A 72,089-nucleotide genomic window follows, 5' to 3' on the forward strand; every position below is an offset into this window, starting at 1 on the left:
TGAAGTCCAAAAAGATTACATCAGCTGGTTTCCCTTGATCAACTAGATGGGTGATCTTATCATAAAAGGAAATCAAATTTGTTAGGCAGGACCTACACCTCATGAACCCATGTTGTCTGGGACCAATGACTGTATTGTCCCCCAGGTGAGCTTCCTTCCTTCCTTCCTTGCTTCCTTCCTTCCTTGCTTCCTTGCTTCCTTGCTTCCTTGCTTCCTTCCTTCCTTCCTTCCTTCCTTCCTTCTTTCTTTTAGCACCACAGGCATTAACAACTGTCATCAGTGACAATCCTGTCCAGGACTATGTTTTCCCACTGAAAAAAGATATGATTTTCAAGAACTGTAACATATGAATTCCTCTATCTATTCCCTATCTTCTCTTCACCACTAAAAATCTGCCTACCACCTTAATTTCCATTTCTCCTCCAAATTGTTTCAGTGTCCTATGGCTAGCAGAAACTGCATTTACTTTTTGAGTTATTCCTTCATCGATTTTGGAGAAATTTATTTTTATTTATTGATAGCTAAAAGCTTTTATATGTAAAGAAAGTAAAATGAGAGGAATGAAAGCACTACTGAGGAATTTTCTCCAGGCCAGCATTCTCATTCTGTGGACAAAGCTGATGTTTCACAAACATCTCCTATTTCTTCTGCAGTAAAGACTTTTTAAAGTTTGTTTCCCAACTTACCAAAAATATCTTCAGTAATATTTCAGCAATGTCTTTACTTCATTCATCATTTTATTTGTATATCTTTCAGCCCTGTCCTCACAACTATAATTGCAAATTTGAAGATGTTTATGGATGTGTAAGAGGTTCCATCTGGGGACCTTCTTTTCCATTCCTTGCCTCCTCCACATTAAGTATTTGAGTCAATATGAGTCCCTTCCTACGTTTGATCCTTTCATTCTTGTCTTGTGAAATTTTTGTGAAGCTATAGTAACAACAATCTGTGAAGGGATGCTACAAAAAGCTCAGGCAACTGAAAGGTTAAACTGATAAGTAGAATTGCAGTGGGATGCAAATATTGCTGCTTACATTACCTTGCAAAGTTTGCAGACTCTCATATGTCTTCTGGGTACCTCTGATTCTCTAAATCCCTTAAGTCCTGAACCAGGCATCCACTGAAATATTCTAAGAACACTCCAAAATATCTGATTTAATATTTCTGAGTGCAATGCACTTAGCTAATTTATTCTTTGGATGTTCGATCTCTTAGCGAAGTTTGCTCACTAATCTGCATTTTTAATAAAAAAATATATTTTTTTCTACATAAATCTGATACAGTGTGTTAGACAGCTATTCCACATGACCCAAAAACATCAGTGTAAGTTAGGAGGTAGTGGCTTTCCTGAACCAGTTTTTGTTCTTTTTCTGTGATTCAGAATGAGCCTTTTTTTTTTTTTTTTTTGAGAAATGCCAAGAGGAAACAAATATAAAGCCACAGTCATAAGAAGTCTTATAATACAATAATTGTTTCATGCACTCATTTTGCAAATTAATTAGATGTTAGCTTTGGCACCTCTCACAGATTTTTTTTGCGTTGAAGTACACTATTTTTGTCACCTTATAAACACATTTTTTCCAGTAAAGTATCTTCATAACTATTTTTCCAGCCCAGAGTTTGCTAACAGCACTCTTCTGTTTTTCAGCCTATAAAAAGCATCAGTCTCAAGGGAGTTCATTAACTAGGTGCTCCACTGGATCTGTCTCCCAGGTTATCTGCCCATAGCATGAAGCAACAACAGCAGATGCAGAAGAATTGACCTTGCCTTTGTTATTAATATCCATAGTATTATTAAAGGCTGAGGACAAATATACGATCAGCTGACTTGTATATCACTAAAACTGATTCACCGCTATAACATCAAATATTTACCTTACCTGGGGCTACAAGTAATTATAAGCTCGTTTTGTTGTGGCTCAAGCAACATGGATCAAGAATTTTTGTTAATTATTACATTGTAATGAAAAATATGATTTGCCCACTCCTGGAGATATCATATGCATATGATCTCTCAGTACCAGGGAAAACTTCAATTTGTATGAATATATTCAATTGCTGCAAGGAATCACTTCAAATGTGTCAACTAGAAGTAATTACCAGTCCAGGAAAGTGATTAAAATGGCTTAAAATTAAGATTTAAGCTTGCCATAGTTATTTCTATGCAAATATGCTATATTTTTTCAACCAACATGCAGGTCTTAATTAAAAGCAGACTAAAGTTTTGAATAACAAGAAAATTTTAACATTCATTCTGTAAAAATAATTACTTGAGCCTCAGTTGCAAATGAAAGTCTTTTTTTTTTGCTTGCTGTACTCGTTTTCACTCCTCTTTTCTAATGAAGAAAGACATTGCACAATGCACTATTAAATTGTATGTTCGTTGAATGACTGCTTGAAAGTATCAGTCCATTTCCTTTATACTGACTAGCTATAATAGCTCAGAGTGGGATGCTATATTGCAGATTTATTTTTATATCTAATATATATGTCTTCCAATATATGAATTGAGTGATTCAATCCTGAGAATATGACATGAAAATTTTGTTGCAATTTGCAATAGGAAATGGAAATCACAAGAAACACTTTTGATGACTGTATCTATTCAGGAATATTTGATTGACAGTTTGAGGTCATCTGAAAGCTGGGTTAATATCCTTAGTGCCTCCTGGATATCAGTCTGCTGAGTATATATAGTGACCTCTGCTAAAGCTCTCCATTTCACATATGCCATATACCATAAGCCAAGCTCAATAAAATAGGGCACAATACTTGCATAACTCTCATTGGATGTAGGTTGTCCTTGCTCTGAAAGAGTGGGGCAATCAAAAACTTAACACTTTTCATGGGTTAGCATTCCTTTGACCTTCAAATAAGGGACAACTAACTAAGCAGGAGGAAAAACATCCAAAGATTTGATAAATTTTAATATTTTCCTCCCACCTGTTTTTCATTATCTGAAACAGTTCATTAGTACATTTAACTTGATTTTGTGAATCATTTCAGATGTTCCAAACCTTCCTTGTTAAGTGAAATTGCCATTTGTTCAGGAAAATCTCTTTTCCTGCTTAACCATTTCTAAAGTATGTTGGCTTAAAGACAACATACTAATGCATTATTAGTTCATATGCTGGAATGTGAAAAATATGCAGGAATTTTTGCAAAATTCTGTGAAAGGATGGCATTTTGAAACAAATCTATAAAGCTCTGAGAGTTCAGTATTTAATTCAAAATCTAAAGAAACTCAGTAAGTCAGAAAACTCTGGTACAATCAATCAAAGTATCTTTCATCTAATGAGCAGTTCTCCTCAAATTTGAAGCAATGTAATTTCATACTCAACATTTTCTGAGTTAGTTAAATGAAACTATTAAAGGCTAACTATCAAGTTGCTAAAAAAAAAAACAGATATTGCCAGAAAGAAATCTGTTCTCTGGTTGCTTTTCTGTTTACTATCACTTACGTCTTGGACATATGGAATGCTTTTGTGAACTGCCTTCACTTATCTTCCTTTTAAAGAGAGTTCTGGTTCTGGTGGAGCTTCTGAAGTCTCCATTCCTCTCGTTGAGTTATTTTTGTAATGTGTTCAGAAATTATGAAGGGTAAAGCAATCACAGATCCATCTGTTTCATTCAGAATAAACCTATAGAATAATCTAAAAGTGCTTGGAAGTATTATTTGGCTTTGAGGCCAGCTGGTGCAGGAAGGTCTGCATAATGCTCTTGTTTTCTAAATCAGAATGGCTGGATGCAAACTGACTGTTGGAAATTGGCTGCCACCTCTGCTTACACTTGCACACATGTCCAGGTATTATTTGGGAGAAAACTAGATGTTCCTGAAAAAAAAAAAAAAAAAGGAAAAAAAAGTGCCAGGGACAATTTTAAAAATTAATTGTCCAGACAATCAAGTTCCACTTTAATTTACTAGTATAGACATAGCATAGCTTTAATGTTTGAGCTCTACTGATTTTCATTGCAACACAGCTTATTGCTATCCAACAATCAGTCCCAACAAACTCTAGATTCAGGTACATAAAGCCACCACTATTTACACACTAATCTATTAAAAGAGCTAATTCACTGCAAAGAGTTCACCTGGCATCTGAAGAGTTCATAAGGAGAACCCATTTGAACACAGGGTAACATTTAAAGTTTGACTTTATTCTTTGCTGCTATTTGACTGCCTGTCTGTGACACTCCATTATAGCTGCTTTTTGACGAACTAAAGCAATCAGTGACAAAGATGGCTAACCAAAGAGTAGGTGCCAGAACTGGTTGTCAGCTGGTCCCAGGAGATGAAACTCACCCTCTGGAAATGTTTTGCCATCCTGTACTGACAATGCAATATTCATTTTCAGCAATTGTTTCTCTCAGTAACTCCAAAGACATTTAAGAAGAAAGATAGCAGGAGACATTCAGATGCTGTCACTAGTGTCATTCACCACTACATCCTTGTACATTACAGAATTTCAGTTTATCAGTGATAGATATAATAAATATATAAAACAGAATAGAAAGCACTATTTTACTTTTTTTTTTTTTAGGATTTAAAATTTACTATACTTTTACTTGTGATCAGAGCTGCAAAGAAAAGTGAAAGGAGTCTTTTTCTTTGATTCATTTTAGAGGACCTTATCTTCTTCAAAAAAGGAGGATTCACATATTTTCTTGCTGCATGGAGCTGCTTAAAAATATTGGCTGTACCTTTAGATATGCAGGTGGTTAATTAAAAAAATAATTTGAAGTTCTCAGGGTAAGCAGACAGACTGATATTTGGTTCAGGGAATTTTAATGCTTAGTAGTTTTTTTCCTCCCTTTCTACATGTGATTTCTTACCTTTCACATGTTCCTGTTCAGTACACTAATGAAAAATACTTGTCAGTGCTCTTAGTTCCTGTATATTGCTATTACTGAAACAAACTGGGATATATGACAACAATGAGACTATGAACTGTACTGGCCAAAAGTGTAGCTGGACAGTGCTACTGGTGTTCAACAAACATATTCTTCCACTCATCTATATAGACCCTGCTGTTGCTGCTCAACTCCTCTCCTGGGATTAGAGTTTGCAAAAAAGAGACTACAGGGAAAAATATTTCTTTGGCTGCTGTTTACATCCAGTGATCTAGAGTGCAATAAGTATGACAAAGATTGACAATTTTAAACCTTTGTACAAGTTCCTGGGATGGGAATGCAAAAATAAATTGGAACTTCCACTTAATTAAAATATTTCTTCCCGTATTCATAAAAAATAACTTGAGCAGGCAGTGCTGAAATATGTCAAAAATCTCTCTTCTTGCTCAAAATCAGATATGACATATTTCAGTAAAAATATTTTGAACTACTGCAGTACTGAGTGAGGGGATGAAGAAGGGAAAGACATTCAGTGTTAGCTGTTACACTGTCACTGTAGTGCTGCAAGGCTGTTCAAACTATGAGAAGTGACAGTTAAAGAAAACAATAAGAAATAAAACTTTATGTAATTTCAGTGGTGAATGCACTGAATGCTCTTTACTCTTACATGCAAGAAAGTGCATGCAAGTTTTTATAGGAAATTATATAAATAAAAAATATCCATAGTAAGCCAAATTGCCTACTTTTTGTTCATGAAAGTCAGATACAAAAATTAAAAACTCTGTCTCAACATGTGAGACTCTATAACAGAGCACTGGCAAGTATATGGTTCTTTAAGGAGTTCAAACTAATTCAGTGGTATTGTCTTGCTAGTACAGTATATAACTTTTAGGATTTGGTTGTTTTTTTTTTTTTTTCAGATTTAAAATTAAGAAGTGATCTTGTCCTGGCTAAGCTAAAGAGCTTACACTGTGTGATATTCATCTTTGTAGCTGTATGAAATAGGAGGCATGAAAGGCACAATAATCCATGGCTCTATATTTGATTATCCTACTAAAAATAGTAATACAGATAATTGCCTATGAGGAAAAAAAAAATGTCAAATTTATATACAGAGAGAGGAAATACTGCCAGTACAGTTTATTATGTTTTCCTGTAAAGCTAAGATAATATAGTGAAGTCTTAGCAATACACTTTCACACACGCATATACACAGTTTCTGTTTAGTTTTATGATCCTTTAATCCCTGGAGCACTTGTCTCCTCTTTGTGAAATTCTCTTTCTATGCTCCTGGATGAGTAAAAGTCATTCTAAAGAATCACAGTCTCCAGAGTTGGAATAATTGAAAAATATAAAACAAACTTTTCTGAAATGCCTAGTTAAAGTTGTTTTAGGTCTCTAAATTGAGTCCTCTGCCAATTAAGCATACAGATAACAACAGAGAGACAAAAGGAGAAGAAAAAAAAAAAAGTTGAAACTGAAGCTTTCTAGGTAGATCTGTTCATGAAAAATACTCAAAAAGTAATATAACCAGAGTTTAGTGCATGAGGTTTATTTTTGCTTTTCCTGTAAAGACATGGATATCAAAGGTGTTCCCATGGTTCAACAAGCAGAATGAAATATTAATGAAGTTCATTTTTCCATTAGAAACATGCCAGTGTTAACTACAGTGTGAAGAAGGATATTGTAATTTTGGCATGAATAAACTGAGTGTTGTAAAAGATAATAATAAAATGTTTTTGGATAATGTAGGAATATATATATATATATATAAATATATTTGCTATTTATAGAAGGCACATTTCCTCAGCCAGTGACACCTTTTACTGCTGTAGTCATAGATGGTGTGTGGATCAGACAAATTTATTGAGACACACAGTAAAGAGTATCAGTGGAATTGTGAAAGTGATGAACACCATCAAACATGTCAAGAATAATAAAGAAAGGTGAAAAATTGGGGTTATGGATTCTATGCATTCAAAAACTTGTCTCAGTAAAGGCACAAGAGTTATATATTAATACAGTCCCAAGAGGACAGTATACCCTCAAAGAAATGCAAGCAAATGATGAATGTCTTCTGTTTTGTATTTCTTTTTTATATGACAATACCTTCTTATATGCTACTCCTCACACTTAGAAGTGATGCTGTTTGCATTTAATTTAGTTAAACCTGGCAATCGTCATTGCGTTGAGGTATTTATCTAGAGAGGTCTGGAGATCATTATTGCCAGGAATGTTATCAAGGAATCAGAGATACTTCTTGTAAAGTCAGGCAATGAATGGTAAACAATTGGGCAGGCTTGTTGACTGACAGATGAAACAATTTGTTCTGAAAATATTCTGCATATAATGATTATTAAGGTAAAGTTGTTTGTTGTCCTTTTCTTGTCAGTTTATTCAAGTTCCTTTTTGCTTACACATGGTCTTAGATCCTAATGCTTTCTATTTTTGTGCAAAGGTTAGGACTGCAGCTGAAAGGAGACCAATGTAGTTAGCATATTACACAAGTGGAAGTACAGTTTCCTTTAGACTTATTCAGCCACTGGTTCAGTATTTATATATTACAGTTTATTAACAGATAAACACATATCATAGAATATCCCGAGTTGAAAGAGACCCATAAGGATCATCAAGTCCAACTCCTGGCACCGCACAGGTCTGCCCAAAAGTTTAGACCATGTGACTAACTGCACAGTCCAAACGCTTCTTAAATTCAGACAGGCTTGGTGCAGTGACTACTTCACTGGGGAGCCTGTTCCAGTGTGCAACCACCCTCTCGGTGAAGAACCTCTTCCTGATGTCTAGCCTAAACTTCCCCTGCCTCAGCTTAACACCGTTCCCGCGGGCCCTATCACTGGTGATTACGGAGAATAGGTCAGCGCCTGCCTCTCCACTCCCCCTCGCAAGGAAGTTGTAGACTGCGATGAGGTCCCCCCTCAGCCTCCTCTTCTCCAGGCTGAACAGGCCAAGGGACCTCAGCTGCTCCTCATATGTCTTCCCCTGTAGGCCCTTCACCATCATCGTCGCCCTCCTCTGAACACTCTCCAACAATTTCACGTCCTTTTTGTACCGAGAACCTTTTTGTGCCCAGAACTGCACACAGTACTCGAGGTGAGGACACACCATATTATTTTTTTTGAAAATATTCCATTTATTATATTAATCCAATAGACCATATCAGGTTTTTATGACTTGCAATCAAATGAATACCAACGAAAAATGACAAATAATAAACACTTCAAGAATCAGCTCCACAAAAAGAAGGCAGGTGTTTCAAACAAGAACAGTGGAGGACACTAGGTTGTTTTGTGGATATCTAAAATACCCCTAGCAAAATTTCTATCTTAAAGAGTCAGTAAAAATTTTAAAAGGACCAGACATAATAAAATAAAATATGATATGATATTCAATTCATTGATAACCTCCTAGGAAACTAAAATGTAAGACTACCAGAATGGAAGTCATCTTTTGGGTGAAGTGGTAAGTGCCAGTTCAGACAGTGGCATAACTCTCATAGTTAGGAGTCTTTTACGAACAAGACTGTATTTATTCCTCATGATTTTGTTGTTGGTGGTGGTGATGGCGGTGGTTGCTTGGTTTTGTTTGTGTTTTGTTTATTTGTTTGCTTGCTTAATGCCAGCTGGACTTGTATCATTTCCATTCTTCACTTTTAATCACTCTCCTTCCATTATGGATAACCAATAAGCATCTGAAGAGTACACTCATATCCCGCCTTCACTTATTTTATGAAACTAAGCAGGTCTACCTATCTAGTCTGCTCTCAGAATGGTCAGTCTCTTCTGTCTTAGCAGTCCTTTGCTCTACCAGTGAAAGATTTATTTATTTATTTATTGTGCTTTTTTATCTAGGAGTGTACACACTATAGAAGGGTAATATTTACCAATGCCTACTACAACATTCTGTGCTAGACACTTCCCCTTGTGGCTAGAAATACCACCTGATTAGGTGGATAGAAATACCACCTGATTAAGATGCCTCTTGCTGCAAACCGCATCGTTATTACAAAAAGTAAAAGAAAAGCAAACCAAAACCATACAGAAACACTGAATGACATCTTACTCAATCTAACAAGGAATAAGAATGCAAGAGTGAGCAATTTGAATAAAAAATGTGCATCTCATCACATCTATTACACATATGTTTTCTAATTATTTGCTCAAATGTTAGGCTTCAACAGAAAATATATAGCCATTGAAGAATATGTTTGAAAAGATTAAGTATATGAAGTATATAATCTACATAGTATATGACAGGTAGCTTTAAAAGGCAGAATTCCATCTGAGTTTAGTTGCATTTTCTTGGATCAGATTTTAAGCTCTTGAGTTACATCCTGAAAGACAAATAAGACTGTTGAATCATAGCCAAGTAATATTTCATATAAATACCAGAGAATTAAATACATACAATGTGAATTTGCATACAGTGTCAAGTTTGTCTTAAAATTATGTTAAACTACAACTTCCAGTCAATGAAAAAAATATTTAACATTTCATTAATTCTTTCTTCAAATTAAAATAATCACTTTGCATTCAACAACATGTTTAGCTCTAACAAAATTAGTTACAGTGACTAGAAAATTATGAACATCACACTGGAGATAAAAAGATTTTAGCTCATCTAAAAGACAAAATTTCATTAATGACTGCAGAGATCTCTGTGAAAAGCTCAGAAGACAGTAACAGAATATATGACTCTCAAGCAAAGCATTAATGTCTTGACAAACTCAGCTGAGATGAACATTTTGTGCTAATGGAGTAGTACTGAGAGCTAAGAGAGTAGTAACAGAGCATGCACTGAATGCTGCAAGTAGGTATAGGCTGTGTTGCATTAAAAGGGGATATTTTTATACACATTATATGGCAAATTTTTTATAAACATACATAGTTTGGAGGGATTTTTAAGGTTTTCTTTAGTTCTTGATGCTTTCACAACTCAAATTCCAAAAATGTGCAATGCATGGGTAAGAGTTTTGTTGGGTCATGAAGAAGAGACTAGATGAAATGATTGTTTCTTGGAACAGATAGTCGTAAAAAGCCAATGGACAAGATGCACTAGTCTTTTATGTCACATTCAACAGTCTTGTAGGAATGGGGAAAAAAAAAATCACAACAGTAGCTGAATCTGAGGAATAAAAATAAGGTTTATAGTTAGAACAGAATTAATCGGTTGAAAGTATATTGTCATTACCTAATCCTGAGGCTTCCAGAAAGGTACAGGCTAAGGAGCAAGCAAAGTGCTAAGGCTTCAGTGAGTCCAAGAGGTTACACAAGGATCACTTGAAATAAGTTGATTTCAAAGATAAAACTGAATTGATTATTAGCACTAGTGAAATGAGTATGGAGGTTCCCAGACTGGAACTTATTTTTATGAGGTGAACCTGAGGAACTGGTGGGAACAGCTGTGAAAAAGGCTTTTTGAGTGAGCTTATACAAGAGACAAAAAATATGTCGCCAGGACTGTATTGTAGATTCTTGGGAATTCTGATGGCGAAATTATTCATCTACCACATGTAGAGACATCCTGTTGTTTAGTCTTAAATCAGGTGTGGAATTGAAGGTGGAAGAACAGAAGGCAGGAAATACAACAACACTTGAGGAAGACGTTAGCTATAATATGGAATTTTCAGACCAAATCCTGGACTCTGCTAGAGAGAGGGGTGAGAGGAATGGGCTTTATCTGTTCGCACAATCTACACAGTGCTAGTGACTTTTCTTACAAAGGTTATTTTACTGTTTCTTCTTTTTGTCTTCTGTCATGTAGACAACATCCCAAATTCAGGATGATTGGTCTTATTTCACTCATTCAAAACAGGACACACTTTTTCCAGAAGACTGCCACTTCTGAAGAGTAAAAGCTATTCAAATTAAGGATTAAAATATGTTATTTAAAACAAGGCAAAAAGTATTTTTTTTTTTAATGATCACAAGTCCCTCTTCTAGAAACCAATGCAATAATCATGGTTTTCTACTATATTTGCTTATTGGAATTTAAAAATTGAATGTCCTTTTATATTTTTTCTTAACTTCTTAGAATTTTACAAACAAAGCATCTGCCAATTTCTTTTTATCAATGTCTTCTATCTTGGCTGCAAATCATAATGCATATGAAGTATTTGTGCACTTGGTGTCTCCTTATGGACATAGTTAGAAATTCTGAATATTTTAATACTAAGGCTGCTAAGCACTAAGGGTAGTTTTTTGTATATGCTAGCCTTACGTGCTGATAGTGTGAAAAATCTGATCATTTGTATAAAGCAGACTTACACTTGCCATTCAAGTTGCTCTACATTATTTTAATTCTATTGAATTTAATTTTACTTGCAAGCCTGGGAAAGTCTTTTGTCTGGTTTAAATGTAGCTTGCTCATTCAGCAGGTTTATCTGAATCTCACCAGCTATGATTATTACTTTTGGAGGATTCATAGTTGGTTTGATAATAGAACAATACAAGAAAAGTCAGTTTTCAGCAACAATAATATTCAGACCCATTTGGAAAAAAAAAAAAAAAAGAAAAAGAAAAAAGAAAAAAAAAAGAAAAAAAAGACATTTTTGATATATCCTTTTTTCTGGAATTAAAACTGCTTCTGTCAAGAAGTTAAAGAACTACAGACTTACACAGAAAATATTCATAATTAACATCTATATTGGGGGGGGTTAAAAGTATGCTCTACCTACTGTCTAGATGACAAATATGATATTTTTGTTTTTACATTATTTTATTACTTTAACTAAACCCCACTGAAAATAATAAAATTTGGTTTTTAATTTATTAGTTTTATGATCAAAAGGCAGAAAAAATCCTACCAAGGAAGGTTTATTATTTCTGTTATCTTTCTAATTAGATTGAGATGGCAAAATGTGCACAGACTACCTGCCTCTTAAGCAGCTGCAGATTTAACCCTTAGTGGATGATCAGCTTGATGTCTACTTAAACACTCAGGAGCAGAACAGCAAAACTTCTTAAATGTCCTTTTCTGTCCTACTGTTGAGGAACCACCTTTGCTTTTAACATCTGGACCCTAATGCTTTCAAAAGCAGAATGGCAGTGAAAGACAAGCTATTTCTACTCATTAAAATCAGGTTTGAACTGAACTGTTATATGGTGAAAAGGAAGGTGACAGATGGGGTCAGGCATGTAAAAATATAATTAGGAAACTGGCTATGTAGAGACATGTCTAATGTAATGTTAGTCTGCAAAAGACCAGCAGTTATAATATCAAAAAAATAGGTAAGTAAGTGTAAATGCTGTGATTATGGGTTTCAGTCCGGCTGTATTCTCTGCCCTGTAGAAAGGCAGCACAGGTTTCACTTTTCTGTCTTCTCCAAGTATGCTGCTTGACGGACTTGGCACACTTCTTTACAAGTATCAGCTTAATGTGAAAAAATTGTTAGCAGTTTGAGTTATTGTGCAGAAACCAAGTCTTCTTTTATCATTAACCAGGACAGTTCAGATTAAATAAAAGTTTACTGCAAGTAGAGGCTGAGATACGCCCTCGTGATAGCTGGGGAATGGGGTGGTCCGAGCTGGCAGAGGCAGTGCCAGGCGCCTGCTTACCATGAAAGATGGGCAGTCATGGGGCACTGCTCAGAGCCATGCTCTAACCCTGTTTATTATTTTATTAGTCTAGAGATAGCCCCTGGTTCGCTGCTATATTAAACTGCACAGCACAGACATGCCCAGAGCTGTTATGCTACAGCCTGGGTGAAATATAGTTCATGTTCAGCTGCCCCAAGATTTAAAATTTGCTTTTGGAAACAGCCATGGGAGAAAGATAGCAGTATAGCAATACAAACCTGCTGTCTGTTTCAGTTGGCAGCTGGATGGCACAGCGGGTGTGCAGCCTGGGCACTGCCCCTCCGTGCCTGTCTGACCAGCACGCAGATAGTGAGGGGGCTGCAGGATGCGGCTGCCCTACGGAGGTGAGGTTGTTGCAGCTCTGTCAGCCCAGTAACTGGGCCCTGGATCCCCCAGTCTCTCCAGCTGCTGCCATCTGGGGACAGATGAGCCACTGAGGCTGCAGTCCTACTACAGCCACATACATACTCAACCAGGTCTGACCCCAAGACCCCACGGCCTCTCCAGGAGCTGTCTTGGGCCTTATGGTCAGTCCAGTAGCCACGGCACAGACCCCCTTGTCTATCCAGTGTCCACATTGGACCAGTGGTCACTCTGGTTCCCAGCCCCCTGGCTGTTTCTCTGCTCCCTGTGTGGTTTGGTTGGACGTTCGCAAGTGGTTACATGCACCCACATATGCACCTGCACGCACAATACACATGTGAGCTCATCTCTCCAGTTGCTGGCACCACAGGCATGCAGGCCCCACAGACCTTGCCCCCACATCAGTAATCAGCCCCCCCCTACGTACAAGAAAAGCCAGGTGTGAGTCGCTGCATAGATCAGAACCATGCTCTGTATTTCCAAAATGCTTTATTTGGTTACCTTCATAATTTCTACCGTCTCCTGGGAAAACAAAGTTATAGCCGTTGAATGACTCTCATACAAGAAAGATTCTTTTGGAAAATATAGAGGGAATTTAATGAGAAATACTGAAAAGGAAGAAGAAAAAGAAAATGAAGCTCAGAATATGAATCACCTTTCAACCCCAACTTTACGATCATTACCATAACCAAATCCTCATAATTTAAACAATGCTTCCCTCAGCGGAAAATTGATGACTCTCATGTTTAAATGGGAATTTTACTGTATTCCAATAATCTGTTTTGTATAAATTAGACCTCTAGGGTAAAATAATCATTTTGAAGCATGCATTTGTTTGGATTTCCTTTCACATTACAACAGGTCTCAGTCTAAATGTGGCTAATGCTCTCACAATTTGGAAACAAGGCAATGATTTACTGTCTGTGGCATTAATTAAATAAGAAACACGTTGACAACATGAGCCTTATCAAAGTGGAAAAAAAAGAAAAAGAAAAAAAAAAAAAAGAATGCTCTTTAACACTAATCCCTAGCACTCGCAGCTTATGCTTGAACAGAGTCAATTATTTTAGTCTAAAACCCTTTACTTCCCATGCTTGAAAATCTTTTATTTTCCCCTACATTCATTTGAGTTTGGGCTTCTTTATCTGGCATACAGAGCAGAACAGCAGTTCCTGGCTTGTTATAGAACACCCAGCTGCCATGAGGGCTGCTGATGCTGTCTGTTGTCACCATAGAGAAACACGTTAACAGGAAAGTTGCTGTTGCTGCAGTCCAAGCAGAGCAAATGGTAAGGCTGGCAGAGTAGGTGGAGTTGATGGGTTTGCAATTGTATACGTTCTCTTATCTTACAGTAAATTCTGGGTAGTTTACCTATTTGACCTCGCGGAAACATCCTCATTTTCAAAAAAAATATTATTATTACTATTTTTCTTATATCAAGTCCAGTTTTGATCACCATTTCAGCTTTCTAATTTTTTTTGGAAGTCATTCTTGCCTGTCCATCTACCTCCCACAGTATAAGGCGGTTACCTCCTAAAACACCACTTTGTGTAGTGTCTCTTCTTTCTCAGCTTTAGAGAGATGTTGTCTGAGCATGCCGTTGGCTGGTCAGAACCCCCTGGATGTCAGAGACTTCCTGCAAAGGCCTGTGGTGTTTGTGATTTTAAGAAATATGCCATCTCCCAAAGAAAAACATATCCAAGAGATTGATAAAGGGAAAAAAAAAAAAGGGGGAAAAAAAAAAGTGGTAATTTAGGGCAGGATTTGGTTGTCCAAATGTAGATGTCAAATGAGAAAAGACTCCCTGTGGTATCCAAGACATGCACAAGTTGGGGATGTCATAGGTTTTATTAGATAGCCATGACCTTCCAGAGAGGTGGCTAGAAGAGAGGCTGATTATCCTGATGCATTGGAGTAACACTAGAGTTCTGCACTTGGGAAAAAGAATGGGAAAAAGAATTGAGTCCCTTTACTCTGAATCTACTCCCACATTTGGGAAAATGGGTTGAGTCCCTTTACACTGAATGTGACTATGTGCTTGCCCTTCCTCCAAACCTGAGGGCCCCTGCCATGCCAAGGATACTTCTTTCAGTGAATTAAAATTCAGCACAAGCCTACTAGACCACATTCTTCGTGGGACTTAGCCACTGCCTGACTTCATTTATGCCCCTCTATAAAGCTTAGCAGGTTGCCTTGGGGTAATGGTGGACATGTATAGAAAGAACTGCTGTCTGAGCAACATTTATGGATCATTTAACAATTTGGACTCTCTTCCCATACCAAAGTATTAGGACTTAAGAAAACTCTTCAATGAAGATATACCTCAGTGTGAACACCTGCACCTGCTAACAGCAGCCAGTTAATGTGCAAGGTCTTCTGATTGGTAAACTTAAGTCTTCATTAATATGTAATAAAAAAGATATTTTTATATATATATTTATATATATGGTTGGAAATGCAGATGCCTTCACAGAAATTGCTGGTTCTAAACATCATCCATCTCTCTCTGTGTGACTCATACATGATTGCTGCTGCTCTCCTTGTGGCAAGAAATGAAAGTCCTTCCAATCCTAGCAAGCTCTCTTCTAGGAGCATTACGCGGTATGTAAAGAGATGTTTTATTATTTTTTTTTTTTTTTTTGCCACAAAACTGTACAGCTATAAAATCTCATATCAGAAGTGGAGAAGCAAAAATCCATCATTTTTCAGAGAAAAAAAAATGAATTGTCTCCTCCCTGAAAAAAAAACTTTGAAAGTCTTTCGGAAGTTTGGAGCATAAAAAAGAAGGAAGCAGAGAAACAGGTGAAGTGACACATAGCGGCAAAGAAAGCTGATTTGCTAAAAAGTTTGGTTGGTGTCTCTAATTCTAATTTCCTTTCTTGTGAGTTTTGTCCTACATTTTTGGAAATAAAGAAATGCCTGACATTCTGAAGTATAGCAAGATTATAAAAACCTATCTAGTAGAGCCACCTGAGAGTAACTGTCTAGTTCTTCATCTTTATGATGAAAACTTTTATACCCAGCACCGGTAATACTGAAGAGGTAACACCTATATTTAACAGAAAAAGGAGACATATATATCTCTTCTAAGAGTTACTGCCAAATGTAGCATATTGTAGGATTCAGCTGTCACTAAGCCTGTGGGACTTGAGCTGTTTCATAATAAAATCTGCCGGCAAATTCTCAATAGGCAAGCAATCCAACTGCTTCTTTACTTTCAGACTGCTGCTTTAGTCATTCAAAGTTTCCTTAATTGGATTCTCAAGTCTTTTCATTGTTTGTAAGTAGCTTCAGTTTGAAATATGGCTTTAGTTAGCATGCTATACATCAGGTCATAGTCAATGGCAAAAGGACAGATTTTGATTTTATGTTTTTCAGTCATGTTAATAGCTTAGAGACATTGTTTGAGAAAAATATTGCAAACCAGAGCTTCAGCTGAGGTAAACTGCCTTTGGCTGTCATTGAATTTTATCTTTTTCCATCAGTTAAGACTCTCATTTTGGACTGTTAATATGTGCAAGCTAGGAAATATTTTGATTACAATAGTTCAAGAAGTTATTAAAATTAAAATTTCCTACCCTTTTATACTATTTATTTTGGCTTTTCAAATTTTAGTTGCACAAAAAGCTGTACTCAGTAATTTTTTTTTTGTTTCTTACATCCTGGGAGAAAATGACTGTGCTTGTAAATGTAACTGTATTAATAAGCATCTTGATCCCATATACTTCACATACTGGTGTAAGATGGTAAAACACAGCTAATCGCAAGACTAGGAGAAACAGTGGCCATTGAATGTACTGGGAATTACTCAAATACAATATTTTCCTACAGGGAAATGAAAAATACTGAAAAGGTTCCCAAGTGCAAGAGTAACAGAACATCTGTCTAGTGTCGTAACATCTCAGTAATGAATGGTATGACACAAATCAATTTTAGTACTTTGGGAAAATAAAAAAAATAATCTCAAAACCTCTTTCCACTGCATTGTTATGTTCCTTTTTGCTCCAACAGGGAAATTGAATCTTTGATAGAGAAACATAACACCACTTACACAAAGCAGTTGTGTAATGAATGTCTATGGGAAAAAATAAAGTCTAAATACTTGCTTTTTCTTATTATTCAATGTATGTATAAAGCTAATCAATATGTTTTTTTTTTTTTTGATTGTAGAGCAGTGATTTTTTTTGCAAAATTCTATGATTGAGGTGGCCAGTCTCCTACACTTATTAATTGATATTCAGGAACTCCCGTGGATGAAAATTGCTGCTTCAAGATACATTTATCAGATTCCCTGAAATCTTTTGAACCCCTTTTCTTTTTTTTTTTTTTTTTTTTTCAGGGGCTTGCACTGTCAGGTGCCATGCTATACCCATGAATTCATTCATCGACTAAATTACAAACTAAATCAAATTTGAAAATGGTTTCAATTCTTTTGCATAAAAAGTCACATACTTTTTATTCACAGAGCTTACAGAAAGAAAAAAAAGAAAAAAAAAAACACAGCTCCATATTTCTTGTAGTTACTCTGGTCAACTAAATTAAATAATAATGTTGTGTTTTTCAGTAGATTTTCCAAAACGTAATGCAGAACACCTATTTGAATACCTCATCTTTCTATTCTTTCTTGCGGTTGCGTATCAGTTAGGTTACAGTATCATAAAACTACAACCTTGTTACCTTTCTAAAAATCAGATCTGAAATCTGATTATTATTCAGATTAAAATCAGATTAAATTAGTTGGTGTTTTTGTGATTAAACATATTTGTCTTAAGAACATCTGAATGATTGAACTTACTTATGAGAATATGATTTATGGGATCAAGTACTTTGCAGCATCTTGGCACACTGGAATGCAAGCAATTCCACACAACCACAAAGTATAAAGGCTATAGATTTAAACACTGAATGAAAGCCTGAGAACACTAATATCTTGTGCACTACACACAGTCACACAGGAGAAGGCATTTTCATGTGTTATTCTGCTCATCTCTGCTCCCAAGATCTCCAAGGGATGAAAGGCTGTAGGAAATAAATTTCTCATTAAAAGACAAACTCCAGGTATGCAATTCTTCTTCTTTACCTGGTATTAAAGTAAGAGAAAAAGAGAAGTGGCATGGAAAACAGTCACTGAGAGATATTCCTGGGGAAGAAGTGCCACCAAGAGATGATTCAAAATTAACACAGTGAATTCTAATCAGGTGCAGGAAGGGACCAAAATGTGTATAAAGGAATGAAAATGAAATGTGAAACATGGATAAATCTCATAATATGGACACCAGGAGCAATAATTGCAATGTTTTAAATGATGTGTTATAGCTCTGTGTTTGTATTGTCCATAGTTGCAAAAAAAAATGCTTGCCAGCCAAGAGACCTTATTCCACTTGGGAATAATGAAAAAAGTGCACAGACTCAACAGGAAGGTGTTTCAGATATATAGCAGTACTAGCCGTTTCTTAGTGGCTGAGAAATTTGGTGACTGATGAAAATGATTTCAGCAGCTAGTTATCCAAGTTATCAAATATATAACCCTGCTGAAGGTAACTTGGTCATTTTTGAAGCAGGGGGTGGACAGCCACAGATCACATCACAGGGTATGAAGATATACTCTCCAAAGTTTTTTTTGTTTGTTTGTTTGTTTTTGTTTGTTTTTGGTTTTGTTTTTTAACCTGATGCCAGGCTGCAGCTTGCTGAAGCTCAGCTGGGCAGTTCTGTATTGAGGAGCTGTTCCTGGAGTGGTGGAGCCATGGGACCATCGGCAGAAATACCTGGAAGAGCTCTACCTGTAGCTCCCACCTTCCTCAGAGTAGCTCAGAGCTCCCAGGGGACTACACTGAATTTTAATTGACCAAGACAAGTTGTAAGGGATTAAATATTCAGACCTTACACTCAAGAAAGGCATAAGAACAGAATAAACCTAGTTCCACTGGTGTATGTTAGATGAGATCTGACCTACTATTTTCATAGTGATGTCTGTGTACTTAATTCTTTTGTTTATATTTCATCTGCCTCAAAGCAGCAAAATATATATAGTGTTTGTTGTTGTTGTTTTTTCATAGAAACAATGCATCTTTAGTCTTTATATATAGATTAACTTGATTGTTACCTTTTTTAGGTGTAGAAGATAATAGTACTTTGAAACCTCTTTTCATCCTAAACCAGCAGATTAAGCGTAAGTATGTAATGCAACATGTCTATATTACCCTCTTCTTCTTCAAAAAAAAAAGTGTGTTTGACCATTTTATTTCTATTCCTTATACAGTGTTAGCAATCTTTTATTATAAAAATCCCATCTCTATTCCTTATAGAAGTTTTAAAGTCATTTCACAGCTGAGTGGAACCCTAAACAGAGCTATCTTAGTGTAATGAAGCAGAAAACGATTGCTCTTTAACAAGACTGGTATATAGTGACAAACAGCTCATAAAAATCCCATCTGCTGCAAAATACTTCTATTTTAGTTGCTTTCAAAACTAAATGCTATATTTCCTGTTCCTTTTCAAAAAGAAGGGAGGGTATATAAAACCTAAACCATCAAATTGACTTTTGATTTTAAAAAAAAAAAAAGAAAAACAACAAGAACAAAAAAAAAACACAGCCACAAAATAATCATTTTATAATACACTGATGCTAACCATTCCAAACACCACTAAGGTGTAATGTCACTTTTGGATGTATTTACAGTACATAGTGCATTATTTTTTTAAAGCAAAAAGAGAAAGCTAACAAATTGTACTACAAAGAAAAAAATCTGATGATTTAACAGCTGAGGACTACATGTAAAAGTAATCGGTTGCTGATTTTCTATTGTAAAAATAGGCCTTAAGTGACTGAAATCAAATAGAACATAACTGTAACTTGACCAGTAGTTATCCTGTTTAAATTATTGATAACTGGTTCTGGATCCTGTAGATTTTTTCTTACCCATAGACAGAATAATATCTACTTACTGAAGTTCTCCATAGTAATTATGGGATTTCTTCATTAGTAAATATTGCAAATTCTCCCTCTTTTCTGAATAGTACCATGCGTTGCTGCAATTTGCTTGGGTTTGCTGTGAATATTCTAAAACAAATACTCTATGTTGTGGGCATTTCTCCTTTCCATCAAATGGGTGAAAAACCACATATTACATCTCTATTGCCCAAGGAGGTTGTGCTTTAGTTTTAAACAATAGCAAGTCATTTGTCTCTTTGCAGAAAGACACATACTATCCTTACAGTAGCAAAGAAACTCTTATGTGATGCTTACAGTCTACTATGCACAACTATAAGTCCCTGAATCATGATGGTTCTTATCTGAATTGACTTTCACACATATTCTTCAAAGTTATGTAAATAGAAATACTTGTTTAATCAGGCCCTCCCCATCCTTAGACATAAGCTTTTGCTGTTTTCTTTGCATCCACTGTTTTAGCGTGTCTTGGTGATTAATTTGGATATTTTCTGAAAGACCAAAATTTTATCTTGCTGAGCAATCAATTTTTTTGAGCAATAGCATCATCTCTTCCAGAGAGATAATTTCATACTGGACACCTAAAGATAGGAACCAGCAGATCATTGGACCTCAATAAACCAGTCAAAGCATGGGGTTCTTCTTTGTTAAGGATTTGGATTGTTTTGGGGTTAGCAGTTGCCCTAACAGTGGCAAAGACAGCCAAGGAGATCAGCGATCATGACACTTAACAACAGAGAGGAAGAAATATCAGTAGCATACATTTCAGTTGTTGGAAATGCAACAGAAATTATCATAATTTGTTAATAACAGATACAAATGCCATTCAGACAAGAAGCATCATATTAAAGAAAAGCTGTCCAACAGCATTCAAAGGATCAAAGTACCTGTTGCAATCTTGTTTTCACCTATAAAACTAGCTGGAAAATCATGTATCTTTAGATACTCACAGACGTGTTCCTGCTCACTGAACTACTTTTTTGACAAAGTTGCCTGCTCTTTGTTTTAAAGTGTAGAAAAGATGTACCCAGAAGGCTTCTTTTTGGCTACATAACAGCTGTGGAAGTGACAAGATAGCAGGAACATCACTGAGGGTGCCCTGAGGTTGTTCAGTAGAGTGCCCTGAGGCTAGGAGAAGCAGATAACAACACCGGGATGAGGAAGGGAGTGTCATTTCCACAGGTGTAAATGTGATTAGTGGCACTGAATATTCAGTAGATTCTAAGTGGTGTAAAAGAGCAGAGTCTGGCCCATGTTCATCATCTTGATAAATGTGATACATTTATTTTGACGGGAAGTGCTGGTAGGGGCCCGCTGGGCTGTGCCACAGACTCTTCTCATCCAGCTCTCTCACCATGCCCTCATCCCTCCAGCATAAATTGCAGTAGCAATTTTCACTTGGATAAAGTGTAAATGGAGGAAATTTGTCTGGTAAAGAGGGCTCTGTGTAATGTAGTGAGCAATTTTTGAATAGAAGAAGGTATTTGAAAACACAGTGGCATTGCTTTTCTGGACAAGGGCATCACTGTCAGTATGCAATCTGACAGTCTGCCAAACAGTATATGGAATTGAGGTTGAAATTTCTTCCCCTGTCTTGCTCCTTCACCATTTTGTCAGCTTTTTTGGAAGCTTAGATGAACCTGTCCAGAGAACAGGTGTTTGTATACACACATCATAGGTAAAACGTAAGCAATTCAGAGCATTATGCAGCATTCTCAATCTACACCAAGAGTTCCTTAGCTTTATATATCATTATCATGCCAAGACTTCAAATTCAGTTGTGCTGGAGGCTGTGCAAAGGAAGGAGCACTGCTACTGGGGGAATTCAAAATCAGTAATGTGAAACACATTGCTAATAACACTGAGTAACTAATAAAGCCAGCTCCTTGGCTTTTATTAGGAACCTTTCATGTGATGAGAGCATTATAGAGTCACCTTTGAGTGGACTGCAAGAGCTGGTGTTCCCTCAGTGCAAAGATCATTGGGAGGTACAAGACCATCAATTTTAATTATTGCCAAGAGTGGTTTCAGGGCAGTGGTGACTGCCTATGCAAGTGTTAGCATCCTTAATTTACCCACAGTTTTATCAGAAAACTATTTTGGCCTTTAATGAGGATAAGTCTGTATTAGAGTGCAGAAAATGAGTCTAAAATCAAGTTGGTTATTTATTGCCCCTACACATATTTAGGTTCCTAAATTGTCAGTAGTTTAAATTGGTAATTAAAGAACTAAACAGGTGTTACGAGTTTAAATGTTTTGTTGGATCTGGACCTGAACCCTGTGAGTTTTGATGTGAAACTCAACAATTCCAAGTAATTTAAATATGATCTTTTTTTTTTATTTTTTTTTCTTGTTTTGAGCTAGCTGTGTAAGATGTGAATAGCTAAGAAGGTATTTTACAAACCAACATGGTTAGGAATAAGTGTCCCTATACTAAATGCATTATATTCTAGTTCCAATCCAAACAGCTTGATCCAGTATTTGAAAGGGACCTCAACAGCTGTTCAAGTGTAGCAAGACCAGAAACAAGTTTTTAATGTAAGAACAGAACAAACATTCATCTAACTCTGTTTTCCATCTCTAATTTCTGATGGAAGCAGATGCTTAGAGAAAAAACAGATCCGTACAAGCATAAAAAGACACTTCTATAAGTAGAACTTTCTTTCAACTACCTACAAGTCAGAACAATTTAATTTAAACTGCAAAGGTTTATGTATTATTTGCAATTTAATCTGGCTTTAAATTTATTTTTTCCCCAATGAATTTTATTTTAGTTTTTAGCAAAGTCTCCACTCAGCCTTTAATAAATAATAGCTTTCCTTATTTTAGCTTAATCTATGAAGTCATCCATTTTTCTTCTTTATTTTTAATGTTTTCTAAATTTTGACAGATGGAAACTATTACCTGTCTTTCAGAGTTTTTCTGTTAGAAAGTGGTCAAATCATTGTTTTGGTTTGCTTTCTCTTTTCTTTCTTCATTTTTCTATCAGAGAGCATGATAAAAGATGTGCATCCATCAAAGCCTCCAAAATCTAAAATGAAAAATAAACAACAGCAACAACAACAAAAACACTTTGAGAATATCAGCTATGTTCATATCAGGCTTTTTAATTCCATTCGCAATAATAAATTTATTTTGTTTTATTTTATTTCTAAAGACGGCTATAGTAAACTTGAATGTGATATGTAAAGCAGAATTAACAACAGCAAAGACACTGGTTGTTAAGGATGTGAAATTAGTAGCCCAATCCAGTGCACTCCAGGACATAGGGTTTGCTCCCTCCTGGTTGGTGTAGCTCAGACGGGTACACTGTCAGCGCCAGGGATCTCTCCATCCAAGACCCAGGGATGTGGCTGCTGCTGTGCCCATTTGCTGTGCCCACTGCAGTAGTGGGGCTGAGCAAGGATCCTGGAGAGGCTCGTGCACACACATGCATGAGAATATACATGCGAATGCAGTCCCTTGGGCTGATCAGGTCTGAAGTTCATTACTGAGAACAACCTGGACAACATTAATCCCTCCAGTTACTGGCACCTAGACCTGTGGGTGCTGTGACCCACGGCCCTTTCTCCAGTTGCTGTCACTTACACTGCAGCAGTCACGTATAGGGTAAGGTGTGAATTACACAGAAAAATAACTAAGAATAGTATTTAATAGCAAGAAAGAAGAGGCTGTGGTAATGAGGTGCAAGGCTCAGTCAGACAAGCATACTGGCCAACTCACATCTGTCTGGCCACTTTTATCCTCCTTCTCCTTCATTTTTTTGTTTGTTCTTCTGTGATTCACCTTGGTCTTTCCCTGCTCTTGGTGCTTCTCCCAAACACTTCATAACAAGATCTACATAACCTCACAAGCCTTTTTTGATATCCCAAAGCACACAATTTTCACCTTGCCCCCTTATTTCCAGGAACAAAGTTGAGACTGAACCTCTGCAAGGCTGTGCTCGAGCACCTCCTCCTATGGTCCTTCAGGCAATGACTGAGGAGTTCTGGTCTTTGTACTGCCTCCATTACCATCTGCTCATTCCTGCCTGAGTGTCTGTGGGGTTAGTCATTCACTTTCCTTGTTAAGTGTTATTTTGTTTACACTAAACTGACCATAACCAGGTAATTTAATAAACCCTATGCTCTTTCATGCTACAGACTAAGGAACTAAAATTTTTGATTTTTTATCTCCCATTTCAGTGATTAAACATGCATGAATCAAGTTTCTGCTAAGAAAAAAAAAAGTGAAAAATGTCAGCTGACTAGTAATGAAGGTTTTACTTGAACTAGATGTCTGTATGAGATTAATGTGCAGTTAAGTTCTTCCTAATAATTTCTACAAGGAAATGATTTAGCAGAGCATTTAGTGATTAAGTTCTTCTGTAGTGTGCTGTGATCTCCTATATATTTGATTGATTAAAAAAAAGTGTATTCAACCCAACTTTTTGTTTATCTGTTGTTACAGGTGAACAATAAAATATTGCAAATATGATGGCCTAGCATCAAAGAACTGATGAACAAAATTCAAGCAGCATACAATTCAGGGCATGTCAAACAGAAATATGTAAGCATGTAGGTTTTATGAACATTGTCTGTGTACCTTCAATACAAAGGAAAGTGGTTCACTTTGTTGGAAATTTTGATCTCATTTTTTTCTGTCCACTGGTTAATGATAAAGGTTAGTATTAAGACAGTGAGAAGATTCCTGATGCAAAAATCAAGGTTTGTAAAAGACACATTTTAAAATTCACATCTTCATGAGTAATGCATTCTCAATTTTTCATTTACTTCACTATTAGATATACAAATCCCATAAAAAATTAAAGCTCTCAGATACTGCCAACTAATCCCCTTTCCCTTCCTTGATATAATGGAACAAGAATTTAAAATTCAGAGGATTATGAACAAATCCCGATCCTGAAGGTATAAATGCTGTTCCAGTTGACTTCAGTGGAAGATTCACATGTGCATCAGAGGGAAGGATACACCCTTTATCATTTAAAGATTCTGGCTAGATTTTTTATTTATTTATTTATTTATTTATTCCCCAGTGGCTTCTTTCTCTATTTCAAGCACTTTCAATTTTCCAGGAAACTTGAGCATAAACAGGATTTAAATCATTCAGCTGCAACTCTACTTCTCCCTTTCTATCAGAACATAATAGGATTCAAAATAATTACGAGATTTCTCACTAAACTAATAAATTGAAGAAAAGTATGAGCTACAGAAGCTTACCTGTCAACACCAGTGCCTTCTATCAATGAACAGCAACTCAGCATTAGCTGGATTAAGGCAAAGATTACTTCTGAACATGCAGGACTACATTTTAGTCAGATAACTCACAAGTAAGCAGAACGTCATATTAATGTTTGACCAGATTGACAAGGCTTAAAAGTCATCCATAAATGAGTGAAAGCCCATAGCTCTTTGACTCTAAAGTGACTTTGAAGAGTTGGCATCATGCATAGCCACACACACACAGTAACTAATATTCAACCTAAACTGAAGTTAGATACACTGAAATGAGGTAGAAGTAACAAGTGATTAAAAAGACCCCCGATAAGATTTTTAGGCTCTAACTTCTGGAATTAATTTCAGCTGTCCTGCCACTGGCTTGTAGGGGTGGGATGTTGTATCTAAATTCAGGTACCCATAATGCAACTGAATGTGTCTGTACAGGGTGTCTCAGTCCCTACGACAGTCATTGAAGACCCATCATGTTTGATACAGTAAGTAGACTCTTTAGAGCCACTCGTCATAAAGCAAACATAAAAGGAGTAATTTAGTTTTCTAAAAATAAGTAATTATTTTCAGTTGAGATGTGATACTCATGGTTGGTCAGCTGAAAAACTCCCTGTCTATATTGTCAACAGTTTAGCTCCAGTCACCTACATCTGTGTCTAGGGCCATTTGAAGTGCCCTAGGACATGAGACCTGTGCTCCAGCTGTCATTTTAAAACATTGTTGGTCTCCAGTAAGTATAGACACAAGGATGCTGTCACATCTTTTCCTAAGTTTCTACATCTACACAACAAATTATGCCCTGTATTTCCACTAAGTTGAAATAGCTGTTTCAACTGGAGTTGAAATAACTAATTCAAATGAAGAAAACACAGACATCAACTTTAAAGTGTCTGAATCTCTTCCTGAGTATCATTTTAAATAACATATTCAGTTTTGTGAACATAGATGCATAGTATGATTTAAATAGGATATCCTGATCCTACCTGCCAGTTCTCAAGGATATGAAAGTTTTACAGTCAAACGTAAATGATAGACATCTGTTTTAGGAAGAGATAAATTGCCCTCTAGAAGTGCCCATCACAGAGAAAACCGAGACAACTAGCTTACAAGCCTTTAGATAGCTAGCATGCAGCCTCTGTATCTAAACGTACTGAGCACCTAAACATAACCCCATTGCAGACATCCTAAACTGTCTCGAGATGTGCACAGAAGTGGAAAGCATGGACACATGAGACACAGGCTCCGTTCTGCAGTGGCACCTGCAGGCTAGGTGGGATCCCTTGGGTGTCCAAAATGAGATTGGGTGTATATGTTTATATATATGGATAGATTCAGTGATACTAATTGAGTTTGGCGTTAAAAGGATCTAGAAAGCATCCCAGTTTTGGTGTGATTTTGGATTACAAAGAAGCAAGCAAGATTCTCTGCCAACAAAACGTGAGGATCTGTGAGACAACTGTTTCCAACATGCATCTGGTTAGACTACATATAGTGTTCTATAATGAGTTAGAAATTGGGTAAAGCATATGTAGTTAATGAAAACTTCCCTATTTAAGAGGTAATTCACATTTCAGGAATTTCTTCAACATCCTAGAAAACATTCACTGAATTTCTTCTTACTGCTGCTGAAAATGGTAACTTCTTTCTTAATATGTCGAATAGCAATTTATAAAAGATATAAAGCAACTCGCTTCCAAATACATTGTATACATATTTTTAAAGACAGTCTATAATTGCTATTATAGATTTTTAAGTAAAATAAAATACAGACTTTTAAATAAAATAATTTTTTTAAAAATTGCTATCACGAATCTGGAAGAGCAACACCCCTATAGACACTGTAGCATTTGTTAACTAATGACAACACAACTTTAATGATGCACCAAGTGGAATTAATGAGTGAAACCTATTGCTTCACAGAATTTCATGCATAACTTTACTTTGCTTGGGTCATTAATATTCATGGTTAAACTGTCCTTCAATGTGTATTAATAATGTTTCTTGGGGCCACGCAAAAGATAATTCATAAGTATGCCTGCAAGGAGTAAGACACCATAATTAAATCATAATAATTAACACAGATATCAGATTACTTTGAATAACTGATCTGGATAACTCACATTCTAAAATTTAAAGATGGCTGTGTTTAAGAGCAATTTGGTTCATGCTGCACAGGTAAGTCACCTTTATTTTGCTTTATATTTAGTTAGCTTTTTCATGAAGTAATTTGAATTAATTAAGAATCTACAAGAAATTTTAAAATGAGGTAATACAGATTTCATTTTCTGTCATGCTGTGTACCATAGGAGAGGAGTAGAGAATGCCAGAGGTGGAGTTAACACCCAGGAGCAAAACAGCTGTGCCTTTTGATCAATGAACCGGTGCTGCAGATTCAAATGTCCACTGTCGTGTGGTTCCATAGGCTGGAAGAAAGAGAAAGCAAAGGATGCATCCAGCCATACTCTGTAACAAGGGAAGACAGCAATAACCTGCACCTCACAGTAATTTTCCCAGGAAAGATCACAGACAAAACATTCACGAAAATATTGATTCCAACTTCCACTCTCTCCTCTGGACTTCTTCTTTACTACCCTCACTTCCCTGGTCTCCTTCACCATCTTTTTTCCCTCGACATTTTATCACCGTTCCGCACTTCTGCCTCTGGGATTTCACAATATTGCCAGAAGGATCCTTGTCTTATTCTTTGGCTGCTGCATAAATCTGACAGGGCTCACTGGCTATCTCTATAGTACAAAATTAGATGGCCTCCATTCATAAAGGCAAATGATATGGCTATATGGATATGTCAAACCACACACTTCAGATCTATCCTGCCTCAGCATGGAGCAGTTGTGTCTGAATTGCTTTTTGGGGGATGAACTCTGAATTGGAGTTTTGGGGATGGACTGTCCCCTGCAATGTTCTCCAGCATCCTCCAGAAGCAGGCTCATTAGAACATGCTAAATGGTACTAAGGAGAGTTTAAATAAATTATCATTCAAGAGGTCAGAAATCCAGTGCATGCTTTAGCAGTGTTTTATTTACTGGTACAGGTTTAGCTAATGAATTTACAATAACAAATGAACAGAAGCTATAAATGATAGCATAGAAATTGATGATTATGTTCCCTTTCATGCAAAAGATAAGTATATTCAATGAGATACTGAGATTTTTTCTCCAGTCTGGCCAGTATTTTATTTTTCCCTATATATTTTTATTTTTAACTAGTTTGCATTTTACAGCCTACACATTGACAAGAGTGACAAAGAAGATTCTCTGGCACCCAAGAAGATTTTACAAAAGCTTGTTGCAGTGTACATCTTTGTGATTTCTACAGGCTAAGCTTTAAAACAAGAATGCTTTTATCACAATGTGTTAATAATTCCTTCCTTGTGCATATCACCTTGCTAAAATATATTTCATGTCTACTTCAGGAATGGTAAATATAAGAAATATGCAGTACTTGTGTTAACAATGAGGGTGGAAAAGTTTAACTTTGTAGGATGCAACTAAAATTCTGAGATTTAAAACAATTTGGTTTGATCTTTAATAACTATTTATTAAATAATTATGGTTTTTTGTTGTTGTTGTTCTTAAACTGATACTGAAAAATGTTAATGTAAAAATGATAGTGAGAAAAATAATAGAAACCAGAATCTGAAAAGTGACATTCAGTTCATGAAGAATTCACAGAGAGGTGAAAAGGGAAAATAATCTAATACATTATTCATTCTTAGCAGTAATTATAATACGTTAGGACAGCTGATAAGTATCTTAGGTGTCAAACTGCTTGACTCATTTGCTTCTCTTTGCATATGAAACATTTTTGTACCTGCAAATAGTCTGAGTATATTTGTAAAATAACTGTTCACCCAATATATATTCTAAACAGTGTTTAATGTTATATGAGTACATAAATAGAAGAGCCCTATCATGCTACTGCATACAGGCAAAGAAGCAAAATTAAGGGCAGGGAATGAGGGGAGAGAACAATAGGAGACAATGAGACTAACATTTAATTCTAAATTTCAGAGAGATTATGCTCAGATTTAAAGCAGTACCATAATATTCCAACAATATATCTTCTGCACTCAGTAAGCACTAGGATTTTGTTGTTGATGCAAATAGTGATTTGCCTAGAAGTGACCATCAATACAAAGGTTAGATTAACACCATTCTGCAGGAGACTGACTGTTTTGCATCCTATGGTGATGGCATAGGAAGAAGATTCCCACTGCTTTCTTGCACAGCTTCATTTGTATTTCATATATCTTATTTGATATTTAAGAATTTGATACAAATTGTGGCCCAGCACTGCCCATGTTCTGGCTACATTTATATCTTTTAACAGACTGATTCTAAAGTGGCATTTTTATTATCTATAGCTTAGTTGCCTAACTTATGTATCTAATCTCTTGTCTTTCCTATAAAGTCAACAGAGAAATGAAATCCAGTAGAGGAAAAATCTGAGTATTTAATTATTCAGTATTACTTTCCCATCTAGAACCCATACGGGACCCTAGGGAACTTGGCCTTACATCGGGCACCCTACATTAGAGTAATGGAAATATATGCAAATATCACATTCTCTTTTCTCTTTACAATCTTCATATATTTCAGGAGATTTTTTTTCCCCTACATTATTTATTTTCACTTTAAGAAACAGACAGTCATCACTGAAGAAAATAAGAAGAGCATTTTTCATATTTGGCAATTTCCACTAAAAATGTCTACTGAAACCAGTGGCTGTCTCTTGTGCATATTAATTCCAGAACTTAAAACTCTCCCAAGTTTCAAAAAGAAACTGTCAGGAGTGAAAGCTACACCATATTCAGTTTCCCTTTTACAGGGATGTTTGGATATACTGACGAAGGAAAAATATTGTATTTTAACTGGAGCTGATCTGACCTGTGTCAGTTAAGCACCTGCCACCAACTTCTTCTCCTGTACCAAAGTATGTTTAAACAGAAGTGAGGCCAAAACCGTCTTTATAAGAAACAGATCTCAAAGTTCTGTTTTCAGCTCTCTCCCAGGGAAGATCGAGACTTGAAGTATTTTTTGCCTGGCCAGTGCCAAATCCAATCCATCCAAATTTCATTCTTTGTTGATGTTTGAAAAAGGCTCTTTAGAATAAACTAACAGGCCTTTATTGGCTTTACATGATGTTTCAAAAAATTCTTCAGGACAAGGAAGTCACTAGCTGAAGTTTATGATATTCCTCTGGGTATCAAGATAAAACATGAACTGTAACAGATAATCTAAACATATCTCTTATCTGTCTGTTGTGTACATGCAAAAACAGTGTATTCAGTAGTTTGCTCACATACACGTATATATATGTTAGGAAATACAGACATGAGAACTGAAAAGATTTAGGAATGAATTACTTTTGTGTTATACAAATATTCAAACTGGCAAAAGACTGTGACTTAGGGGAAATAACACCACCATACTCCTGTTATCAAGACAAATGTTCCTACTTTGAAGAGTAAGTTAAGTATCTAAACTGCCACTCTTTAAAATGTCACTGAAATTAACTGAGTTTTACACCTGTGAACTGGATCAGGGACAGTTTACAGTAATGATTTTCTCATGATCCATCTCCAGATGGTTTATCATATATAAGGTTTTCTGCTTGGGGGCCTTAAAACACAAAACAGGCATATGGAGTGGTTTTAAACATAAATGGATCTGTTCCAAATGTAAATCTTCTTTAAGATGTCTAACAGAAAAAAAAGAAAAAAAAAGAAAAAAAAAAGCCTTTCTATCAGCACCGTTTGGAAAATTATATTTAAATGTTTGTCTCACGGAGTGACTATGTCCTTGAGACACCCAGAGAATTGCATTTGCACAGTTTGTGCTGCAGTAATGTAAATTCATCTTATTACCACTTGTTGCATATCAGCTGCATATCCTTACAGGCACTTCCTAGCTCAATTACCATGTGAATTACCATGAAATAAGAGAATTTTTCAATGAGAACAGCCTAGCACTGTGTGCCTATATTACTTTCATTCCTTCCCCTTCCTAGATAGCACTTCAGAATATACTTTGAGGTTGTTTAGACCTTAAAATGAAACATACTAATTATGGCAACAATTACAGAAAATTTACATAATCACAATACTGACTTGCTATGGCATGCAACCAAAATAGTTAGCAACATACTGCAAAACCTCCTTGAGAAGTACTACTCGGGCTTGTTACCAAAGAAATATTTAGTTGCAATGGAAGGCAAGCCAGGTACTCCCAGGGGTATAGCAGAAGGTGAAGGAAATGAAAGAAGGGACTGTGGAATCAGTACTTGAAAGAGGCAGCATGAATCAGATTCTCACAGATCCCCTCACTGAGTGGATTTATGCATTTTTAGCACTGCATAGCTACAGCTGTGTGTGGCTGTGTGTGAATTATACATTGCACCACAGGGAGGTGCAAAAGGGAGGGGCAGGTTTCACAGTCCTCCCTTGATTAAGCTCCTTATTTTGTGCCCTTTAGATCTCCAAAGGAAGTTCTGCTATGTTCACCCATTTTACACTACAAATTAATTCCAGATAGTGGCACGCCTGGGGCATGATCATGAGAAGGTGCACGGCTGCCAGCTGTCCACAGCACAGCAGCTCAGAAAGGAGAGGATGCCAGCACGGTCCTGGATGGAGTGATTTTTCACCTTGCCAGGAATGTGCAATTCACAGCGATGATAAAAGCATCAAATCTGTCTGTTACAGAATAGAAACTTATCTTTATCTGACATCTGTCTGAAGGACATAAGAGAAAGCTGTTTGCTACCCATCAATGCTGGTAATCAGAAGATTTCATCCAGTAATGATTTATTTTCATTTACTGACTATACTTCATTAGCAAAAATGTTAAAAAAAAAAAAATCATGTTACTATAGTGTAAGTACAGCAGATGGCTTGTCAGCTCTGTGTTCACTTCTCAAGATGTAGCTGTGCTAATGCTGCTAAAAGGCTAAATTCTTTGCCATAAGATTGACTTGCTCCTATCCGAGTGGCCAAGCTGCCTTTCACAAAAATTTGAGAAGTTTAGAACAGAACAGAACAGAACAGAACAGCACAGAATAGAATAGAATAGAATAAAATCATTAAGGTTGGAAAAGACCCCCCAAGATCATCTGCTCCAACCATCACACTACTACCAAAGGCACCCACTAATCCATGTCCCTAAGTCCCAGATCCAACCTCTCCTTAAACAACCCCAGGGACGGTGATGCCACCACCTCCCTGGGCAACCTGTTCCAATGACTGACTACTTTTTCTGAGAAGAAATGTCTCCAAATTTCAAACCTGAACCTCCCCTGGCATAACTTGAGTGCATTCCCTCTAGTCCTATCACTAGTTACCTGCGAGAAGAGGCTGACCCCCAGCTCCCCACACCTTCCTTTCAGGTAGTTGTAGAGAGCAATAAGGTCTCCCCTGAGCCTCCTCTTCTCCAGACTACACAACCCCCGTGCCTTCAGCCACTCCTCATAAGATTCGTGTTCCAGGCCCTTCACCAGCTTTGTAGCCCTTCCCTGGACACGCTCCAGGGCCTCGATGTCCTTGTAGTGAGGGGCCCAAAGCTGAACACAGCACTCGAGGTGTGGCCTCACCAGAGCAGAGTACAGGGGGGCGATCACCTCCCTGGTCCTGCAGGCTACACTATTCCTGATACGTGACAGGATGCCATTGGCCTTCTCGGCCACCTGGGCACACTGCTGGCTCATGTTCAGGTGAGTGTCAACCAACACCCCCAGATGCTTTTCCTCTGCACAACTTTCCAGCCACTCTGCCCCAAGCCTGTAGCGCTGCATGGGGTTGTTGTGACCAAAGTACTGGCAGGAGCCAGCACTTAGCCATGTTGAACCCCATCCCACTGGCCTCTGCCCATCGACCAGTCCTGTCCAGGTCCCTCTGCAGGGCCTCCAGCAGATCGACACTTCCCCCCAACTTGGTGTCATCTGCAAACTTACTGAGGGTGCACTCAATTCCTTCATCCAAATCATCAGTAAAGATATTAAAGAGGATGGGCCCCAACACTGACCCTTGGGGAACACCACTGGTGACCAGTCACAAGCTGGGTTTCACTCCATTCACCACCACTCTCTGGGCCCAGCCATTCAGCCAGTTTTTAACCCAGCAAATGGTGTACCTATCCAAGCCATGGGCTGCCAGCTTCTCCAGGAGAATACTATGGGAGACTGTGTCTACCTAGGCCTTGCTAGGTAGACTACATCAACAGCCTTTCCCTCATCCACCAAGCAGGTCACCAGGTCATAGGAGACGAGGTTGGTCAGGCAGAATTTGGCTTTCATGAACCCATGTTGACTGGGCCTGATCCCCTGGTTGTCCCACATATTCTGTATGATTGCATTCAAGATGACCTGTTCCAACACCTTTCCTGGCAACGAGGTCAGGCTGACAAGCCTGTAGTTCCCTTATCACCCTTCTTGTAAATGGGCGTCACATTAGCAAGTCTCCAGTCATCTGGGACCTCTCCAGATGACCATGACCGCTGATAGATGATAGAAAGCAGCCCAGCAACCACATCTGCCAACTCCCTCAGCACTCTTGGGTGGATCCCATCTGGCCCCATGGACTTTTGACAGTCCAGGTGGAGCAGCAGGTCTCTTAACTGTTTCCATCTGAACTGTGGGGAGTTCCTTCCGCTCCCTGTCCCAGACTTCCAGGTCAGGCAGCTGAGTACCCTGAGGATAAGTGGTCTGGTTAGTAAAGGCAGATGTAAAGAAGGCATTAAGAACCTCAGACTTTTCCTTATCCTCAGTAGTCAAGTTCCCCCCTGCATCCAGTCAAGGATGGAGACTCCTTGGCCCTCCCCTTGCAGTTAATGTATTTATAAAAACATTTTTTGTTATCCTTAGCCATAGTGGCCAGGTTGAACTCATGCTGGGCTTTGGCCTTCCGAATTTTTTTCTTTGCATATGCTGACAACCTCCTTATACTCTCCCCAAGTAGCCTGTCACTTCTTCCACCAGACATAAACTCTCTTTTTCTCCCAGACACTCAGCAAAAGGTCCCTGTTCAGCCACAATGGTCTTCTTCCCCACCAGCTCGTCTTATGGCACATGGAGACAGCCTGCTCCTGCACCCTTAAGACTTCCTTCTTGAGGGAAGTCCAGCCTTTCTGGACCCCTCTGCCCTTCAGGACTCACTCCCAACGTCTGCCCTCTGGAAATCCAAGGTAACAGTTTTACTGATCCCCCTCATGACTTCACCAAGAATTGAGAACTATACTATTTTGTGGTCGCTCTGCCCAAGACAGCTCCTGACCACCACATCTCCCACCAGTCCTTCTCTGTTCTTGAACAGCAGGTCTAGCGGGGCACCCCCTCCGCTAGTCTCACTAACCAGCTGAGTCAGGAAGCTGTCTTCCACACATTCCAGGAACCTTCTAGACTGCTTCCTCAGGGCTGTATTGTATTTCCAGCATATGTCTGGGAAATTAAAGTCTGCCATGAGAACAAGCACTTGTGATTACCTGACTTCTGCCAGCTACTTATAGAATGCCTCATCCGTCTCTTCATCCTGGTTTGGTGGTCTATAACAGACCCCCACCAGGATGTCAGCCGTGTTGGCCAGCCCCCTGATCCTTATCCACCAAGACTCTACCTTATCATTCCCAAACTTACATTCCCCTCCTTAGTTGCTTGTCCGTTCTGAAGAGTTTATAGCCCTCCAATGCAGCACTGCAGTCGTAGGAGTGGTCCCACCATATTTCAGTGATGGCGACTAGGTCATAGTTTGCCTACCACACAATGGCTTCCAGCTCCTCCTCTTTGTTGCCCATGCTGCGTGCATTAGTGTAGATGCACTTCAGTTGCACCATGCCCCTTACCTCAATCATGAGACTGCTCCCCCAGGCTCACCTCTATCAAGACTCATTTAATTCCCATCTTCTTTCATACCTAGTTTAAAGAACTCTCAGTGAGCCCTGCCAGCTCCTGGGCTAGAATCCATTTCCCTTGAGCGCAACTGTTCCTGAAGGACACTGATGCTTGCAACAGTACTTTTAAAATGGAGGTCCACAGATTCCTGAGATTTCAAAGACCACTTCTGAAGCTGAGATGAAAAGTCTGTTGGTGTCAGGCTCAAGTTTGGCCTGGAAGGCTTTGTACTGTTGCTGGGAAGACTGTGCGTGTCTGGAAAGAACTGGACATCACAGGTTCCTGGTCCAGTCCAGGAGCTAGAATTGGGACTGCAACATTGGTAAGGTTTTAGGCTCAGGTCAAATACCACAGCAAAAGGTGCCGTCAGAAAATTCTGGGTTGACCTCTGAAACCATACCTCACCCCATCCCTAAACTCAGAATAAGCATCTTCAGATCCTTAATTTCCATTTTCATTTCCAGGATTCTACAGCTACTGTCATTCTTAGTAAAAATTTGATAAAAGGGCTTTTTCTTTTACCATACTGGTAAGGAAGTGCAGTCATCTCCATTGCAATCTCCTCCATTGCAATCTCTCTCTAATAGGTCAATCAGAGGCAGGTGGTGCATACAGGAAGGCTGTTCTGGCACCTATAGCACTGAGATTTCATATCACCAGCCTCACAGCATCCTGCCTTTTCAATTCTTCCCCAGTTTCCTTTCAATATCACTGTAAACATGAGTGTACACACTTGCTCCTGCAAAAAAGTAAAACAAGTATGTTTACCCCTTTTCTCTTCTTGTCCTATCTTTATCACAGTTGGGACATATTGGGTCAATATGTACCTTTGCACAAATTTTTCAGATAAAATAATTTTCCCCCGAATACGAAGGAATTAAAATATTCCAGATTTTGCCAGATTTTTACTCAGGAGCTTAGGATCCAACGTAGCTACATCAAATTCTCTTCTGAAAACAAGTTTTTCAGCCCTTAACGTTCTGACAAAAACTGTAATTTCAGCTTGCCATTCTGAAGCAAGATGAAAATGATTTCAAATTTCAAAATTTCCAGCAAAATTGAGATCCTATTTTCTGCATAGCTCCAGTTTGAACCTGATATTCCCACTGCTGCTAATAGATTTTCAACTGTGACCGCCCCCCCCCCCCCCCAAGTCATAATTCAATCGCTGTTTGTAAACTGTAACCTTTGTCTGAAGAATGAAATGATGGGAGACATTGCAACAGGGAAGAGTGGTCTAAAGTCAGAGGGCTGAAAGCTCTGAGCCAAAAAACTTGCCCGTCTCACACTAACAGTCTAAGAGTTGTTTAATATATACTATAAAAATACATTTATAAGTCTAAACTTTTTTTACAAATTATTTATAAATTGAACTTTTAGGTAAACTGGCTTAAACTATTACTGAACACATCTTTTCACCACACAGAAAACAATAATATCACAGACAGAAACTTTATGACTTCCTCCAGGAACACAGCAGCTGAAAACAAATCATTTAAAAGAAAGATCACTTTTTTATTTGAGTGTTCTTAGAGATAGAAAGGTACAAGAAACAGTGCAAAATACGTGATGCATACTATATGCTATAAACAATATGTATCTTCTTCCTGTTGAAGTCAATGCTGAAAATTTCCACAAACTTTCATAGCATATGAACTCAGGTCCCCTATGAAAAGGAAGTGAGCATAGACTTTAATGCCATTTCAAAATTTCTGGCATTATTGCATTTTTGGACTTCTATGCTATATGGAAGATCTGAAGACATCACTGTCTTTTAGCATGGTTCAGGTTTTACTAAAAGAATTACCTTTCTAAACATAATTTGCTCTTAGGAAACAAAACAAAATAAGAAGAAAAATGTCTCTCACTGATAACAGCTTTAAAAGAAATCGTTATATATATATATATACACATTATATATATATATATTTCCGCACAAGAATGCTAGTATAATACCTGAGTTCTTTATGTAATTTTTCAGGTGAAAAAAAAAAACAACCAAAAAACAACAATAACAACAAACACACACTTTCCCTAATATTTGTAAAACACTAATTTTTTTTTGAAATCTATCAGTGTATAACAATATTTTCAAAAAAGCAGCACTAAATAATAGCATTATTATGATAATAATTGTATCATAATAATAATTTGCAACCCAATCTGTAAGAAACCCTAGTCCAAAGGAAGCACAGAAAATAATAGGCTCTTAAGATAATTATGAGTTCTACTGCTAAATCTGGGTATCCCAAGACTTGTCCCACTTACTTTAATTTCTTTTCCCCTTTGCTTTCTGCTACAGACTAAAATTAATTCCTTTATAGACTTTGGATCTAAATCCTGGGAGATGCTGAATTCCTGCTATTCATTGCACTTACTGAGAACTGTGAATGCCTGAAGTCACTCATGAGCTGTCAGTTACAGATGAAAATCCCACACAAATTTAATAAAATGCTAACTTTGAGGTTTCTTGTGGATCCTGGAAAAGAAGTCTGTGATAGCTATGCATCACTGTGGCATTCTAAGAAGATGCATACAATTCTTAAGAAGGGGAGGATGTTAACTTTCATTTCAGGTTGCGTTAACACTAATTTCCAGAAGAATTCCATGTGTTTTTCTACCTGGGAGTCTTTGGCAAAGCATCAGTGTACCCTTGTACAATGTACCAAAGTTGATGTTAAGATATGAAAACAGAAAAACATGAGCTGGATTTTATTTCTTATGCAGAGAAGCAACTACAGCTAAAGAAGTCATTAATCCAAAATTAAATGCAACTGAGTAAATAACATTCTATTCTCTCCTTCCAATAAAAGAATGCCTTATAACCTGTGTCTGTGAGATTAATGAATGCATTGAAGCTTAATTGCTCTTTGATGGACTGCAAAAGGACACAATGCAGGACAATATTTGAACAATAATGATTTATCCTTTCTTCTTCAAGAGTAAGCTGATTGCAAAGGCTCCAGGACCATGGATTAAATAGCTAAAGGGGTCAAGAATCTTAATAGCTTCTAAACCAGAGAGATCTGCAACTTACATGCTCTGACTGGAATGTGTATGGAATGTATAAATATTAATAGGTCTGGCAAGGGCTCAGCAGATGAGTTGTCTAAAATTTCACAGTGGGAAGACTGAAGATTGAAGTAGCTCCATGCAGAACAGCTGAGAAGCTCCCACCTGAAAATGAACTGTCAGCATGTGCATAAATACAGTTTTCCTGAAGCAATATTTAATATTCTGAGATAACCTGGTACATAGGTGTTGCATTGGTGCCTAACTCCACAAGATCATTTAGCATGACGAACATGCACACTAGGCTGAATGCCATTATTGGGGAAGGGAAGACTAATGTGTGCCACGTGTCTGAAGGTTGCTTTGATGATCTTTCTGTTCAGACAGCTTGCTTGTAGGAAGCATCATGAAGTCCATTGTCATGACTGCATTAAAACGGAGAAATAAAAATTAAAAAAAAAAATGTGAGAATCAGCTTTAAAAAGTTAAGAGTTCAAAAGTAAATGGCAGAAGTGAAATTTTCACTTACCTTTAGCTCTGGCCAGTCTTACATAGACATTTGCAGACAATAATTATAAGGATGAATCAATTTCTTAACACAACATGACACAAATGGAAATTGGGGCCTTTCTTGGCTTAGAACAAAGTAATCTTTTCAGTTTTTCCTATTTTGTGTATAACAGAGATTTCATCCTTGTGATTAACATGACTTTATTTCTGCTGAAATTATAGTTTATTACCTGTTTCTGCTGCACATTGCTGTGTAGCAGTCTGAGTATCTGCTGTGCATGAAAGTCATGAAAGTTGTACGTGAGTCCTTTCCCCTTTAGAAAACAAAACAAAAGAATCTAATGTATTTCGCAGAAATATTGTAATTCTAGCAAAGCAACACCTTCTGAGTGAAGGACTCCATTATGTGCTTCCATCTGTCTAGTTTTAAGGTTTTGTTTGTTTGTTTGTTTGTTGTTGTTTTCTTGTTTTTTTGTTTTTTAATAAGTTGTACAGTCTCTTTACAACTAAAAGGAGAATTTTGCTATTTACTCTATTTCCAGTAGGACACAATGGTAAATCTGAGTTTTCCATGCCCCAGAGAATACCACCAGCATAATACAGGCAATTAATAGTCTGTCTCACTAAATACAGCTTGCAGCACTTTTTATAATGGAGCTGTACTTCTTTTCCCATTGTATCTCCACCCAGAGGATCGGCATCAGAGTCCATTTATTTCTTAGGACCATTTGTAGCACTGTTAAAATAAAAGAGTAATACTGAACATTCAGAAATCTGAAAATGCTCTTATAACCTGTCCAGACAAACATCACCTTATGCAGTAAATACCTCATAATGCATATTTTTTCTGTCTGATTAAGCTTAATAAAACAAATCTCTGTGAGGATTCCCTTTATTGAAAGGAAAATATAGCATTTTCATTCTAAAATTTACAAAATTAAAATAGGACACATTATGGATAAACAAATACCTGAACTACTCCCTCTTTTCTGAACAGGCAAAGAAAAAGAAAAAAAAGTGAATTTTCTCAAGAGATTAACATGGTATTAGATGTTGCTTTGTGTTAAGAAAACTTTTCATAAAATGCCATAATTGTGTTAAGACAGAAGATGATCCCAGGAGGTAACACTGAAAGAACTTTATGATCAAAAACTAGAATTAGACCTGCCATTATTTGCACTATGTGTTGGCATGGCTATATTAGTTCTCAAGGGAAGAAAGTTACTACAGCATCTGCTATTGCTCCTTGCTCCTCGATTCTTCAGTTTTCCCTTTTGTCATCAGCTTTTCACATCCATTTCTTATTATTTTCAGCCCTCCAAGCCAACACCTTACTTGTTTCTGTTTCCTCTATGCACTCACTCTAGTCTGCTTTTTTTTTTTTTTTTCTAAAGCTATCTATTTCTTGTCTCTGTTCACAGGTAGAGAACAAAAGTGGCAGCTACTTTCACTGTTGCAAAATTGCCTTTGTTCAACTAAGAATAATAACATTTTCATTGTGGCCAGTTTCTCTGAGGTTACAAACAAGAAAAGGAAAAATGGGCAGCCAGTGATTTCAATCTTAACAATCAGAAATTCAGACAAAATAATCAGAAACCATAGTGAATTACTAAAGGTGGAAGTCCTTTAGACATGAAGAAGTGAAAGGAAAAATGCATCAGAAAATTGCTAAATTCAAAAGTTTCCAAAAGAAATCAATTTTCTTCCAAGCCACAGTAGGAATTTTCACAAAAACAGCAAACAGAGACGCTCTACAAATGGAAAACAAACAAACAAACAAAAAATGGTACATTAAATCTTATAAGGTATAATGAGGTCATAGAAGAGGGTGAATATTATTGCCACTTCAATTTATCAGCATTACATTTCAAAAAACATGAAGGAAAATTCTCACTCCCAGAAGTGACACAGCAGCATGACAAGGAAAGGACACAAGTTCTCAGTCTAGATGGTCTTAATGTTAGATATGATCTTAATTTCTCTGACTGGAAATGTTATAATTATACTGCTTTCATTATTCTGTCACTTTTGCTTATTAAAATCTTTCGTGACCCAGATTTTGTTTTGCAAATTCTTTTGCTTTTTTATCTCTTGTTTTTGAAGTTCTTCATTTCATTCCTGAAAAGTAATAGCATTACATGCTATTTTCTTCAGTTGTTGAGAAAGAAAATCTGTCAAGGGACAACTGAATGCAGTTTAAATGAACTCAGAAAGATACATGCAAATGTTAGTATGCTTCGGATTTATTTTTGGTGGGGCGAGTTATTTTTATTTTTGAAGGTGTAAAAATTCACACAAATTGAAGCAAAAAAAATAAATAAATCTTTATTGAACCCTCCAATTGGTGTTTATTTGGCTAGATAATAAATTTAATCTTTAGTATGCATTCTTATAAGCTTATTCCTAAGCATCTTCTTACTTCAACATGTCAAGCACTTTCCCTTGAAAGGATCTTAATCTTTCAATTGAATAAATTTAATTAATCAAGGATTCATGGATCAGCTGATGAAAATAAAACTCACAGAATGGTCAATTCCATAAAGAAAGGGTACAACTATATTTCCATTTAAAATGTATTTATGTATTTTTTTCAGCATCTGTGACGATAAATACTGCCATTTGAAATCCATTGTGATTAAAATACATAGGTTATTGCAACAATCTTCAGAGTAGAGTATACACAAGAATAAATTAATAAACAATGTTGTAAATAATTAAAGTATTCTAATATCCATTATTAAATAAAAAATATCATTCTTCTTCTTAGGACACTTCTTTTTTTCATTATGGATGAGTTTCATTTAACTAGTTTAACTAGCTTTTAGTATTATATTCAAAGTAGTGGTAGTTGTGGTAATTGTGGGTAATTGTCAATAGTGGTCCAAAGCTTTCCACTATCTTTTTTTCAGAATTGGAAAGGAAGAGATCACAGTGTCCAGTGTTGTGGTCAGTGATCTCCATGATGCATGTTCTCATGACTAATTTTTGTTTTGTTTGAATAATGAATAATGAAGTGCAAGTACTGCTCTCTATTTCAGAGAAAATGAAAAAGAAAAAAAAAATCCATGAGAAACAGGCATTCTCTTGTGCTTTGCAGAGTGTAACCATTCCTGCAGGTAATACTTTGTTTTATCTTTATAATGGGAGAAAAGAGGTAGGAGGAAGTGTCAGACTGATTAGCCCTCAATGTGCTAAATCAGGTACACTTGGTACCTGAGGACTAAACATTGAACTCCTCACTATCAAGTCCTTTTAAATCTGTCCAGTGATTTTTTTATGTTCCACTGGTAGATCACAGGGGATCAGATCAATACCAAGCCCCCATTTTCTAAGGTGAAACTCAGCTCTGGAAAACTGGATTTTAAAATAACAGATCAGTTGCAGTATAGAGTTGTCTGATATTCTGAGATGAGGCGCATCAGAGCTCAGCCTTTGTAACTCTTAACTGTTCAGGTTCAATATGGGAATTCAAGAGGCATTTTATATCTAAGTTTTGAAGTACATGAGGAAACTCTTGTGAGTTTGGTCACATTTGAATGGCAAATACACTAGCCACAGTGATGGAAACCTTATCTTGACTGTATCTTTGGTGCTATGACTTAGAAGTCAGTCTATCAATTAAGTTTCCAAAGTTCAAGTTTGAAATGTAATAAGAAAAGTGCAGAAGTTTCAAACGGTTAATTGTGAACTTAGATCTCCAGTTTACATTGGTGCCTAATGTCAGTGATATAATATAATAATACGGTTCTTCCTCCCTAATCACCTTTTCAACCCATCTCTAATTAAAATGAAGAGTACCAGTTGAGTACCATTTAAATTTCACCAGTATTTATTTATATTAGACATAATTTCTAAAAGAGGCTTACATTAGGTGGAAATGAATTTGATTTTTAAGTCCAAGACTTGGTTCTATACCAAAGTGTCATGTTTGTAATAGTATGTCTTTTTCCAACGTCTGTTCAGATTAATTTATTTTTCCTAAGTGCTGATTACAAATCAAAAGGTTTAACAAGTATGCCTATTGAACAATCCTGTCAAATAAGGAGAAAAAAAGTATCTTGTTGACAGTGTCTCACTCTTACGAGGCTCAATAATTGACACTGAAAGCTGAAGTCAAATGTAAATGTCACAGTATATAAACCAAGTCAGAACTGAGAGGCAGGCTTTCCTTTTTTTCAGGTGAATGGGTAGTAATAACAAGAAACTTATTGTCTTGTAACAAGAAGATGTTTTTTTGTGTTCAGGTGAGGAAGAGAGCTTCAGAATTAAAGATCAAGGTTTTCATTTGATCACATAGCTCCTCTGCACAACGTACTTTGTTAATCCCCAGATTCTGAATTTACCTTTTTCCCAACTGCCAGTAATCATTAATCAAATAAAAATCTTTGCCACCCTTATTTTATTACCTGTAATGACATTTGTTTAAATTTATGATAGAATTCTATACTCAAGCAGAAACCTAAGCTTGAATGAGTCCAAAGGAAATGTATACATTTAATTAGAAATCCTGCTATGTATGAAGTGCTTCTAGGTAGTGGATTTACTTCTTTAGAAAATACAATGTTTTAGGCATCTGTCATATCATTACTAAGAAAGAAAGAGGAATATAGAATTTTTTAATCTATATCACATTGAGTATCTTATGATACTTAGAATATCTTACGGTTCTTAGAATGTCCTAGGCACTGTACAGGGCCTGACTAAACACTATTATCTTTCATGTGAAGGAATCATGATAGTGAGAAAAACTGAATAAACGTTAAGAAACACAACTATTTCTAGAAGTAAATCTAACAAGTTTGTGCCAGATTTGCAGTAGTCATTGATCACCATTTTCTGGATAAGAATCAATTTATTAATTAAGGTGTATGCAAAACTTGTTGAATGAAAATCATTTATAAGAAATGATAAACTATGGACTATGGTAAGATTCAGACTGGCTTTGTTTTAAAATACAGAGCTGATTGTGAAAGGGCCAAAGTTTTTTAGATTGAGAGAGATTATAAAAAAAAAAAAAAAAAAGTCAACAAAAGTATTTGTTTTCAGCCAATGTCCTTCTTTTGGTTAGAGCTGTCTGATACAGAATTGTGACCTAGGTACTATGTCAGCCATCAAAATTGGACTTGGATACTACCTATAGACTGAAATTTATGTTGCTAGGTAAATGCTAATGAAGTCAATACTAGGTATATGATGATAGCTAACCATTAATCATCAGAGTTAACTACTCTTGTCTTCTGTATCTAAAAGGGTGGTGATCTGAATTATTCTCTGGTGGCAGAACTGAATTTGTACAGTTTGGGATGAGACATTGCAAGGTGCTAACCTTCACTTAATTTACAATGATATGACTTATCAGGTAAATAGTGTTTAACAAAGGAGTTCCTGAATGGGAGTAAACAGTCTACAAATGTGACCATATTTGAAGCGCGTAATGGAGTATGGCACCAAATTAATAATCTCTGCTGGGATCTGTGGTCGTATCATAGGTACAGAAATACATACCATTCTGGAAATCAAACTGTCTGCAGGGGTTGTACTTCAGTGCAGATTTTTTTTTAGGTCTGCTACCTCAGGGCATTGCATTTTGCTTTGTGGCCACATCTTTAGACCGATAACAGGCTAAGGGTGATTCTTTGGAAAAAAATGCTTTGTTGCCACTAAGACAGAAGGTCAGGAATTTTGAATGCTTTCTGCCTTTAGCAGCTTGTTTTTCAAAGCAACAACAGCCACAAGCACTGTCAGATTTACCATGCCTTTGGCTTGAATATTTCCAGACCTTGTAAACCAAACACCTAAAGCAATCCCCCAAAGGTTACTGTGACTTGCAGCTAGTTTTTCTTTTTCAGCAGCACAAGAGATTGCTTACACTGTGCTGGGAGACCAGCACTCTTTTTCTAACTTAAATTTCCTGGTAATTAGGTGTTCCTCAAGCAACTTTTTGATGTGCCTCTGAATGTATACTTCTTTATTTGGCTTCCTTGCTGGGAAAGAAGAGGGTGTTAATTACATATACATTCCTTTCTAAATCCTTTTGTTTATCCCCTTCCTCTCCCCATCCTCACAATTTCAATTTATACACAATACCAGCTTTTATCCAGTCCTTGATTATGTACAAAAAAGTCAAAAGTTCTTCTAAACGATCAGTCACTTAAATCTTCCTGCAAAAGAACATCAGTCGACTTTTCACAACACTACCCCAACCTGAGTCATTCTTAAATTCCATCTGGAACCAAGGGATCACATTGAGACAGGTACATTTCAACATGGAAAAAAATATACATATATGCACACGCACATATATAAATATATCATATATATAAATATATAATAAAAATATATGTCATATATATATATATAAAAGACAAGCAATTCTCTGGCTCACAAATCAATGTTTTCTAACAGGTTTCTACAAGCAGATCTTCAAAGCTTAAATTGCAGTGAAATTAGGAGCAGAGAGTGCGCAGGTATTTCAAGTACACCAGTACTGGCATCCATTTTTCTAGATATTCTTGTTTGGAGCTCAAAGAGGTTCACATTGAAAGGAATGGAATTTTACACTGAAATGGTGCTGTAATATTTTTAAAGGATTCTCCTGCAAGAAAGGTATTTTGTGATAAGTTTTATGTTTACAAATTAGAACAGTGTTAGAACATAAACTTTAGAGACATCTTTTGGAGGATTTAGACCTTGTGGATACAGCAAATCTTGTGGGGTTGCCTAACACATAGGTAACATTGTGCTTGCTCAAACCCTTGAATAAACATCAAGAAAGTCATCAGCAGCTGTTTTAAGAATATTCTGCTTTTAAGATTAATATTCTGCTTTTAAGATTAACCTGTGAGTCCCTCTAGTAATTTATAGGCAAGTGTATAGCTTGGACTGGTGCTTGCAACAATGATTTTTTGTTGCAATTCAAAATATTAGAAATAAAATGTGTTTCTTTACACCCAGTCACTTACATATGTGAAGCAAGGAGTGGCTTGGTGTGCATTTTAGTATGCTTTAGTAAATGCGATGCTATAAAGCAACATAGTAAGTTGTCTTCAGTGAATAAATAAAAATCCTCTTTAGAGTCCCTTGGTAAATCATATGTTGAAAATTCAGGTATTAAGCATAAACAATCCAGCTTTGGAATAATAAGTATTTTCTCTATGAATCTTAGTTTGGCCCTCACTGCAGTACATAAACCATATAAATACCAGCTGAATCAAGCAGAAGAGTTTTAAAAATAGAAGGCAGAGCCTTGTACTTGACTGACTGAAATCCTCACAGCTTCATTAGAGGCAAAGGAGCTATGCTAATTCATGAATTTGAACTGTTATCTTTAAGTGAAGAGTTAATATTGTGGCAAATTGATCAAACAATGAGACAGAGATTATCAAGTTAGAGCATGGGGTGCTAGATAAAATTCAGAAACAATATATGAGGTGTTTTAAATTAGATCTCCTCTAACTGTGTAAAAAGAAGTGATTGACATTAGAGGGATTTTATGTTTTTCAGGGAGCAAAGACCAAGATGATGACTGCTCTATCCTTTTCCTTTGAATTTCAACAGAATCATTTTTCTTACTCCAGAGGACAGAGTGAACTATCATACTAACTGCATTAATTAAATTACCATAGTCTCTGTGTTAATGGAAGAGACTACAAATTGTAAGAGGTGAGAGGTAAATTCTAAGGGGGACTGATAATCCTTCTTAGCTTCCTCCAGAAAATCAGCCTGTTATTAATTATCCAGCACAAACCAAAACTACACCAGGACATAATAACTCCATATTACTCCCACTCTGCCCTTATGTATCTGACTCCATAAAGTATAGCACAGGGTGGTGGGTATGCAGCAAAACAGACTCCTGATTCCCAGTGTCTTTCATGTCTCATTGTCAGTATCAGCCTCTGCACATGGTCCCTCTTTGCAAATGCTTGTTCTATTCTTTTTTCCTTCTTTCCTTTTCTTTCTTTCCTTTTTTCTTTCTTTCTCTTTCTTTTTTCCTTCCTTCCTTCCTTCCTTCCTTCCTTCCTTCCTTCCTTCCTTCCTTCCTTCCTTCCTTCCTTCCTTCCTTCCTTCCTTCCTTCCTTCCTTCCTTCCTTCCTTCCTTCCTTTCCTTCCTTTCTTTCTTCCTTTCTTTCTTCCTTTCCGCTTTCTTTCTTTCTTTCTTTTTCTTTCTTTCTTTTTCTTTCTTTTTATTTTCTTTTTCTTTCTTTTTCTTTCTTTCTTTCTTTTTCTTTCTTTCTTTCTTTTTCTTTTTCTTTCTTTTCTTTTTCTTTCTTTTTCTTTCTTTCTTTCTTTTTCTTTCTTTCTTTCTTTCTCTCTCTCTCTCTCTTTCTCCCTTTCTTTCTCTCTTTTTCTTTCTCTCTTTCTTTCTCTTTCTTCCTTTCTTCTTTTCTTTCCTTTCTTTCCTTTCTTTCCTTTCTTTCCTTTCTTTTTCTCCTACTTTATTCCACTAAGTTCTGACTTTCTTGGGAAGAGGATAGGAGATCGAAAATGACTATAGCTCCTATTCCCTATAGGCATTAGCCAGTGTAATATGTGCTCCCAAAAACTAGCAAGAGTAGCTGTTCCTTTACACTTATTGGTTCATATAGAAAGAAAAATATCTTGATACATGAAGTCTTCTACCAGTATGCTGAGCAGCAGCTGTCCTCTACATCTTTTCTAGGCATTTTGATTTTGACTATTCCACTCTCCTAAGACAAAAGTAATTTTAAGTTAGCCTAGGTTCAAAAATTGATCATGACGCATTTATACAGAACATATTTGATTTCCTTTACAGGGAAGAAACCTATGATTGTTGTGTGTTTTGTATGTCAAAGGTACTGTTTGAAGAGAGAAAGACTGAAGGACATTGCCTTAGTATGAGTACAACAGCCAGAATATTTTTTTCATACACAGGTGAAAAAATTGAACTGTCCTAGTTCCATAAGGTCTAAGTGGCTTTCATTATAGTTCACAAGTGTTATGTATGATTGCAAACTTATGCACAAAGATGTGCAACGTCTACTTACTTTTAAATAAAATATAACTTGCTACTATTAGCAAACTGTCAGTTTTATTGAAATATTTTCTGCTTGCTCGATTTTTATTTTTTTTTTTAAGTGAGAGATCATGTGGAAGCATATCAAGTATAGGTAGGACAGAGAAGACCAGGCTTCTTCCCATGTTATAGAATTGGAGACTTTTTCAACTAGTAGTTCTGCTGGACAAGCTTACAAGCATAAGTAAACTGTGTTTTCACATTCATACTTGGACATGCTTAGAGGTCTGAATACTGACTACCATGACTGACAGTGTTAATACCATTAACAGTATAAAATATATAAGTGAGTTGGTTTCATATACATTCCTTTAATTCTGTTGTTTCTTCTTTCCCCCACTGTCTGGGGACCCCACAGTTTTATTGTGCTAACTACCCCTGTGGTAAAGAGGTGGTGCACACCGCTCCTCCGAGCTGATCCTGCCTTCTAGGCACACCCAGAAAGGAATGTTGAGCTACTCCAGAAGGTCCCCAGTCCATGCAATGAAACATTGAGCATGGTGGATGCATCACTAAAAGTGATGTAAAAAGAGATACATCTGCTCTACACATGAATAGACTTGCTATAATTCTTATCTCAAACCGACTGCAACACCCCCTTAAAGATCTGTAAACTGACTGTATGATGCTGTCTGTGATCTCATTTCCTGCAGCCAGAGATGGACCATATGCACTCTGAGGAATAACTGGTTGTGCAAGGTTTCCAATTCAAGAAGTCTCCAGAGGGAAAGTTTGGGAAAGAAGGAGGAGGAAACGGGAACCATTCCTTAAACTAAGTAAAAATAAATTGTATCATTATGTCAGTGAAATATATTTTTTAAACTAGTTTGTTCATTAAAGAATTTCCTTTCAATCAGTTTTTCCAAGCATGTTAGATGTCATGTGTAAGTTTCTGTCTAATGATTTGTTTTTTTAAAAAAATGGCACACTAGTTACACACAGGCAGTAGTGATATATCTAGTTTCTTTCTCGATCAAGGACCCAATCAATAAAATACATTTTCAGTGTATGCAATTTTAAATTTACTCTTTGAATAGTGTCAGTTTAAAAAGATTGATTACAACTATTTTATGCTAAGGGGAATTTTAAAAATCTGCATCTTATTTTTTACATACAAATAAAAATCTAGGGATTTAATTTATGAGAAGCTGAAATTAAAAACTATTAAGTAAAAGAAAATAGACCTGATATTACTGCAATCTCCCACAAAATTTTGTTTGCTCTGAGTAAATAAGGTTACAAGATTTAGCTGAAATAATCTAATGGCTACTATTTCAAACATTTTTTTAAACTTGTATTTCTACACGAATTTGACCTGTCCAGAGTCACAATGGCAGAGAATCCACAAGTAGAACTTAGTGGATGTAATTGTATAGAGCTAAGAGAGTTATATAGAGCTATATAGAGTTGTATAGAGCAAAGCTATTTATGACTAGTAATAGTAATAGTCAAGCAGTTTTCAGTTAACAGACAAACACATTTTTCTATATTCAGGATTAAATCATCTCTGAATAACCCTCTGTAGTAGAACATGAGGGATATGATCCAGAATTTTGAAAGACAGGAAACTTCCTAAGTCATGCAGGCCCCTTCCCAACTGTGTCAAGACATAAGCTTTTCCACAGGCAGTTCAGCCTATTTCAAGATAAATATTTTTCAGAGGTGTGACAAATCATTCTCTGGATGTGACATTTCTCTTTCCATTGGCTGTAGGAAGAATGGAGTTTAGCACTCAAATAGACATGTTGACCTGTATAGTCCATTACCAGTTATGAAATACTTGAGAATTAAGATTCAGACAAATGCAGATTTAACTTTTTTTTTTTTTCTCATTGCAGTAAAACTTAAAAAAAATTACTTCTTCAGCCAAGATATTTTTACAGGATATCCTATTTGAATATCTTTGAGATAATTGTGCCAGGGGAGGTTTAGGTTGGATATTAGGAAGAACTTCTTTACTGAAAGGGTTGTTAGGCATTCGAATAGGCTGCCCAGGGAAGTGGTTGAGTCACCATCTCTGGAGGTCGTTAAAAGATGTTTAGATGTAGAGCTTAGTGTTATGGTTTAGTGGAGGACTTGTTAGTATTAGGTAAGAGGTTGGACTGGGTGACCTTGGAGGTCTCTTCCAACCTAGACGATTCTGTGATTCTGTGATTCTGTAATTTAAAGACCTTAATTCTTATGTCCCTTTGGGGAAGAAAACAAATAGTATTGAGAAAGACAAAGACTTTTGAAGCCTTTTGCCTTCATGAAAATGAAAGACAAAAAGGATGAATTAAAAAAAAAAAAAAAAAAGGAGATGAGAAACCAAATGCACTGATGTCAGATTTAACTTAGTTTTTCATTGCTATAGGAATACAGACAGATGCAATTTTATCATCCACTCTCCCATCTGGCAAACTGGTACATCAGTTTCTGCTGTTTGAAGGCTTTAATATGGCTGTAATCATAAGCTTATGTTGTTAAAGCTAGAGTCTGTACTGTTGAAACAAAACTGTACTACTTCCAGAGAAAGGAAAGAGAGAGCTGAGAGAAGAAATAGATGTCAGGCAGGGGATGGGGGGAAGAAGGGAAGAGGAGATGAGAATTCATTTCTCAGTTCCACTTTATTTTTGCAAAGCCAGGAGTGCAGTGTGTTGCTAAGCAGACCTGTTTTGTTCAGAACATCATTTTCAAAGGAAACCAAGAGAAAGTAACACATTATTTCATTCACCAATTAACTGTAATTTATAGCATCCCGATTTTGATCCATTACTTTTCCTCTCCGTTCTCCTCCTGTTTACCCATCATATTTCCAAACCTCTAGATGGTATTAATGCATTCTTGTTTGTACTAATTCAGTCTTCTCCTTTTTGTACTTTTTCTAATAATGATAGAAGAAAAACCCACCCTACTTCAGTCTAAATAGAGTTTTCCTACTTTGGTTAATGGAGATAAAATAGGAGATAAACAGGTAATAGTTACTGGCAGAACTGTACATAATGCTTCCAAATTGAGTCTTGTCTGCAGAGAAACTGTATGAAACATTTAGAAAGGGATTAAGAATCATCTAGTGATCTTCTAGTTATGTGTTTAAAACATGTCCGGTCAGATTTCCTCAGCTTTATGACAGAGTCTGCATGTTGGCCCTGAAAACACGAAACTTAGCTGATTTTCTTCTGAACTTAACAAAATATGTTTTTATTTTCTCCATCTATCCTCTGTCATACTTCCTAGTCCCAATCCCCTAAAACCAGCGACATTTGTTAGAAACGCATCTTCACCTTGATAGATAACCACTTTCACAGTGCCATTATTAATTTAAATGTTCAATTTGAATGATTAACAATTATTACTTAAATTAATTAAATTTAAATAACTTATTAGTACAGAGTGGTTACTCTGGACCACTATTTATCACTTAAAATACTTTTATCAGAAATCTTAAGAGCTTAAGTGTTGATGAAATGAAATACATGAAGATTAGAAGCAGACATCCTAGCGGGCCTCCACCACACCCTTCTGCTTCCGTTTTTTCACCCTATATGAACATGCATGACCCTGGTTCCCTTGAGACTGTCCAGCTTCTTTTCTTGTCACTCAGAGCTTCAGTCCTGAGCAAAAAATTTTTGTCAGTTTACCTTAGTTGGACCTTAACTAGGCAGCTAGATGTGGTAAAGGCCCTCTTTCCTTCATGCTAAAATACAACTATCTCTTTGCTGCTCCTGTCTAGAATTTGCTGAGTGATTTTCATTATTTTTTTTTCCCCTAACCTCAATAGGTTGTCCATGAAATATTTCCTTTTTATTATATTCTTTAGGAGATTTTTTTCCCCAGACCCTCTTCTTGGAGATAATTCAGACTGCAGACTACTTTTTCAACTACAGTTAATGTTTTAAGATACAAGTTACCTTGTCAAATACACAGTCGTTGATATTAAATGCTCTCTGACAGTTATATGTAGGAGGTCTTGTAGGAAAAGGTAGGTACATGGAGATATTTTGTGACCATAGTTTTCCCGATAATGATGTTCCTGTTTGATTATCGAATTGTGATTTTTTTTTCTACATTTTGTTGACTTTTTTTTTGTTTTTCTTATCTGCAAAGCACTAGCATGAGAGTAATCAGAAATTTACCAACAGAATTATTTTTTATCTGAAAAAAGGACTTATTAGCATCATGATTTTACTGACCACAGTTTTGATAGGTTATTTATTCACAAGGAGAAGAGATATAAAAAAGGTCTTTAAAAAGAAGTGAATAATTTCAGAATGTATCATGACATAAGTCCCAAGTCATTTAATGCCATACTGCTGGACTAAAGCTTGCAGGGTACCATGCTCCCAAAGGTGCCTCAAATGCACCTAAAGGTGCTTTTAGGCATTACTTTGGTTGCTGTATTTACAGGCAATGACTAGCCTTCAGAGGAGTTTTTAGTTGTCCTTAAGACAATCTAGACAGTGATAAAAATTAAATGAACTTTTTTTTTTTTTTTTTTTTTTGTGGAAGACATTTTCTGGCTGAAATCTTAGTGACTAGGAAGGAGTCTCCCTCCTTGGAGATCTTCAAAAGCCACCTGGACGTGGTCCTGGGCAGCCTGCTCTGGATGTCCCTGCTTGAGTGTGGGGCTGGACCAGATAGGCTCCAGAAGTCCCTTCCAGATTTAATCATTCTGTAGTTCTGGGATTCTGTAAAAGTAAAGTCCAATTTAGCCTATCTGCATAATTGCATATATGCATATATATATATATATATATATGCATATATAATATGCATAAATTTGAAATCATATAAAACTCTTAAGAACTTTGATGAAAGTCGTCAAGACATTATGGAGCTAGGATAGCTTTTTTGTTTGTTTGTTTGTTTGTTTGTTTTCCCTTCATTTGTATATAAATAATTAAATACGCTGGCCCTTGTGCTTATATCCAGGCATCTTGCACAATTTAGGTAGAACCGCATGGTTCTCTGTGTAAGTACTGCTGTCCTGTATCTTGCCTGGGCAGACTCTTCTCACTTCTCTCTCCACCATCCAAACCCAGACAAATCACACAGAATCAAATTCTTGTATAAAATTTACACACTAAAATATGTACATTTTATTTCTACCATTGAATATCAGCTCCTTAACCTAACCTAGCTGAACCCAAACAAGACTAACCTAACCTGATCTCCCAGTTCTTTTGCAGACTGAGACTTTGGTCTGACATAAAGAGCTTGTTGAAGGTATTGAGTGATGCTGAACCTGGAATGAAGGCATGTTTATGGTAATGCTAAAGACTTTGAATCAAAAAGTCTGAGGCTAAAGTACAATTTAAAAACTGCTTGCAGTGCTGTGGATGAAGGACATAAACACTCTAAGAAATAATTTCTTAAGTGCCTGAAAGTAGTGTCACTTGAACTCATTTGTCATCACTCTTAGAAAATGATTTAAACAAGCTTTATTGACAATTCATCCTAATTTTTTTCTGGAGGGCCAAGACTGTCATCAAGGAAGACAAGATTGAATTTAAGACTCTGGGCAGATGTGCTATTCTGTAGGACAGTTCTTCTAGTGTTATTCCTTTCCTTGCAAGGCAGTAAAAATAAATCCTAGAGCATGTAACAGTCTATAAACAATTACTGGAGTCCAAATCACAGACTGTCTCCAGAATGCAAAATAGGGGGATATGCATAATTAAGAAAGTTGAGAAAATGTTTAGAGGAAAGAAGAAATGCAATAGCTGCCTAGAGTTCAAATTAGATCTATGATTAAATACAAAACTATGCTTAAATAATATCCTTAGTATTATTTAAACAGATAAAGATGAAGAAATTCTAATTAGGTTCATAATGAAAAGGCTAACAGCCTTTTAACTACAGACAGAACTTGCCAAGATATGATATTTTAGCGTAAACATAAGATTCTTTGCTATGCTTAGAGAGTAAATGTAACAGCTAGAAATTGCCAATCCCATTCAAGATCCATTAACTGTAACATCATTGCTAACTAATAGTAGGAAGAAAAAACATTTCAGTGGTTTCCTGGAAGCCTAAGTGTTCTTCTCCTAAACTTCTGTCAATTAAGAGGGCAAAATCTTCTGTAAAATTTATCAGTGAGGTTACTTTATTTCTGAAGTATGTTAAGGATATTTTCAAAGAGTTTTGTAACAACTAGAGAAGTCTATCTGCAATATAGCTGTGCAAAACTCAAATATTAGTTTGGCATCAACCTGGGAAAATTCAGATGGCAGTCAAGTAATGAAAAGTAATCACTCTAAAAGGATTTTCACTGGCTGCATGCAAGCAGGCAGATGTATATACATTTATGGGTGCAAGATTTTCTTAGTGGAAGGTTACCATGTTATTTGAATTAAAAAGATGGTGAAGTTTTAAAAGAAAGAAATTATGCTCTTAAAATATTTCTTTCCCTTTCCCTTTCCCTTTGCCTTTCCCTTTCCCTTTCCCTTTCCCTTTCCCTTTCCCTTTCCCTTTCCCTTTCCCTTTCCCTTTCCCTTTCCCTTTCCCTTTCCCTTTCCCTTTCCCTTTCCCCTCCCCTTCCCTTTCCCCTTCCCTTTCCCTTTCCCCTTCCCCTTCTCTTTCCCATACCTACGTCTTTCTATTTTTTAAGAAAATCATACAGTTTTATGAAATAATTTTTTTCCTTTTACCATATTTTCCTTAGTTATATGCTCTAGTATTTCTTCAAATACAGTAGAAACAATGCAGTAGAAACAATGTCTAGTCTGCATAAGTACTCTTGTAAACAAACAAATCTACATTTGCCAGATTAAATGAGGGATTGAAGCTTGTGGTTGTAGGCTCTTGGATTCAGTAACAGGAAATACCAAGACTCTTTCCATTCTATTCAAAACATTACTGTTTCTAGTTTGTCTTATTACTTCTTTTTTCTTTTTTTTTTTTACCACCTGTTTATTTTAGATAATACAATTCCTTAATTTTCTCTGCTATCAATAGTATAATTTCACTAACCTTTCATTTTCTCTTACGTCTTTTCCATTTTGCTCTCACTTCCATATAGCCTTTATTTCATTCCTCTTTCTTTCTCCAAATGGCACTTTTTAGATGGTAGCTGTGAGAGCTTTTCAAGTTGGAATCTGGTTGCCCAGAAATGTTGCGGAAACCTATTCCTGAAGATATTTAACACTTCACAAGATATGGCCCTTAGCAATCTGCTCTGACTGAAGTTGGATCTAATTTTGTAATTGCCCTATCATGAGCAGAGGTTTAGATTAGATAGCCTCTAGACTTTCTGTCTGGTGAAGAAGGGTTCCTTAGGTTCATGATGGATTCTGGTGGAGATCAAAAAGATAACAGGAATGATAGCACTTCTCCAAAGCACCTCTTACTGTGGATCCTTCAGTGAAATGGAAGGCACGTCATTCACAACCATGACACAATGATCACATTTAGCCTACTAGCTTGTACTGGTAATTAATCCATTGCTACTGGCACATTTTCATTCCCATAATGTCACTGGCTGTTTTGGAAGTCAGTATGTTTCCATATGTTTTAAATATATACCTCTTGAAGGATGGATGCTAAGCAATGGATTTTTATTTTTTTATATCTATTTTTTTTTCACTGTAGCCTGCTTTGGTGTTCTGAAAAACATTTGTTCTTCTGTTTAAAAAAGTTGACTCTTTAATACTGTATACAGGACGTATTCAAATCTATGCAAATCAAGTTTCATTTTATGATGCTGCATAAATATGAATTATACAACTAGTGGCTTACCTTAAAAATTCTCATTTAGCATTAGGAAGTTAGCTGTAAATTGCAATTTGCCATCTGCTCACCATATACTTACCACTTCTGGAAAAGATAAATTGAATTATTTGCCATACCTAATGCAGAAATAAACTCTCATTCAAAGCCTGAGTTACACTTATTAAGAAAGATTTGCTGACTCTTTGGAAAAAGACTCAAGTAATTTTAAGTATCAGTACAATATATACAGAAACACTTTAAAAACTGTTCTGACAATTTAATTTATGATGCAAAATGAAATATCTTTTTTCCATAGCAAAACAAACTTACAAATGTTAGATCCTAATTTAAATTAGGAAAGGGATGAAACTAGAAAAAAAAAATAGCATGATTTTACTGGGGAAAAAAAAAAAGTTAACGTTAGTAAGCCAGCAGCTGGAATCTAGATTAATTAATAAAAACTACCTGCTTTTGACACTTCTTTTTCTCATATAGCAGAGCATGTTACAAAGGATTAATAACACTTTAACTCTCAATGTCCTTTTTTATAGCATAGCAATAAGCTGCAATTGACATTTTACCCTGCTCCTCATGTAAATTCTTTAATACAAATATATCAATAGAAACTTCAGCAAAAGACAGACTGTCTCAACACTTTGTCTAGTGAATCTCTGGGGCCTCCACTCCTATACATATTACTCACAGGTGACTGGATCCAAACAGAACTAAAATCAAAGAGCTAGAAAGAGGAAGAACCAAGTTCAATGCAAATGAAATTCAAAGCCCACAGCTTTCACCAAGATGCTACAACATCCTGGAGCCTCCTGCCACTCAAATATGTTGTTCCACCTGATTGTAAACCTCTACGAGGTCTACAATGGCTTTCAAGAGTGGCTTTAAATACTTGACTTTAGGCTTTCATCAGCTCCCCATATTGTTTACTTTTAGAAATATCCTCATAATTTCATTTAATGTGATATGGATAACTTACTTGGGGAAAACTTCAAAATACATGCTAGAGTGCATTTAGGCACACAAATAATATGTAAAGACGTTACTCTCTGGCCAACCCAATCTACCCCATTTGCTTTTGACAAAATTACATGACCAGTTTTAAACAAACAGGATAACCATATTTCTTCCTGCAAAGGCCCTGATTTTGGTAGGACAAGATGGTATGTTCTGATCAGGCTGTCTGCATGGCCATTTGGAAAAAGGACTTAGGTCTGTGAAGTCAGAGCAATTCCCAGCCTCAGCCAGCTGATGTACGGCACAGACTTGGATTTGGGGTTCTGTCTTGGGCTTCCTACAAGGAATGACCTCTTCATCACTGATGTACTACTGAAGCCTTGCAGGACTCAGAAAAAGAGATTAGTCTCCTGATAGACCCAGGATTAGATGTTGCTGGTGGCACTATGATTTTAAATCATAGCTTTTTGTTTTGTGCACTCTCTCAGCATGTGGAAGAGCTGAATTAAGTTTCCCTTATAGGAGGGTTCAACCTGACGTTTATTAACCTCTAGGAAAATGCTTTAATTAGTAAGCTGTAGGTTAATCACAGGAGGAGGGAGACTATTCTGTGGCTGAAGACAGTATGCTGCACAGTTTCATTCTTTACTCTGCTTTTGTTAATTTTTAAATGTGCTTCTGGCTTCCTCCTGTAATGATACTTGTGAATACCAAAGAAGATTAGTCTCCATTCTTTTCCTCTCCTATGTTCAACACAAAATAAGAAACAGCTCTAGCTCCAAGCAGATTGCAATACACCTAAACTAGCTAGAAGACGAGATCTTACAGAAAAGGGAGTACAAAGTGGTGTAGTGTGCACTGTGATATTTGGAAACATTGCCAGTTTTGTGACATCTTTGGGTTTCTCATTCCTTTATTCTCTTTCAATAGAACTTTGAGAAAGTATTACATAGAAGAATAAAAAAAAAATGAAGAGGGAGAGGAAGAAAAGGAACGAGTTTAGTGATAGCAGAAGGAGAGAACATGTCCCAGAAAAATCTATGAAAGGCTGTCAGACATTGACAACTTCATCGCTAGAGCTGGCAGGGATTTTTCAAGCAGAAACCAATTTAATCAGGAAATGTCAATTTCTCGAATAAGGAATTTTCTCCATGCATGTTTTTCTTTCACAGAGGTTCAATGAACCCTAGTTTGAACAGTACTCTAGTGGTGCTCTTGGCAACCTGAAGGTATTTGGCTTCAGAGCAAGGACTAGCTGGTCCTCTCCCTGGACAGCCAGTTTGTTGGGTCAGACTTTTTGTTGGGACATCCAGGGTCGGGGAAATACTTGAAACTTACAAGTGGAGCTTATTTGATTCTTGTCAACTTTACTGGTTCACATCACTGAAAGACAGTAGGAAAACTTGGAAAACTAATAACTTTGTCTAATTCAGTGAAACAATGCTTCAAGTCATCAGAGCTCTCTCCAGTTAGGACAGTTTTTGGTTCAGTACTCAAGGCTACATGTCATGAGACCACATCAATCAAACACCTTTGCATATTTAATTTCTGGTCCCACTATAATGAGACAAAATGTTGACATGCTTCATCCCGTAGTATATTCAACAATTTTTTATGGTTTACCTGTATTTTTCCTGCAATTCCACTGCATCTTATATACATGCATGTGCATGTGTATGTTCATGACTATGATTATACATATAGCTTCTCCCTTTGAAGTCCAGACTGGGTTAAAAAGATATTAATTTTCTGTGACATCTACTGAATATTCAGCTTAGATACTGAAAACACATTTCTTTTCTTGGCAGAGCCAGTATACTCGATCCCTTAGAGATTTTAGCACCATCCATATTTACTGAGGAGTGTTTTGCTCTCTGGAAATCCACAGCTCTGAATACTCCAGTGCGGGAATCAACAACTTTCGTTTTGTCAGGGTTAAAATATTTCTTATATCACTAGGGGGCAATGTTACTCTTCATTTAATAAAAGAATTGTGGTGGTAGTGATGCATTTTACGTTATTTTTAGCAACTTAAGAGAAGTGTTAAAAATGGTTTCTTTAATACAAAAGAACTGTTTTCCTCAGCACTATAGTACTTTCACAATGGATACTCACATCTAAGACAATCAAAATATTTCTGTTTTAAAGAAGAACCAAAAATAGGATTTATTGATGTCAAATTCTGTCAATGTATTGGGTAGTGTACTATTAAATATGAAATTGTATCAAGTATCCAATCCTATTTTGGCTCAAGGAAAACAGTTTCACTTCTTTATTTTTTTAATTCTTATTTTTTTCCTTTGGGATAGAGAGATGTTTGCTCGAAGAGCTCATTAGTAAGGAAGAATTAAGATCAATTAATAACACAGATGTGTGCATACTCTGCATGAACCAATTCTCTCTGTACCCTACCCAGAGACACTAATTTGTGGAAGCTCCAACACACATAGAGTTATAGAAATGCATAGTTTCTGACAAATGAGAAGCAAGAGGGTTTGAAAAAAGATTCACCAATTCTAAGAAAAAAAAAATCTGAGAAATGCTGCAGGAATATACAATTGATTTTCTTTTAATATTAGTCATTTTCTGACTATGTATAATTATCAAGACAAGCAGTTTTTCTGCAATACAGAAAAATATTATGAAATGGGGAAAAATTATATGCATCTAACTTTGTATGAATAAAAAAGCAACATTAAAAAAAAATAAAAAAAATCCAGTGTATTAAACCTCATTTTCACTGTCTTCAATTGTCCATTTAGATTAAAATATGTAGTTTTCAGCCAGCTCTACCTTTCTGGAAGAGAATACTTGGTGCAACTGAGTCAGATTATACCGATTTCACACACAACAAATATTTTATATGTCATAATAATTGGCTGCTTCATTATTCCTTATGTCAATAATAGAAGTGGAGTATTTTCTTCACCATCACCTTTAAAAATCTTAATTGTCAAGTATTCACCTGTTGTCCTTGATTATAGTGTTGTGTACTAACGTCATTTAGATCTGCAGGTACTATTAGGGGTATTAGGGGTACTGTTTATCATGGTTCTTATTTTAAATGTACCTTATGGGAAGAATTGCCCTGATTTTCCTCTTTTTTTTGTTGTTCCACAACTCACCCCCCCCCCCCCCCCCCCCCCCACCCCCCAGGAGTGCCTCTGAGCAATCTCCACCCAGCTGTAGTGGAGGGAACCTGTACAGGTCTCAGGGGATGAGATCAGATCCTCTGATGCAGATATTCTGTCTCTTTACATAGGCTCCTAAAGGCTCCTAAGCACCATGGATCTAAAAGCTATCTGAAATCACTAGAGTTGGCCAAAATTCTTCAGATAAAGTGACAATCTTCAGAAAATATTAGCTTACACAAGTTAAAGTTTATAGGGGTTTTGTATCAGTTTTGATGATGAGTTTTTCTTAAAGCAGGGTAAAATTTGGATGGAAATCATGCAATAACCCTCAGTATAACCCTCAATCCAGTTGTTAGGTGATTGCTGTGGGACACTGGATACAGAAGTGCAAGGCCCTAAAAGAAAACTGGCACCACAGTGATTAAAACCGGGCCATTACGTAGTGTTTATTAGTACCTCACCTGCATGTGTTTGTCATTTCTTATTGAAGTATTTGAGAGCACTTTCTTTCAGTTGTATTTAGTTATTTTTAATATCTTGAGGTAAACGCAGTATTACCCTAGTTGTAAAAAGGGGACAATGGAGTCAAGATGAAATAGTTTCTGAAATACACTTAGAAACGGTGCAAAAGAGATCAAAATCTGTGCATACCACCAAAATAACAACCTGCTCTGACATCCACTAATCCAAAAGAAAACAAAACCCCACCTTTTTCAAAAAGTAGGCTGATGCTAGTTGAGATATTGGCAACCTGCATTCAGGCATAAAGCCCACTCCTCTACTATCTACAAGGATTTGCTTAATGCCACCACCAGATGAATTGTGTTGCTTAACACCATCTTCCTGCAGCACTATCCGAATCTGTCTATAAGATTATAAATAAAATAAGAAAATGGTGTGCTATGCCTATCCAGTAATTCAGAATCACTTTTTAACTGATGAGATTGAAAAGACTGGTGAGAGTACAATTGAGGTGGCTGCTTCAAAAGCCCTCACAGCTTCCTGGTAGCTGTTTTGCTCTCTACCTATAAAATGCTGCTTCCAAGGTCACCAGCATGTGGGGCTGCCTTTTACCAATGTTAGCAGGGACTACTTTCTCTAGTTATAGAAGATATTTCATTTTAGTCTTGAGGTCCATCTAAAGGAGATGACATTTAAAAATAGACATTTAAAAACAACAAAAAACATCCAGAAGACAAGAGTTCAGCTCCAATTACACTAAGGGACATTTGGTAGTGCTAATTCTAAGAGCGAATCTCAGTTTTTAAATCCCCCTGCTTAAAGGAAAATGGTCCTTAATGATAAAAAGGTTAACTTTGAAAGAGGAAAAGGTCTTCTGCTTAGACACAAATGCCAGAAGTGTGACTGAAGAAACAAGAAAACAGGACACTCATCAAATAATTTTTCTTCTGACCAACATAAACTGGAGTCTTTTACAATAAGGAGCAGACAGCAGTCCTGCAAGCTGAAGCCTATGGGAAAACAACCAGTGATTTGGGGCTCAGTTGTGAAAGGTGTGTGACACTGTGATTTCAATCACACTGTCTGAAAAGCTGTCAGGTGCTGATTTCCCCTCTCTGCCAATACTTTTATATGACCTTAAAGGAAAGCCAGCGGAGGACGCAGATCATGGAAATCAAATGTGAGCAGGAGCTGTGGAAGGCAGAATTCATGGTGCTACAAACTCAGTGAGAAACTAGGCAGTCATTTGTGCAGCTTTCAGAACCAAAATAAGCTAATACATTATTGTGGCTTAGTGATAAGGAAGGATGTCAGCACGTGGGGGCACAGTTCAGTCTCATCTATTCAAGTCACACAAGATGCATTCAGATTAGGTTGAAATGTAAGACAAAGAAAATTAACAAGAAGAAAGGTACAAAAGCACAGTCAATTATATTCAGGATATTACATAGCACAAGTATTTCTGCCTTAGTTATGGTATCTGCATATAAATGCAAAATTGTGATATGCCTCTTTAGACTCATCAGTTGAAGTTACACCTATTTCTATATTTTGATTTTGTCATATCTGTTTGGCCAGTTATGAAAATAACAGAGGATGGGGTTGTCATTTTCAAAATTAATCGTAATTTGGCCTCTGTATATGAAAAACATGATAATCTAGCACCAGCTGATTCAGACTGCTGCAGAAGAGGTATGGAAGAACAAACACTGGTTGGCTGTTGTAAGTCATAAGTGATCTTCTTGGTCAAATTCTTTCTCAACCTTTTCCTAAAAAAAGGCTATATACTGTGGCCTGTTAGTGAAAGAAGTACATGGAGAGGCAAGTAGTCTGGTGGATGCCAAATAAATTAGTCAAATATTGACAAATTTTCCTGAACAGGGAGTTTTACACTGAAGTTTAGAAACAATTTCTAAACAAAGAACCAAATATAATTATATGAAAATGTGAGTCTAAAAGTGTCTCTAATGAAGGTTTGCATACTGAAAGTAGAAACTTAGCTTTGCCCAGGGCCCAAATGATCTGAAAAACATACCCAGCTGTTACCTAATCCTGGAGGTGCTTAAATTTACTTGCTGGGTCCTTCCTTTTAAAAAAACCAAACCCCTTCAAACAGTGCTTCTGGAAGTGACTAAAGCCACCGAATTCTGAGCACCTCAGGATCTGACTCTTACCTGAGTCTACCAAAGTAGGGATGTAAGTCATCTCCACTAAGTGTAGATGTCTTTAATGTACATCCTATGTCTGTGCAAACCAGTGGAAAGAATGCTTTATAATGGGATAGATTTTATAATCTCTTTAGAACCAGCAAAAAGCAATAAGCATTTCTGCTGCAGGATTCAACTGATCTGTTTTCAATGTCTATATTGGAAGATGAATCACATCCTAGATGTGCCCAAGTGGCTGTCTGCGCTGTAGACATGTAAAATAGATTAGATGAATCCTGCCAAGTTAGTTTTTGCTGAAGTTCCCTAAGGATTTTGATCTGATTAATGACTTCTCAGTGTTTCTAATACACATCCAAAGTATCAAGGTCCCTAAAAACTTTTTTTAAGTGGCTGCTTTTCACCTAATCATTGTGTTGTTTATGCAGCGAACTGGAGGCTGACACCTCAGCTCTGTGTGGCTCAACCAGCTGTAGGTTCTTATGAAAAAGTTTAAATCTTCATGCCATAATTAGTGATGAAAAGATTCTGAATTTCCATTTTTTAAGAAAGTTTCAGTGCAAAGAAAAGTATGTGACGCTCATTTAGGCAGAAGGACCAGAAGTCTGCAACTTCTTTTTCTTTTTCTTTTTCTTTTTTCTTTTTCTTTTTTTTTTCTTTTTCTTTTTCTTTTCTTTCTTTTCTCAGCCACAACACCACAACAGAGTTACTTTTCCACTGTGGCATGCATATTGGTATTCTGTTTTCTCTGCAGTTTCCACTAGGACATCAATATCATGTTGCAAGTGCATGCTCAACCCTCAAGCTGCCTTTTGTCCATGGAGCTTAGGTGATCCTTGAGCCTACCAGCAGGAGAGTTACGGAGAGATGATCTGAATGTGTCCAGGCTCTGATGCAGTGGGTTTGGCGGTCTGTGTCAGCCACCCCATATCCCACCCGCTCTTGTGCTCTAATCATATGGCTGTCATCCATCAGATATGAGAACCATCCTACAAGTGTCTGTACTGTAAGAACAGGTGAGGTTTTTCAAAATTCTGTCTCAAGCTGCTATGGCAATTGCAGTACTTTTGACAAGATGGAAAAGAAATGAGGTTTCTTCCTATTCCAGTGCAGAACACAGACCCCAAGCTGAATGCACACTCCCAAACCAAACAGCATTCTTCTTCAAAGCTGGGGAGATCTGGCTCCTTGCTCCCTTCTCAAGTACTCATCCCCCTTCTCATAGGGCTAAGAAAATTGCATACAGTCACTGCATTAAGATCAGATACTTCGGGCCTCATGTTATTTACCCTTCCCTTCTTATCATCCCCTCTAAGACCTCCCTTTTCTTCCTGTTTAGAAAGTTTGGTTATATAGACCCTGAAAATCTCTTCCTAATGCCACATGCAGCATTCTTTTCTTCTGAAACAGGCCCTGCATTATTTTTTTTTTCTACAAAGTCTACTGTTTCCAGATGTCATGGAAGGTTTGCACTTGTGCAAATTTCAGAAAGCCAGAAACAAACAAACAAACAAAAAAACAAAAAAGCCTAGGCAATTTCACAATAACAATAACATGGGGAAAAGAAAAGTGAATAGTAGCTGGTCCTGACTCTGCCCCTGCAGGGCACCACATGGAAGCTTTTTATACATAGGTGGAAATAAACCCAAGAAACTGTTTCTTGCCTGACATTTTCCTCATGTATCCTCTGTTCTTCTGGCATAGAATAAGTAGAGCTGAAATATTGAAATAAAATTAGCTATTTGTGTGAATAATTGTGAAAACTGTAATCTTGAATTATTCAAAATGATTCATTCAATTTAATATTTAAATTCTAATTGTTTGCCTAAGGAGTATAGCACAGGCACAGTAATTTTCATTTTGTTGTTTTTCTTACAATTCCTAAAGCATTTGAATATACACAAGTCTTAGGATAGCAATAAAAATGATTACATGATTAAAAATGTAAGGGTTTATTTTATTATAAGACTTGCTGGAAAGAAGTGTTTTGCATGAATATTAAAATACGCACTAGTTAAAATAACAAAAGTAACAACAAAACTAACACCAATAATAATAATGACAATATATTTTTTCCTGTGGCAAATATTTCTTAAAACTATTGAGATTTTTAAATCCATACCAAAATACTGACCTTTAGAAAACATTTGATTTTGAAATTCTATAGAAAATCTTAATTTGGAGGTGTTAGTGCTTTTTATATAGGAAAGAAGAACAAAAAAAAAATGCATTAATGATATTTCAATCTCTTATTTCCCCCTAAGGTATTTTTAGGTATCCAAAAAAGAGTTTTTAAAAAGGATTGTAAAATAGGTTATTTCAAGGTTGTTAGATAGAATTCGGTATTTTCTTTCATTCTTATCCATTTCTTTCTGTTCTTTCTACCTTTCTTTCTGTTCTTTCTATTTCTTTCTTGGTCTCCGTTCTTTCTCTTTTTCTTTCTTTCCCTTTCTTTATCTCTCTCTCTCTCTTTCTTCTACATGTTATATTTATTCTATTTTCAACTTAAATAAAGGGAAAGGAAGAGAGAAAAATCATGAACATTTATTTACTAGAAATAAATGATTATTTTAGGGAACAATTATTTTTCCATCCCAAAATATTTAATAAAATAGGACCACATATTTCAGTGAGCTCATCTTATAATTGTCCTATCATACAGCAACTGTTCATTCATATCATTGAATACAACTCGCCAGGGCTACCTTACAACCCATGTTTAAGTTTCAACCCCTGAGAAAACATGCATTATTTAAATGTATAATATATTTACTCTCTTCATTGCACTGTAAAGTTCTTACAACTTATTGTTGAGTGTGTTTCTTTAAGGATGTGTTTGGCATTGTTACAGGAGACTCATTTTTTATTGAATACCAGAGTGAATAACTATGTAAAACCTGCATGATTTGTTGGCATTAAAACTAAGGCTGCCTCCAGGCACTGTTAACTTATGCACCATCCTTTACTTAATTTCTCTGTTTTGTTTTAATTTGTAAACTGTCTCTGAGCTGGAAAGCACATTTTTCATGTAGGTTTGCTTCACTGATATTAAGAACCTATCTTACTCTCCTGAGTATATGGCTTACTTTAAAATAGGTGCAAAGGAACAGAGTTTATTAAATTGCAGTAATACACTTTCTGTGTCTCATAAGGGCACGAGAATTCCATTTAAATGGAGTTTTTAATTTTGTGTACATCATGCTTGAAATGACAGTGTTGACTTGCAGATATAAAATAATCAGTCTACTACCGGTCACTTTTCTTAATTTCATGTTTTAATTTCCTTTCAAGACGGCCATTTTTAAAGTCCTATACAGAACCAGACCATCATTTAAGTCTGTGATCTCTGTTTAAAACTAAACTGATATCATTGTTTTTGTTTGTTTGTTTGTTTGTTTGTTTAATCTCAACTATCTTTTTATCTATCAGCAATGCTGCATCTGGTTTTTTTTTTGTTGTTTTGTTTTGTTTTGTCTCAGCTGGCTTATAGGTGTTTTCCAAGATTTTTATTTTGTCCTCCAGTTCTAAGGAGTGGATGAGAAGAACAAGCCAGAGGATAAGCCACAGCATCCCCAAAATTAGACTGAACCTGTCCCAGATAAAGATTTATACTGAATTAAGGGATAGTCATACTCATCTTCTCTATAAAGTCCTAAATGTTCTTGCTGAAGGAGCCAGCTAACTGTAGCCAGACCCCAAAAGCAATGTGGACCACTGGCAGGTTTGGCCATTGGCAGAAATTTTATACTGAGCTCTCATTATAATTATTCTGTCCTTAAATGAGATCTACGGCTGCTAGAAACTGTGCCACTGACACAAGGTTATTGCTGCAAGCATAGCTTTAGCTAACAATTCCATTTACCTTTCTTTTATGCCCACCAACAGAATTATGAGTGATGGCAATGCAGCTGTCACTGTGGAGTCTTGTCCTACTAGCTACACAGTAGGAGAAGTAAACCCTTAGAAATTGTCTGGTCTTCACAAAAGGGTGGGTTTCACCTGAAACAAACAAGCAAACAAAAACACAAACAAACAACAACAAGAAAACAGTCTCTAAGTATGTCATTAATATTGGGTTTGATTCTTGTTTAATGAGAAAAGTTACAGGTCTTTTGGTACCTGATAAGATAGGTCACTTATATAGAGAGAAATATACATATTTCTGGTAGAAGTTAGTGATGTCTTTTCTGATGCCTGCATATCTGACAGAGTATTTGAATCCCAGAGTTAAAAAGTATCTTATTCTATCACAGATTTGTTAAGACTCTGGCCTCAAAATCAGCACACATGTATATAGCTAGGGAGACAGTGAAATGGGAGTGAAAGAGCCATGTTATTATCATTCAAGGTTTAATAATATCTTATTAGACATAGAAAGTAATATTAAAATCTTTTCCTAAAACAAGTTCCTACTGATCTGCACATACAAAATTATAGGTTTGCTGGTCTCACCCCATTCTGTGCTTTTATTTCTTTTCAAGATTTCATGGTGTTAAAGATCTTGAGCAGAACTATCTAATTCCATGAACATAGTTGAAAATTAAGCTAGGTGTGTGGTTTTTTTTTTAGTGTAGGAGTACAAGTAATATACTGGGGGAGGCTATAATTTTGGCCTGCAGACCAGAAACTTAAAATTCAGACTTGCTCAAATATATCATTTAAGTAATTTTTATTTTTCATTGATTGTATAGCAGGTTGTCCAGCTAGATTAAAAAAAAAAAAAAAAAGATAATTTCAGAATTAATGAAATTTATAAATAAATAAATTTAAAAAAAAAAAGTTCATTGAGAGAGAAAAATAAAACCACAGGAGTATGAATTAGGATTTTTTTTATTAAAGTGAATACAAAACCTGAAAAATAATCAAAAAGACGGCAACGTCCCCACATCTAACTAAACAAACAAGCAATTTAGAAAAATAAATTATATTTAACAGGGAATAAAGAGAAATCTATATAAATGAGTCCGTCCGAAGAATAAATTTTGAGAAGAAATTCTGAAATAATTGTGAAAAATTTATAGGGGTGCAGTACCTTTAAACAAAATCTGGTACTATGTGCCAACTGTTGCACGAAGATGCTAAATATGTTAATGATGATTTTTTATCTTTAAAAAAAAATAAAAATACTTCTATCACATTCATATGGTGAAACATTTTGCTCTCCACTGATAACTTCCGGTGTTAAATGACAGCTCCTGAAATTAAATTTCTTTTCAATTAGCAGGCCTAGGTGTCTTGAACCCAGGAGTTTTAAAAGGGCTGTCTGATGTCTCTTGTTTCACAATATTAATGTCTTCTAAAGAACATTTACTGTATCAAAAAAGGTCTGGAAGATGTTTTGCTGATGTTCATAAGGTAACCATAATGGTTCATGTAACTGGATTATTTAACAGGACATAAATCTAAGGTATACCAGTAAATCTGAAATTAGTTCAAGTTAATAAAGAGCTAAAGAATAAAAAGTGTTACCATCAGTGTGGTAGTTTTCTAACAAAAACATATCTTAGCAAATATTTCGTTTTCTGATAAGGATGAAATTTTGCTTGCTGAAAGTAACTCCCTAACCATAATAAGTTTTGTATGTATTACCTAAGATTCTGATTAATTACTGTTATATAACATCAATAAACCATGTGTTAACATTGATTTAAACAAGAAGGACTGGCATATATCAAGAAATATTTATTAATGAGGAATTGCTGTTGGAAATGATAGTCCATAGAGACCAGCAGTGTGTCTGGCTTTTCATAATTTTGTCTTGCTGTGGAAGTAAATATACAAATCACTGCTGAGGGAAATAAGCAATACTTGCATGGATTTCATGTGCTTGAAGTCATGCCTCTGTACCACAGGTCTTGAACAGCCACATTTTCTGTTTCTACCCTTGTAGTACTTATCTATTATTCCATCTGGATTTTTCATCACTATTAAAGGTGTCTTTTTTTTTTCATCCATCTTGACTGTTTGAAAGCTTAATCATTATTTGTTCCACATGCTAAATAAATCCCAGTCTTTAATTAATTTATTTATTTTTAACTGTATTAGTCTTCACAGAGTAGTATAACAATATGACACTATATGTTACATAAATATACATAGCAACTTCTTATCTGTAGGTACCTTTATCAGAGCCCCACTATTCTTCTGTGTCTTCATGTTTCATTACAAATCTATATTGAGATACACTTAGATATTTTGGTTCTTAATAACTTGTAAATTACTTGTTTTTATTTTTTTGACACTATACCATTAACACCTAAATTTAGTATCCACTAGTTTAACATCACTGGTTTCTTAACTCCAGTTTAAACTCTAAATACTTATTAGCTTTTTTTTTTTTCTTTCACTTAAACAGTTATCCTGTTATTTCTATAGTAGTTTCAAACAAGAAAATAAACAAAAAATCAATTGCTTACTGCACGTTGTACTTTATTTTTTTTAAAAAAATTTACATTCCACTTCTTGAACCAAAAGCAAAGATCAGTGACCACACATTGCAGCATTATAATCTTTAAATAAGGATCATCTTATCACTGAACAAAAAATAACATTCAGGTTATTTTTTCTTGTTGATGTATCATGCATGTAATTTCTATTAAGAGGGATTATGCAAGCACATCCACAGGAGAATTGATCTGTTTTTGTTATTCAAGTTCATCTTCAGTCATTCTCCTGTATTTATTTCTTCCAATTTTTCTTCTCTGCTCTTGGGTATTTATTCTTCCAATTTTTCTTCTCTGCTCTTGGTCTACAGATTAACTCTTTCCAGATATAACTCATATAGATAATTTCTGCTGCAGTAAGCATGCATAACAGTTATTTGAATGTTACTTTGTTTGGTATGTCAAGAATGAATTAATCAGGTGCTCACTAAAGCTTCAAGGAATGGGTTTCCTTGACAAATTTTTTTATGTCATTTGGACAATTAACACAGAGAAGTGGTTTCAACCATTCTCTGCAGAAACAGCCTGATGTTTGATATATCTTGTATTTGGAAAGTTCCCTTTTTCCTTTAGATGCTACTCATTTCCATGCTGTTCAGACAGCTAGAAACACAACCTAAGCATGACCCTGACCTCTTTGAAACTTTCAGTGTTCTGCCTCTTACAAGGCATTTACAGCCTTCCAGTGAATTATGAGAATATTTCCTTTTTCTGAGCAAAGATGAGAAGCTGAGTTCCTCATCATTTGTATGCAAGTATGGATTTTACTAATTAAAATTCCAAAATGAAACTCTTTTATAATGCATCTGTATACTGTAAAATAAAACAACGTTCAATCAGAGATAGATTTATGGGGGGAGGAATAGAGGAATCTTCCTTTCATTTTCATCACTGTATAGTGTGAAAGAGCAGGAAAAAGTACCTGAAAGTACACAACCACCCCACCCAGACTTGCTCTAGCACCTCAGAGTAGCAACGTGGATGTTTAAGTAATATTAAATTAAGGCACATTAATAGTTCTGAGAAATTTGTTTAAAATTTGACAGTATTTAATCAGTTCTGACTTTTTGATTTACTAAAATAGTAAACCTCATGAAACAGTAGCACATAAACCATATTGCCAATAGATATTCAGAAATCCCAGCTAACAAGCAGCAGGCAAGAAAATGTGTTCCTTGCATAGAACCTTGTTTTACTTTGTGCTTTATTATTTTAGCAATCTAAATCTTGCAGGTGTGATCTTTAGGGAAATCTGTGGCAACATAATCAATGTTCTAATTAATAGAAGAAGACTTTACAAACAAGTAAGAAATTCTAACTGCTGATAAGAACTTTAAAACCAATATAAGTTGCTGATTTTGTTATAATTTTGGAATGACAAATGGCTTGACAATAAGTCTATGCTCTTAACAATTACTCTAATTAAAGTTTCTAAAAGGAGGCACATTCTGGTTGCTGGACAGGCTCAGGAATCAAGGCACACATTGGCCTATAACAGCAAGCTGATTTAAATGCATATGTAGAAAAGTTCTATTAAAGTTATTTCAAGGCAAGACTGAAAACCCAAAATATTACGTAGAAAGAATGTTGTGTAAATAGTTGCTGTAAAAGCATGACTTTAAAATTTATTGAAAAGTATTTTTGATTCAAACAAACAACCAAACAACATATAAAACTGCAGTTCCTAACAAGACTGATGATCAGTTTCTCCAGTCAAACATACTGCTTTCCTTTTTGGTTGGTTGAGCTGGGACCTCTTCCTCTTCCCGTGAAGTCAGTAGCTACATTTGTGTCCCAAGAGCAGCATCAGGTCACAAGCAGCTTGTGTCCTCAGCATTTTTTTGTGACAGAGAAAATATCAGTTTTGCTGTAACAGCAAAAGGCAAATAGTCCAACAACTAGTTGGCCAATGTTCATATAAATGTTCGTAGAAGTAGTATGTGTATACACACAGAGAAAATGTGACACATGGTGTCTGTTGAACATGCTTGTTTACAACATAGCTGATATTACCGTGGCTGTCATGATAAAAGCTGTGGCTGGACTGTAGGGCAGGAAGCTGGATGCTTCTCCCTTATAGTTCTGCTTTGGGTCAGCTTGAAACCCTGGAAAAAGAAGCCATAATGCCTCCTGAAATCAATGCTGTTTGGGGAGGAATCCAGAATGCATGGGAAGTTTTCAAATCCATATTCCTTACCTGTTAGTTTCATGGGTAGAGCAAACTCCACAACAATGTTGTTTACTCATTAGGAAAATGAAATCCCACACTATCGTCTCTGATGTTTTGCTGTGTAGCTGTTTTTAATTTAGGTGATTGCCCTGCACTTTCTGGGAATCCCACAGAGTGTCTTTGCTCCTGCAGGCTCTGCTTCTGGGTCCCCACCTCCCTTCCTCACCTGGCATCTCAGAGGGCCTTTCTGCGCCAACACGTTCCAGCAGGTTCTGCCTGAGCCAAAGCACCAACCTGGGAATAAAACTACTTTGCTCCCTGCAGGTCCAACATGCCACCTTATTACAAACTGTGAAAAAATCAATTAAACATCTAATCATACTTGTATACATATACTTATTTTAATGTATGCAAATATATAGTCAGAATCTAACATGCTAGGGCAAGGTCATAACTGAGCAGAAGATTAATTAAACATAAGCCTGGTGCTCATGATTACTGCGCATCCACAAGAAGAAATAAATTTGATTTTGGTGCTGTCTCATTGACTTATAGCCAATAACCTAATGACTCATAGGAAGATGACAGAAAGATTTTTGTATCCATGTTCACTATATGACATTCATTCTTCTTTAAAGTCTCACTGTTTGATCCTGTGAGCCTTGCCTTTTGGCTTCATATCTACATATTTTCAGTAGGATGTGTGAGAAGGGCACATTCTAAGGTGTTGAATACGATGTAGAGTATGGTCACAGCTTTCCCAGGAAAAGGAATTTCTGATCATGCCCAGAAGAAGAGACCACGGTCTGATACTGTTCATTTGCCTGAGGTGGGAGAAATCCCTAGTTCTCATCCCCTGTCATCTATTCTATCACACCAAAGGACTGCTCCAGCCCTCGGACTCGATGATATGTCCTTCTGCCCTCTTTTCACTTAACAGATGCTTATTTGTATAATTTGTATAAACTCCACAAAAATAAAAAATAAAAAAAAAAAAGAAAGAAATTTAAGGACCCAGCTCCTCCCTGTCTCCATTCATATTCCTACTGTAGTCAGTGACAGCAAGAGCACTCAAGTGGAAACAGGAAAGTTACTGGTCCAGGTTTGCAGCAAAGATGTGTGAACCTGGATCTTCTATGTTCATGGGGACTGGAAAACCTGTACTTCTAAATTGAGATTTTCTGGTTTTTGTTTGTTTGTTTGCTTGTTTGTTTTTAATTAGAAAGCAGATCAATAACACTTGGTTTTGGTTTTCATCTCAGTATGGAACAGGAAACAATGAAACTGGAAAAGCTTTGTGATACAGGTATTTTTCAATGAGTTCTCCATATGCCAGTTTCATGTCTCCAGACGCCTTAGTCTGTCTGTGCTTTGCTCAATACAGGGATACCTAGCTGAATTTTAATGACCTCTAAACTAACGATGTAGCAGAGGGCAGACTAGATGGACTCTTTTGCTTGTAAATTGTAGAAAAACATTCTGAAGTTCCTCTTTTCTCTGCCGTGTAAACTGTATCACATCTTAGAATAACACAACACAGCATGAAAGATTATGCTTTGACTGGACATCATTCAGCTTTCATTGAGCCGGTATACAATCTCTCTCTCTATCG

Source organism: Anser brachyrhynchus (assembly GCF_964034855.1).
Source record: "Anser brachyrhynchus genome assembly, chromosome: 1".
Lineage (NCBI taxonomy): Eukaryota > Metazoa > Chordata > Aves > Anseriformes > Anatidae > Anser > Anser brachyrhynchus.